This window comes from Calonectris borealis, chromosome 11 (assembly GCF_964195595.1).
Source record: "Calonectris borealis chromosome 11, bCalBor7.hap1.2, whole genome shotgun sequence".
NCBI classification, from domain to species: domain Eukaryota; kingdom Metazoa; phylum Chordata; class Aves; order Procellariiformes; family Procellariidae; genus Calonectris; species Calonectris borealis.
This window is the reverse complement of record NC_134322.1, coordinates 3,736,660-3,804,000: the sequence shown is the minus strand read 5'-3', so window position 1 is coordinate 3,804,000 and position 67,341 is coordinate 3,736,660. Positions and strand designations below refer to the sequence as shown.

The following is a 67,341-nucleotide window of genomic DNA, read 5'->3' as shown; positions in this document are numbered from 1 at the left end:
GACAAATAGGCTTCCCCAACAAGTTGTGCTCATTAATCGCTGCTTTATTTGTGTAATCCATCTAAAATCACTCTTGCTGCAGCTATAGCGCATTTTCCTCCATGATCCCGAACTTCATGTGGCTACAGACTTTATTTTTCCCCTTTGCCTGCTCATGTTGTGGGAAGCCCACGGCCTCTACCCTCTGCTAGGTGCCTCGCATCGCTCGACGCCGCCCCAGCACACCCCCAAGGCAAGGCACTCGTTAAAGGAAGCAAATTAAAATGGGATCCATAGGTCGTTACAAAGTCAACAAGTAACGCTTGTCTCCACGGCTGCTGCGGAGAAACGGGCTTGAAAAGGAGCACGAAGGCAACGGCCTGATCCTGCAGGATGCAAAGCTGCCTTAAACCCCACCGGGAGCTTTGCCTTGCTCTGCTGCTGCTTGGTGCATGCTTGGAGCTGGGCTTAGAGGCAAGAACCATCCCATGTGCCGGGGGGCAGAGGATGGGATGGGATGGGATGGGATGGGATGGGATGGGATGGGATGGATGGGATGGGATGGATGGGGGGACGTGCCGCAGCCTTTACAGCCCCTGCCACTCCCCCATTATCCCCAGGGTTATTTCTTCCCTCGGGGGATTTTCCCAGCACAGGGAACTGCTGGCGGCGCCTGGGCAGGAGCAGGACTCCCTGCGGGCACTGCTCCCGTGCAGACACAACCCTAACGAAAGCTGCTTCTTGCATGGTCAGGATGAACAAGCCGAGAGAAGGAATTAAGCCCCAAATCCACCCCTGGGTGCTTGGGTCCATGCTCCTGAAGATAACAGCTCCCACTGTGGGGTGGTAGAAGGGGCGCAGCCCCCTTGAGCAAAAGCCCCTCTCCCGTTCCAGCCGTGCCAGGGATGGGGCTAAAACCCCTGGCGAGGACCTGGCTCCAGGTGTTTGTCCCCTACACGGTCCCACCAGCCACGCAGATGGGACACCGCGCTCCCACCTGCCCCAACACCCCCATCTCCCCGGCGGGTGCTATAACAGCCCGGGCTGGCCAGACCAGCCCCGGCTCCAACCAGCCTCCAAAACCAGCTAGGCTAATGCAAATGAGCTCTGTAATGCTAATTACCATCAGGATCCAATTTGGTGATAAAGATTCATTTGCTTCCTGCGCATCGTGTTATTTGAGGGACCGTGCAAAGGTCCCCCCACCCCGCGCAGCTCCGCCCGCTCCCCTTGGTGTTTTCCCCACAAGGGTATTTTGGGGGTCTCCCCAGACCCCCTACCCTCCGAGCGGCTCATCCGCAGACATTAACCTCACAAACCAGTGATTTCATCTTTGAAGCTAAACCGGCGCCGCCGACCCTAGCAAACACGGCCACCCCAAAAAGGCCAGCCGCCCCCCCCCGAGAGCAGCTGTGAACTTTTGGGGTGAAACCACCACATCCTCGATCCACGTGCACCCTCACGGCAAGGATGCAGCCCAAGCAGGTTTCCACCCCAAAATACATGGAGCCAGGGTCCCCTGCACCCTGTGCCACCCATCCTCCCCCAAGCCCTCCTGGGGCTCCCTGAAGCCAGGCCACCAAGGAGGAGACTCCCTCCTGGCAATATCTGGGAGAACAGCATCCCACCACCCACCCCGGGAGCCCTTTGGCACGACCAGGGCGGCCGCGGTCGCTCGGGGGGACGGCGAAGGGCAGGGGGGCCGCAGGCAGGCGCCAGCCTCACCTCCGATGCGCGCGTTGTAGGCAATGCCCACGATGCAGTACGAGTTGTTCGCCGCCGCCGCCACTTCCCCCGCGCAGCGAGTGCCGTGCCTGCAAAGAGAAATCCCCCATGAGCTGACGTCCCGTGGGGAAGGATCCCTCTGGCCACCCCCCACCCAGCACCCAGAAACTGGCCCTGAGGCCAGAGTGGTGGAAGAAAGTGCCCCAAGAGCTGCAGAGCCCTTATCCAAAACTCACAGCAAGGGCTGGGGCATGGAGGAAACTAATGCAGAAAGCGATTTGCTGTTTGCATTTTGCACCTAGATGCAATCTGCTCTTTGCTGCTCTTTGCATCTTGCACCTAGACACTATTTGCTCTTTGCATCTTGCACCCAGATGCAGTTTGCTCTTTGCATCTTGCACCTGACTGCAATCTGCTCTGCATTCCCGTTTCCTTTCCACCCGTGCCATCACGTGCCCATCCCGCTTTAACCAAAGCCCAAAAAGTGTGTCCAAGTTTTGATGTTGAAGCCACCCAGCCCGACTCACGTGGTTTAATCCCCGATCACGGCGAGGAACCCCCCTGGTGCCGTTGTTCGATGGCTTGAGGGTTCGTTAGCAATTAGCGTGGCTGCCACGGGCTGGATTTGCATTAAATGCAATGACTCCATGCAAAGCCCGTAACGCAGCATCCTCTGCAGCTCTGGGGATGGGGAAAGGCCACGGACCTGGAAGACACCCCGGGGGGGGGACACCCAGCCCCGGGGACCCCCACGCACCCCGGCCACCCAGACACCAGCCCCACGGCAGTTAGCATCACGTACTTATTCTCGTTGCTGGCATCGTAGCGCGGAGTCGGGTCGTGGTCATTCCCGTTGACATCGTAGCTTGCAAGAGGGTCCTGAAAACACGTTGCCACCATTAGATTTGACTTACCAGCACAGCGCAGGACCAAGTGGCCTCGGCAGCGGTGCGGTCCCGCTTTCCCGCAGCCAGCTGGGCAGTAAATGCCATTTTCCATTTAATTTCTGACTATTTGCTCAAGACAAATAGTTTTGGGCTGCAGCCCCCACTGAGAGATGGCTGCCCAGGGGGATACATCTTGCTCCCACTGGAGACAGCTCCTGCGAACCCCAAATCCTGCTGGGTCCGGCACCATTCCCCCCACCACCATGGCCATTTCGGGTTTGAGCTGGGGCTGAGTGGGTTCATGCAGGTTTTTTGGCTCTGCCCTGGAGAGCCGGAGGGAGGCGGCCGCTTCCCAGGCAGCTGCAAAGGGAGTTTCCCCCAAACCCTCTAAAAACCTCATTTCCTTCTTAAAAACATCTCAAGCTTTTTTAAAAAAAAAGCCCTTTTCTTCTAATCTGCCAATGCACAGACTTAAACTGTGTTTATACGCTGAAATTCTCCATAAATCAATTCACCGTGAGGACCAGCCCCAGCCCGTCCAGCCCCCAGCTCACATAGTTTTGCAGGAGGTCGGGGTGGTTCCTCTCTATGCCGTCATCGAGGATGGTGACCACCACATTTTTGCCGGTGTAGCCCCTCTGCCAGGCTGCCAGGACGTTCATCTCCGACCTGCAGCGACTGCTTTTATCGCCGCAGTGCTACGGGGGGGAAACACAGCAAGCACAAGCTGCAAAAGGGCTGCAACCCCATTTTCAGCGAGCAGCCAGGCTGGGAGCCCATTTAATCAACCAGAAAATATATTTACATCCCACCCCCTGCCACATAACTCATAGATTTGTTATAACTTTACTCCACTAATCAAAGCCATCCATCAGCAGTTAATGCAGGCAACGCTATCTCCCTATTATTCTTTTCCTCTTCCATTTCAAATACTGCGGGCTCTTCGATTTTGAAGCGCTCGTTTCCTTCCTGCGCTTAATTTTCAATGAATTTCCCTGTCAAATACAGATCAATGAAGCAGGCAGGAGAAAAATGGTATTGTAAATAGATGGTTGCAGCTCTTGGATGGGTAAAATGCATTGGTGCTGCAGCCGCGCTGCTCCCAAGCCTTCACTGCGCTGACCATAACGAGGAGCCGCTAACGATGGTGAAACACGATGGTGAAACACTTAAAACTAGACTCTCTCGTGTATTAATTTCCAATTTTAAAATCCTGCTGCCAAGCACGTTCACTGCTATTAAGGTGTTTCATTACTGGCCGGGCTGAGCAAAGATTGATGACGCGTGGGATTAAAAATCAATTACCCCCCGGTAAGGCAGGGGGTTCCTCGCGGGGCGGCGGAGGGGAGATACCCACCAGGTACCACATGTTGGGCCACACCGGGTCGTTGAAGGGCAGGGCGTGCGGCTCGCCCCGGACCTGCCTCTTCACCCGCCGCTTCACCTCCTGCTGCTGCAGCCAGTCCACCTGCAAGCAGAGCCGCGGTTCGGCATCACCCACCGAAACGGGATACGGGATGCGGGATGCTGGAGCGGTGCGAACCGCAGCCTGGACCCATCCCAGCATCACCCCACGCACCGGCAAACCCCCCGGCTCCTTTGGCAGGGCTGCTGCGGAGATAGTGGCTTCATTTGGGGGGATTAAAGGATGGATGGACAGAGGGACAGGACAAGCTCAGCTCTTTGTGGTCTCCGATTCCTCTCCCGGTGCAGCAAAACCCTTGAGCATAAATAACATCACCTCCAAGCACGTGCCCAAACCCCCCCCCCCCGGCTTAACGAAGCACTGAAGCACGCGCTGAAGTCCTGCTGGAGACGAACCACATATTTAAGCGTTTAGTCAACGTGTTGGAGAAGACTCCGGTGCTTGGCTTAATTTTGGGGCTGATTGTTTCCCTGGCCGGGAGGCAGCCCAGCCCCGAGACTTTACCACCCAGGTTCAGGGCTGCTCATCCTTCGAGCTCCTCTCCTCCCGATAAAACTAATAAAACTGGGGGCTTTACCCAAGCACAACACGTGTTTCTCAAAAACACGGGATGACCGCACGTGGCCACGGCAGGTCTCGGGGGATGTGGCCAGCTCCGGAGAGGTGTTTTTGGCACCGGCTGCGGGCGAGGTGGCCTCGGGGCCGACCGCTCTGACATTTGTTTGCTTTTCAGTGGGGCATGACATGGGAAGAGATCAAACGGGAAATGAGCTGGAAAAGGTCGGGATTGGGAAATGCCGGTGTTTGCCCGTGCTGCAGTGGGAGCTGCCTAAGGTGCCGCTTTGGGAGCAGCCGCATCCCATCCCTGGCGAGCGTTTTGCCCCCCAGACCCTTTATTGCCCACAGAAAGGGCTCTCCTGCCTTCAGGGTGGAGATGATAGCCAGGTTGATTGAAAATAGGTTGTAAAAATAATTTATAGACCAAATCTTTACACATGCTCGTGCTGGGGGGAGACGGGAGGCACCAGCGGGTGAGCTGGGGGGGCTCTGCGGCACATCTCTCCTCGCCAGACACTTTCTTCCCGACGGCTCGGGGTCTTTTGGGAAGGGCCGAGCTGCTCCTGGGGATGTCTCTCTTCTTGTGAGTAAGTTTTTGTAATGAAAAGAATAAAAATCCGAAATGCAAGTTTTTGTTGGGCTCATTTCTGTGAGACTGTCGGCTGAAGAGAATTCTTCTCGCATGGCTTATAGCTTTCTGACTTGGATGGAGGTGGACGGGGAGCTGCGCATATCAGAAACCCGACAGTTTCCAGCCTAGAGCTTGGTTTTTAAACATGTATATTTTAAAGAAAAAAACTGTTGAAAGGAAAAAAAAATTATATATATTTCATAGAAAAATGAGTTTCCACGCTGCCTTGGCTGACGACAGCATGCTGCTTTGCTTATACGACGATGGATTTAAGCATTGGAAGCAAAAATACAACTTCGTGGTCTAGTTAAAAAAAAAAAAAAAACCAAAACATAAATAGAGGATATGGCCCAAATACCCAGCTTTTCTCCTTGAAAAAGCACTCCTTGGCAGCGTTACCAGGGGTCTCGCTGCCCAAGCCACAGTTATCACCTTTCCCTGCGGCTTTGCCGGGTGCAGGAACGACGGGAAGACGTGGGATTTCACGGGGTTTTGCCAGGAGCTGCGGTGCCTCGCGGGAACCTCTTCATCTTAAACACGCTCCTGGGCGACCCCAGCGCTGCCAGCGGGAGTCGATGGAGAAGTCTTGTGGGGACACAGAGATCAGCTTTTAACGGCCTTGATTTCAAGAGGGGTTTGCTAAATCGATGTGGCTGGGGTGGGAAGACAACGGGCGAGCGGGAAGGAGCCCGGGGCATCCCTGCAACGGCTCCTGTGGCTTGTGAAACTCGGATCAACTTCCACCACTTATCCGGAGGGGAGAAGCTTCTTGGAAATTTAAAAAAAAAAAAAAAAAGCGCTTTTTGCTACTAGAAATGGCCAAAACTGTTACAACACAGTCCTGAGCCCGGGGGGTCCCTGCTCTACCCCTTTAAATCCTAATTAGCAATAACGAGGTGACCGTGAGCGGCACCAAAGGACCCTGCGACGAGACACAGGTATCACCGAGCCAAACCCTTGCTAGAAAGAGGGGCAGCTTTTTATGTTCCCCCTTCCTTTGAGATTTTCCGTGGGTGATGCCCGGATCCAGCCGCCCAGGGTAGCTCCACCAAACTCGATAACCAGCACAGGCGAGGGTGCAACTCCCTTTGCAGCTCCAGAAAAGCAGTAGCTTGACTTATTCCAGTGGATGCGCAGGAATTAAAGCGGAGATCCAGGACAAAGCAGATGGCTCCAGCATATGTTCGCCATAAAGCACGGCAGAAATAATTTCGGTGGGGTTGATTTTGCTATGGTACGTGGCCAGAGGCACGGGGACTGAGGCCGTGACCTCCTCCGATGAGGATTAAGAGACTGGAATAGCGAGGCTGAAGGCTCAAGCACTGCGAGGACCAACAGGAGCATCCCAGCGAGCTGGGAAAGTTTACGGCGATGAGAGGCGCGAGACGAGCCCGTACGAGGGGCGGCACAGCACGGCATCGCCCCGCTCCGCATCCCACTGCGCCTCCACGCCTCTTACTCTCGCCACCACGGTCTGCCCCCAAAATCGCTGGATTTGCTACATCTCTCCTCCCCTTCGATCACCGGCCGTGTTGCTCGGCTCGTATCAGCCCCAAACGGAGCAGCCGCCGGCCGCGGGGGTCTCTTGGGGCGAGAGGAGAGCTCGGCAGCAGCGTGGTCCCACGGGGACCAGGACCCCGGGTGATGCCCAGTCCTCGTGCCACCGACCCCTGCGGCAGAGCAAACCGATAAATAACGGTGCTGGAAACAATAGCCCCTGGAAGGCACGAACCACCCAACATCTGCAAATGATTGAATTTGCTGGTTCTTTGGGAATTCTGCAAGATTTGTTTCCATCTTTGCTATTCCAGCTCGCGTTTCCTTGTGCCTCACGGTGATGTTTTCCTGCGTCACACGTGCTAAGCCGGTGCCGTCCAAATGCCGAGACATGTCCAAAACAATTTGCAAACGTGCATGGGAGAGGGGGAGAGACAACACATGCCAAGAGGTCTTGAACTGCAAGTGATAACAAAGGATTAAGAGAACGGGAGCTAATTGCTGTAGCTTGCAGTCCATAGAGCAAGGTAAGGTAAATGTTAATAAGACTAAAAGCCAATTGATTTGGTTTGCATTCTAACTAGATTCATTTAAACGGAGGTATTTCAATGGCAGAGCTGAATTCATCATTTGCTGGGATGCCTGTGCACCTCCCTGAGGGCGAACAGCTTTAATTAGAGCCCAGCACACTTCCAGGGCACCGACGCTCCCCCCACCGGCAATGCCGCTGCTCGGAGCGGCCACGCGTGTCCCTCCTCCGAAACGTGCTACAGACCCTGCCCAAATATTTAACAGCAAGTCTCTCTGGAAAGCTGGCTGCCTGGGGAAAGCAGGGTTGCTGGGTGGGTCTGGAGAGATGCGGATGGGATGTGCTGTGCTGAATGGCTTGGAAATGTCTTGGGAGTTGGGAGCATCCCAAGGGTGGCCAGGAGCATCCCAAGGGTGGCCAGGAGCACCCCATCGGTGCAAGCACCAGCAGCTCACTGTAGCATGGGTACCTTCATTGCAATGGCTTTTTCTGCATTTATTTCACCCTTTCCCCAAAAAGCAGACCCTCCCCACACATTAATCCTTCCCCTGCTCTGCAGAAGCAGCACCTCGCTGGGCTCGGGCACCGGGTGGAGCTCAGGGAGGAGGAAAGCCGAGGCAGAGCCGCAGCCCTTCCCCGCCACCCCGAGCCCAGCTCCCCCAGGTCCCGCCTGTCCCTCTTTGCCTTCTCCCCCCGCCCCCCCCATTACTTTTGTCAATTCAGCTGCGCTGAAAATCCCTTCAGATGCTTGCTCTAGGAAAAAGCAACGCAGAGCTATTGCCAAGGATTTCACACATAGCAACCATTGAGGCAGCAAGTGTTGTGGCAACTGGATCAACACCCCGAGCATGCAACAGCCTTTCTATCCTGGAAGGCTTTTTCCCCCCTTTTCTTCCTCCCGGCTTTCAGGCAGATGTTAGCGTTTAGTCACTTCTAAGTATTTTTCATCACCGATTGACGTACCCATGTCCAATGAGTCACCCCGTGCATGCACAGGGCTGCGGTTCAAGGATAACATGTCATCGCAAGATGCTTGGGCTCACGCTTGACCCAGACCAAACCAACGGGCTCCTCCAGGGAGAAGCGGGGACCCCCATTCCATCGCCCCCGCAGAGGCCGGGGGACCCCGGGCTGCCCGGCCCCATACCTTGGGGTCCATGCGGAGGAAGTTGTGCGGTCCCCGGCTGCTCAGCGTCGAGCGCTTAAATGTCTTGCTGTGGTGAAAGTGGTAGTAGTTTTCCAAGCTCCCGATCTGCAAAAAGAGAGGGTTTTTTTTTTAAAAAAAGAGGTTTTCCCGTGGTTGCCCTCCATTTCGGTGCTGGCAGCATCCCTTTGTGCATCGGTGCAGCCGTGCCCCGCACCGCAAATCCCTTGCTCACAGAAAGCTCCCTGGCAAAGCCAGGGTTGAGGGCGGGGATGGAGGATGCTGGCACTAACCCCGGTGCCACCGTCATGGCAAACAGCGCTGGCGGCCGGAGGCTGCACCGGCACAACAGAGCCCAGAAAACATTTTTATGAATTTTCACCCATTAAATGCATCTTTGCAAACTGCCTTCCATCAGCTCGCAAGCAGAAATACGGAGCTAAAAATGAGCTCAGCAGCTGCGGTGGAGCCAGGAGAGCTCTGCCTCATCGCGCCGCTTTTCCCCACTCGACGCTTCGGCTTCGCCCCGGCAGCACGAACAGCCCCGTGAGGAGAGGTGTATGCGATCCCTGCTAACCCTGGGATGCTCCTGGGAAGCAGGGGATGTAACTGTGCTCAGCCTGGAGTCAGGGACGGCAGCAGGAGGAGTCAAAAAAAAAAAAAAAAAAAAGAAATGCCCAAGCAAACCAACCATCCCTCCCCGGGGATGTGTAACATCCCCAGCAGTAAGTGCAGCCCGGGAGTGACGGCGAGCTGGGAAAGGCAGCCCCGCTGCCTCCCTTCAGCTCGGGGAAGCCCCACGCTTCTCTTTTACCAGTTTTTGCCCTTTTTTTTTTTCTTCCTTGCACAGAGCTGAAATGTCCCGCATTTGCGGGAAAACACCGTGCCAGCCACGCCACCCTGCCAAGCCCCGGGGTGGCTGCGCTGCCTCCAGCCCTCTCATCCCGACACTGCGACTCCTCTTTTTCCGTCCCAAAAGCATGGATAAAATCCCAGGGCTGCACAAGGAGCCGGGCGATCCCGGGCTGGCGCCATGTGACGAGCATCCCACAGGGATTCACAGCCCTGGGATGGGAATGACCCAAAAGCTGCGCTCACCGGCCTGTGGCTCCCAGGTCACACAATTTTGGTACAAATTGGGTCTCTGCTATAAATTCCCTTTTCCCTGAGGTTGGTTTCCTTTTCTCCAGAAAACCTGTCCCATGGCCAGGAGCGGGATGCTGCGAGGAGCCAGCGGCAGTCCCCGTGCCCGGCTGACGGATGCTACGAGCCCCCATCTGCGACCCAGGAGCCGCGGTGACGTCCCTGAGGCCACGAGTGACCCAGGGGTCAGGGTGACATCCCCAAGGCCAGACCAGGGCTGGCTGCAACGGGACAGGGGGGAGCAAACAGGTTTGTCTGGAGCAGATGCTGAAGCAGATGATGATAACTACTTAGTTCTTTATCACACTTAATACCTTGAGATGTGCCAGTGCCTCTTACGAGCATTAAATATTTAATTAGTTTTGCTCTGCCTTTTATGCCAGAATGTCGTTTCACCGACTTTACTGCCGTTAGTGTGATTTTTATAATTTGTTTCCACTCAAGTTAGTTTAAACCCTCCCTCCCCCCCACCGTCGCCTTTTTCCTTTCATTACAGCAGAGCTGGGCGCTTTTTTTTTTTTTTTTTTTTAATACATCGACATGCAAAGCAGTTGCTCATTGCAATCTGCATTTGGCTTCTAAACCCCATTCCTCAAACCCACTCGTACTTAGGAAAGGGAAGGAGGATGCTCCAACCTCCCCATATTTTAGGGAAACCTTGCGCGAGGCCACCCTGCCTCTTGCTCACTCTGCCTGGAAATCCCGATCCCGCAGCCTGGCTGGTTCAGCTCCATGTCCTCCGGCTCAGCCTGCCGCTTACAGCTTTATAATATTCAGTTTATTCTCATCTCCCGTCCCTCCAGCACTCCTCGTAACAGGATCACGCTCTATAAACAAGCATCAGCTGAAGAAGCACTTCTGTTCCCCACCGGCGCGGGCACGGGGCTTTTCAGAAATAAATGTAAAATTACCACGCGATGCAAATCAGCAAGAGGACGGGGAGGGAGCTGACCCCGTCCCAAGCTCTGGGATATGTGGTCAGAGCAGCAGGAAAAGCACCCTGTGCCCCAGGTTCTTTATCCTCCTGGGATTTATGGAAGGAAAAATAAGAAAAACCTTCTCACGTTGGGGCTAGCTTGAAAGCCGGCCCCGCTCTGAGCGGAGGTTGGACCCGGTGACCTCCAGAGGCCCCCTTCCACCTAAGCTATTCTAAGGAGAAAAAATTAAAAATGCCATTTTTTTAAATGGAAAAGTATTTGTTCTCCTCCTCAAGGTCAGGCAGCTCAGTGCGGGCTCCACAATGCAACCCCTGGGAGACGCCCAAGAGAGTTGGGTTTTCTCCTGCGTACAGCGCCAGCGAGGCCACAGCCCCGTGGCCACAGCGATGGGGACGCTGGAAAACCCAGTGGAGCACCCAAGAGGCCCGTCGCAGGACTTTATCAAGGGCTGAGCCTTCCTGGCTACCTAGACGAGCAAGCGTACCCATCAGCTCCTGACCAGCCAGAAGACAGCTGCCCGCGCTGAAAGGTCCCAGCTCCACCGCAGAGATAAGTCCAGGTTGCCACCAACTGCAGTTACAAAGCCCACACACCCGAAGCCCAGGAGACCACACCAAGCAGCTCCAGACACGCTCGTTCCTTCCCCAAGAAGGTTTACAACTATCAGCCTTGATTTTTTTTGGACATCTAACTTCTGCCGAGAACGTGCACGGGAGGTTCTCATTTCCACAAGGATCAATTTTAATTTTCCCAATTGATTTGCAGTTTTGGGCTAAAGTTTCAGAGGAAACTCGAGATTTTTTTTTTTTTTTGAGGCAACTTGAATTTGTACCTCAACAAAAATGGGGGGGTTTTCTTCCCCCCTGTTAATTGAGGCGGGGGAAGCCCTGGCTGGTGCTGCCCAGCTCAGCTTGGTGGAGCAAGCCAGAAGCAACGTGAACATGTTTTGTACCCTGCAAAGCTAAGGGTGGTGATGCCTCCGCTTCCAAAAAACCACACACCTGCTAATGTCATCCAGCCAAACGGGGAAGAGTTTGAAGCTGAAGGAGCTACTCATGGCCCTGACGGGACCCAGGCGGTTAGAGAGAGATGGAGATGCACGGCAAAAGGATGAGAGGCAACAAGTAAGGGGAGAAATCCTATTTGGGTATAAAGACAGTAATTGTGTAGGGTGGTGACACATGGGCTGGGGAGGTGGTGGGATCTCCATCCTTGAGAGCTTCGAATCTCACCCAGCTGAGGCTCCGCACAGCCTGCTTTAGCCTCAAAGTGTGGGGGGGGGTGGACCAGAGACCTCCAGAGGTCCTTGCCAACAGGAATTACTCTACAAATACAGTTCATAACAGTGTTAAAAAGAGGTATGATCGCAAGGGGTTTGGCTATCTCCCAATCTCCTTTTCCATTCCCCTTTTGCCCTTCTCCCCCAAATCCTGGTGCCACCCACAAGCGGCACCGGGGCAGGGAGAGGCACCCAGGAGATGCTTCTGCAGCAGCACCCGGCTCTCCCGATGCATTGCCAGGCTGAGACGAGCCCAGCGCCCGCCCTGCCTCATTAACAGCCATTAGTATTTCGAGCAGGTTCAAGATCGCTTGTAGCTAACAAGACACTGCAAGAGAGAGCTTTTTGGGAGCTGGACAACACTGAGGGCAGCACTAGAGCCTGTCAGGGCATTTCTGAGCCCATTCCTTCCCTCCTCATCACAGCAAATTCTTCCAGCATCTCACCCAAATCATCCCATTTCCACAAAATGCGGCTGCATCAGCGCTGGGGTCCTGCAGGAGGAGGATCCGGCTGGGGAGGCCGTGCCTGCTCCCCTCCTGGGGACACCGCCCCTCCCCACCGGGGACAAGGGCTCCAGCTGCTGAGCTCCTGCCTTCAGGAATGTCATTCTCAGAAGGTCATGGCTGGATTCAGTCCAGTAAGGACCAAGCCCAGGGCTGCGAGAACACCATTGCTCCAGCATCCCCCAGATGACAGGAATCCAGGAAAGCTCCAATCCCAGCCCAAAATGAATCCTACCCACCTCCTGCACCGCGGGTGAGACTGCCGAGCACGTGCGAGCCCTCCCAAAACTTACCACATTGGACACGGCACAAGGAAAAAAAAAAAAAACCAACATATAAATCCTGTTACCGGGATAGGAACAGGCTCGTCACCACCCCCGGGATGGCGGTGGAGGCACTGCCCGGGGCACCGGCACCGCACAGCCCTCGCAGCGCCCTCGGCCAGGGCCTGTCCCGGCTCGCCCCGGCACAGCGCGGCGAACAAAGACCAGCGGGGAGGAACACGAGCAGGCGTTTGGGGGTGTAAAAGCTTTTCCTTTTGTTTAACTGTTCGCTTCATTTAAATAGAAGTTGATGCAAATGATTGCCCAAGGGAAATGTCACTCTGCCGTGACCCAGGAGAGTTTAAGGGTGTCTGGGTGCGTGGGTTGGGCATGGGAACACACGGGGACCCAGCTCGGACACAGGGCAGACACCTGTGTGTGCAAACCCCAGCGATGCTCTTCCCAGCCAGGAGCATGCCAGTAGCCCCCGGGATTGCATCTCGGAGGAAAAGAGGCCACCAAGGTAGGGCTGAGCCTCCCTTGCACCCAGCTGGGTCACGTCCGTGACCGTCACCTCTCCTCCTCCCTCACCATGTTGGACTCCACCACTTGCCTCCACCCAAACATCTCCCCAGCGCAGGGTGATATGCTCTCGGCAGGGGTTTCCAGCAAGTTTTGCGCAGGATCAGGCCCCCCGCAAGGGCACATCTCGTTGGGGACGCTGCCGTCCCCAGCAGCTCCATGAGCAGAGGATGCAGCGGGGGAAGCTGGGGACACCATGAACCCCGAGCACGATGCAGCACATGTCACCTGTGAGCACATGTGTGCAGGGAAAGCCGTTCCTTGGGGTTTCGCCCTGGAGGAGCCCCCGTGGGAAAAGCCCTGGGAGGCCAGAGAGCTGAAGGCAGGGCGTTGAGAGCAGCTGGGGAAGCCCCAGCGGTGCACGAGCTCCCAGCATCCACGGAAAAGGCGGGAGCCAGGAACACCCTGATGCAACCGCAGAAATATTTCCCTTGCTCTCCAGCCCGCGCCGGGCTGCCCCGGGGAAGGGCTCGGGGGGGGGGAGGGATGCTCCGGCGGGGCCACGTCGCGCCCATGGGCCAAACACCTCTGGTATCGCGGGGATGAGCTCGGGAAAGCCGGGATGCTGGCGGGGCGGGGGGGGGGGGAGCAGATGCTCCAGCTGGGAAGGGACACAGCAAAACCCCAAACCAGGAGCTGACGTTAGGCTGATGCAAATCGGGAGAGTGGGAAGCTCAATCAAGATATTCTCTGGCTGAACAGGGATAAACACCGAAAAGCCCTTTGGGTTGCACAACCGCATTCACCCAGCCCTGTGACAGAGGCATTTGAACAATATAAGTGATTTTCTCCTTGGCAGGGCAAGAGCGGAGCACGGCAGGTAGGGGATGGAGGGTGGGATGCAAAGGATTATCCCCCACGGGAGGTCACGGACACCAGTGCAGGAGACAGTGTCCCCGATTCAGCCTCCCCCCCCAAATTTGTTTATGCAGCACCCCGTGACTTTAATTATACTTAAAAGCAGGGTTGCGATATAAAGCAAGGTTGTAATTTCTAGTCCAGGAGACACCTTGGGCAGGAAGACAACCTGAAGTGCCACCCAGCCCGAAAAGCGCTGAGCAGCCGGGTGGTGCAGAAGACGATAAACTCCGGAGGAAACTCTGAGGACACCAGCCCACATCTGAGTTTACAGAGAGGATGAAGAAACGGAGAGAAAAAGGAGCTGCCGTGATGAAAGTCGCCTTTAAGCCATCCGTGTGCTGCGGGGGATTGAAAGCAAAAGTTCTTCGTGTTCCCAAAATCTCCGATAAACCCCGGCCAGAGAGTCCAAAGTTTGTTAAATCCACAAATGTAACTTGCTGGGATGGGAGGAACTTGTGCAATCCCCCAGCCGGTGTGGGAGCGGGCTGTGCGGGGCGAGGGGGCTCTGCCGGGGCCGGGGCACGGCGCCGCGCCGGGGGGTGGCGGGGGGGAGCGGGGCCGGGACTGCCCGGCCGCCCCCCGGAGCCAAAGCGCTCCGCCAGCATCGCTGCATCGTCCTCATCCCGACTGCTCCGGGGGGCTGGAGGGGCCCATCTCCCGGTCCTGGGACCCCCGGCACCACCCCGGTCCCGGGAGACCCGGTAGCTCCGCGGCACCCCCGGCGCCTCTCTGGTCCCGGGACCCGCGGCATCTTGCCGAAGCCGGGACGAACAGTGCGAGACCCCCGGCAGCTCCCCGGTGCCAGGACTCACGGTACGATACACCCGGCAGCTCCCCGCTCCCGGGATCCCCCGCAGGCTCCCGGTGCCGGAACCCCCGGTAACTCCCCGGTACCCCCGGCGCCTCTCCGGTCCGCTCCTCGGGACCCCCGGCAGCCCCGGGACTCTCCGCAAGCTCCCGGTGCAAGTCCCGCTGCAGCTCCCGCTCCCGGGACCCCCCGACAATTCCCCGATACCCCCGACAATTCCCCCGGACCCCCCGCGTCTCTCCGCTCCCGGGACCCCCTACAACTTCGCGGCCCCGGGACCCCCCGCAGGCTCCCGGTGCAAGCCCCCCGGCACCTGCCCACCCCCCGGTACCCCCCCTCCGCCGCCCCTTACCTGCCCCAGGCTGATGTACCCGTAGGCGGCGGCGAGGCGGGCGGCCTCAGCGGGCCCCCCCCGCACCCGCACGGCCCAGTGGTTGGTGTAGACGGTGCGGGAGGGCTCGGCCGCGGCCCCGCGCCCGGTCAGCGCCAGCGGCAGCGCCAGGGCCAGCAGGCAGAGGCGGGCGGGCGGCGGGGCGGCCGCGCTCCCCGGGCCGGGGCCGGCTGCGGCGGGCATGGTGCGCTCCGCGGTGCCGAGCTGGGCGGAGCGGGGAGCTGCGCCTTTTAAAGCGGCCCCGGAGCCCGGCGGGGGCGGGGGGATGCTCGGGGGGGGGGGGGGGGGCAGGCGGAGGCGGCGGGGAGGGCCCGGCCGGGCGGCAGCGCCGGGAAAACGGGAGGACGGGGCGGGTCCCGGGCACCCCCCCTGCGCCCCCCCGCCTGCTGCCGGGCATCCATTCTGCGACCCCTCCAGCCCCCTGCAGCCCCCCTGCGTCCCCGGTACTGCTTCCCGGACAACCCCCTGCATCCCCCTTGCACGTCCCCGGACAACCCCCTGCATCTCCCCTGCACGTCCCGGTGCTGCTCCCCGGAAACCCCTCTTTACACCTGCATCCCCCCTGCGTGCCTCGGTGCAGCTCCCCCCGACAACCCCCTGCATGTCCCCGGACAACGTCCTGCATCCCCCCTATATGTCACCGGACAACGTCCTGTACCCCCCCTGCATCCCCCTGCATGCAGCAGCGTTGCTCCCCGGAAACCCCCCTGCATCCCCCTGCATCGCCCTGCGTGCCCCGGTGCTGCTCCCCGGACAACCCCCTTCATGTCCCCTGCATGTCACCGGACAACGCCCTGCGTCCCGCTGTATCCCTCCTGCACATTCTCGAACAACCCCCTGTATCCCCCTGCATCCCCGCTCCATGCCCTGGTGCTCTTCCCAGGGCACCCCGCTGCATCCCCCCTGTATGTCCCTGCACAATCCCCTGTACCCCGCTGCATCCCTCTGCATTCCCCAGCACTGCCCTCCGGGCACCCCCCTGCACCCCCCTGCATCCTTCTTTGTGCCCCCGCATCCCCCAGCGCATCCCCCCTGCATGCCCTCAGCCAACCCCTCATGCATCCCCCTGGCTCTGCTCCCCGGGTAGCCCCCTGCACCCCCCTGAGCAGCCAACCTGAACCCCCCCCCCCCCACTGCCCCCTGCAACTCCCTGGCACTGACCCCTGGGCATCCTGCCTGCATTCCCCCCACCCCCCATTCCCCCTGCATCGCCCCAGGCATTCCCCCCCCCATCCCTCTGCACTACCCCCACAGGCATCTCCCACTGCACACCCCCCTGGATCTCTCCAGCACTACCCCCCATATCACCCAAACACCCCCCCTGCACTGCCCCCCGTACCCCCGGGCATCCCTCCTGCATGCCTCGCCCCCACTGCTCCCCGTACGCCCGGGCATCGCTCCTGCACCCCCCCCAGTGCCCCCCGTACCCCCCCGGGCATCCCTCCCGCACCCCCAGGCAAACCGCAGCCAGCTCCTCATGGGCTCAGAGGGGGAGGCCGGGAGGGGCTGGCTGATGGGGAGGATTTTGGGGCAGGACTCTCCGGGCAAGTGTGGCCATGGTGGGCACGAGGGGCACCACGGGGAGCCATGGGCACGGGCAGAGGGGCTGGAGCGCTGTTTTTGCCTCCCACGGATGCCATTCGGGGGATAGCAGAAAGCTCGTGGGATATTAAAAAATAGGCTTTGTTAGGGAGAAGGCGGCGGCGCATACAAAGGACGGGCTCAGGAGCGGGTCAATGATGCTCTGTTCCACAGCCCTCCCTGCCAGCGCGGGCAGAGGCCGGCAGAAAGCCGACAACTGCCCGAAATGAAGCGGTGTTTCGCTTGCATCACATCGGAGCTTCACTCGCATCACATCGGAGCTTCAGAAATGCCCCCGCGCAGCCCCCGGGGCTCGCAGGGCCCCAGCGATGAGCAAATGAGCTGTGCCAGGCGCTGCAGCTGCAACCACAGGCTCCGGCCGGGATGGCCTCGGGGCAGCTGTGATTCCCGGAGTGGGTGTCGTCTATTTTCCAGGCCCTGAACGGATTTGAGAGGTATTTGGGGCACAAGCCCCGGCTGCCAACAAAAGCGCTTACAAGATGCCCTTGCGGCTGCCCCCAGCCCCGTCCATTTGAATGCAAACACCTTCCCAAGCCCCAAACAGCTTTGCAAAACCCACCTAGGTGCAGCCCCCCCGGGCGCGGGGGCATCCGGAAAGAGATGCCAGCAGCAGGGAGGGGGCATGGGGTGGGTGGAGGGGGGCACCGAGTGCATCCTACATCCCATCGCTGGAGCTGGAGGGGAAAATCACGGTCTCGTTGTCACCAGTTTGTACTGGCCCTGCTAGTGGGCGGGTGAGCTAGCGACAGCCCGAGCTAATAGGAAAGTCCCCCCCCAGCTCAGTGGCGAGATTAAACCGAGGGAAATTTATGGGGAGCCTGTTCTGCATCAGACAGGGCCAAAATCCTCCGGCAGCTCCCGCGCTGGGCTGGATCCGGCCCATTCGCAGCCAGCAAATACATGGAGAGGGGCAGACGGAGGCGAGCCCCCGCGTCAGCACAGGCTCGTCCCGTGCGATTATAAATATCAGCGAAATGGGGATTTGGAGAGCTTGGGTGCGCAGATGGAGGGCGTTGTGCCGGCACCGGGGATGGGACAATTTGCTGCCGCAGGCAAAGGGGAGTTCGGTGACTCACAGCGCCCGGCGTAAGCTGTCGCTCGTGGAAATCTCTGCTGGCATCAGTCACGGTGCGCGGGGATGTCGGAGCCACGTGCTTGCATTAGGGCTCATCATCCCAGGCATCCTCGCAAGGCCACCCCATGTGCTGCCTGGGCAGAAGCAATGGCTATTTCTCCTGATTAAGCTGTAAAGGATGGTTTCCATTAGTACAAGCACGCTGCAAATCCCATCCTCGTTTCCCACCTGCTTTATGGGCTTTTCCTTGAGCTTCCCGTCGGTTAAGGTGCGTGAGATGGATGAGCAGGGCTGGCGGGTGCTTTGCGTGCTACGTGTGCGACGCACGTCAAGAGAGACACAGCGGGGCAGAGCCAGAGGAAGGGTGAGAATAGACGAAACAAACCCCGTCCCTTTGGTCTCGCAGCATCCACCTCGCTCTGGCGGGGAAGGGCTGTCGGCAGGGGCTGCAAAGGAGGGACGAAATATCGCCCCGGGGAGCAGAGAAGGAGGAACGGGCTCCGGCAGCGGCAGGGAGAGTTTAGGGTTTGATGGTGGGAAAAGCTTTCTGATGGCAGAGTGAAATTGGGAAGGGGGTTGCCTGGGGGGATGCAAAACCCCATTGCCTCTGCGTTAGGTGATGAAAAATGGGCAAATCCCAGGATGGCCGGGCCAAATCCATGCCTGGGAGTGCCTCTGCATCCCGCGGGCAACAAAACCCCGCAGCATCCTGCATCCCAAACCTTCCATCCCGAGGCCATCGACTGTGATGTATCAGCCCAGGAGATCGTTACTGGTACTGGTAAAACCTTGTGCCCTGTCGTAGGTCCGGTGGTGCCCGACTCAGCCTGCGATAGCAGGTGAGAGGGGTAAGAGCCTGGCGCAAGCGCCGACTGTGACGCTGGGACCCGTGTCTCGGTGTCCCCTGGTCCCCACGCCGCTCCTGCCCCCTCTCCCGCTGGCACAATTTCGAAATTCAAAGCAGATCCCCTTATGTCCTGCATGGCAATTTTCCCAGCCGAGCCCGCAGGATTTACCAGGGGTGTCAGGAAAACCAGACTTTGGCCCCACACACTTTGCGATGAATGCACTAAGGCAGAGGCTCCGTTTTAACTCTTTTCCTGGGATTATATGAAAACCTGGAGAATTACTGCGAGACGCGAGCGACGCAATAAATTTTGCGAGCCGAGTGGTTAAACAGAAGCCGTTGCAAAGACAGCACGGGAAGAGGCGCTGCTGAACCAGTAACGTTCAAACCACGACGAATAAAATTTATAATAACCCTGGCAGTTTTATATCTGTCCATGAATTACAGTTAAAATCCCACCACGAACCACGCACGCTCGTTGCTTCATACAGCAAAAAGATTACAGCTAAGAGCTGGACGAGCAGGGAAGAACGTCATTTAAATGCCATTTCTTTGAAAACCGAGCTCTTCTGCGTCTTTTTAAGGCAAGTTCAGAAAAGGAAAGTGCAAATAAAGCACCCAAAAGCTGCTATTTTTTGCAGGGGTGGGATGGCAGGGCTGGCGCTGGGCTGCCCGCCCCGGGCAGCGGGACCAACACCCCGTCTCTGCCTGCGGCCGCGGGGCGGGCAGAGGGAGCGGGGCAGCGGGAGCTGGGCCTCTGCCTGCTGAATTGCAAGAAGTTAAGCAAATAAAAGCCGTTTTGCAAACACAGACAGCCCAGAGGTGCCCCTGTGGTGCTGGGCCGGGGTGGCCGCTCGGCTCGGGGGCATCGGCCAGCCGGACCCCCAGTGTGGCCGGTGGGAGCTGCCCGGTGAAACCCCGCAAGGCCCCGGCCGCGGGAGCTGGGGTTTTATCCTTTGCATGATGAGGCCCTGTTGATGCCGAGATTACAGCAAAAATCAGGTTAAACCCCATTTATCCGACCCGAGCGGAGCCCGTGTGCGTGTCCCAGGGCCGTGCAGAGGCGTGAGCGGGGCCATCGCAACGCTGGTGGCTGCAAACCCGCCCTGACCACAGAGCCCGGCAAACCCCGGCCACGCGGCTGCGTGCGACAGTTAATAAAGGGCACACGGTAATTAAACCAGTGCACCTGGAAATAGCTCTTTCTGTAGCTCCCAGGCTTAACCAAATGAGTGAAATTTGCACTGGCATAATTAAAGCGATGTGGTTCACGATCTTGTCTGCAGCGGGGAGTTACTCTGCAGCTTGACTCTTCGCTCGCCAGTGAAAGCCCACGCGGAAAAACCCCGGCTGGCTCCAGCTCCGGCCCCTGCACGGCTCCCGTGCTGCCTAACCCGAACTCTCACCATCAGGGTGCCCATTAACACCAGCCCATTAACACCAGTTCATTAACACCAGCCTTCAAACCGGTCCGGCAGCCCGATGCCTCCTGCAGCCGCCCCGGCACATGCGGCGGCAGGGACGATGGCAAAGCTCGGGGCTCTCGGCCGCTGTCACCGCTCCCGTCCAGGGACTCGTAAATATGAAGGAGAAATCAATATTTTTGCATTTATATTCATGCTTCTCAAACAATTTCTTTTTTTCTCTGCTAGTCCTTTTAGGTGTTAAAATAACCCCAGACTCACTAGTGACCAGATGGTTTAGTTTCGGTCGTATTAACGGTAAAATCCTCCACGTGAGTGAGCTGCCCGGGAAGCTTGCCGGCGGAAAATAAGATTTTGAGCCGCTGTAGAGCGACATCCCCACGGCTGATGTGTCACGGCAGCCCACGGGCGCTGGCAATGCCACCGCCGCTGCCACAGCTCAGCAGCCACCGGCTTTGCAGCCGGGAAACCCCTGGGTGAATTCCCAGGGGATTTGTGCTCGATGGAAAACTGTTGCCCCTGCCTTTTTCCTTTCCTTCCTAAATCCGGATTAAGCTGTTTTCAATCCGAAGAGGTGACGTCAAATGTGATGGAGAGGAAGGAGGGGATGCAGTGGAGGAAGGTCCGGGAAGGCGGGGGACGAGCGGCAGCTCCACGCCGGTGCCCAGCCCTGGCCACGACAACCCAGGCACGGGGAAACTCATTTCAAAGCCCTTTTCAGAACCCCATTTTAGAAATCTCTGATCCCTGGCAGTTCTCGGGGAGAAATGGGGAGAATTACAGAGAAAAAAGGGCTCCCGCCAGGGTGGAAGAGCTCAAAACCATGGGGATGACCAAGGAGAGATGCGCTAATGGTTTTCTATCATCCAGCATCTCTTCCAAACACTGAAGACAGCAGCAAAAGGGATTTAAATTGGAGATTAGAGAGGCCGCCCGACTGCGATGATACGCTCGGGGTACGGAGAGCGGAGCATCCCCAGCGCCGGAGGTTTTAGCAGTAATTAGACCAACATCTGTCCAGCGACGGTCGGGGCTTGCGCAGTCGCTGCGCTGCTCCAGGCTGGGTTGGAGATTTCCCGCAGGCTCCTCCTGCTCCGCTTTTCTGCAATTTCAGAGAAATCTGGATTTTTATTTTTTTTTTTTCCTATCCAATCCATTCTTCCTCTCCGGAAAGATTAAATCTTGATTGTCAGGAACTGGTGTAGCGGGCAAGATGATTTCCCAGACTAGTCAAAATGTCATCCTGGTAAAAATGCTAGTAATAAAAAATAAAAAGAAAGAGCCCACTATGGACTCAGGCCTGTAAAAATATCCAAAAGATGGATCTGGAAGTTTAGAAACAATTGAAGCTCAGCGGCGAAAGGGCGCTCTGGGGACCGCCGGGCCCAGCACAGACATTTGTAGGGGGGAAAAATCGATGAGTTTAAAAAAAAATTGCCTGTGTGCTTGGTCTTGAATTAAAAAAACCCAGACGTTTTCACTCTTCTCAAATAGTTTTTGGGTTTATTGTTATTTTGGAAATTAGGGCAAGGAAGGAAATGCCCAAACGAGGGGCGGTGGGATGGGGAGATGCTCCAGCTCCTGCTGCATCCCAGTGCAGCTGCACCAGGGCTGTCCTGGCTCCCACCCGCTGTGTTTTGGGATACTTGGGATGCACTAACCCCCAAGGAGAGGGTGCTGGGACAGGGAGGGGACCCCGAGGGTGCATCCTGGTGGCACCCATCCCACGTGACACCGCCCACACGTGGGGTAGGAATCCTTCCTTCTCCTCTCCCAGTCCCCGCCACCATCCCGCTTCATCCGAGAGCACCGTACAGGGAAAAGCATCGGAGCCAAGAGGGAGCTGGTAATAAACCCGGGCCAACCCAACCCCACCCCTGGAATAGCAGGTCTTGGAAAAGCCGGTTACGCCGGCGCCGCGCCGGGGCCGTGTCGTCACCACGCGGGGGAGGGTATTTCGGGTCCCCCCCGAAGGACGCACGGCCGTCGCTGTTAGGGTGGCGGCTCCAGGGCTGAAATCAGGCTCAAAAATGGGACTCCTGCGAGGGCTGGGGGTCACCGGGCAGGGACGGCCACTGGCTGCTCGCTGTGGTGGCTTTTGCAAATTGACTGCAACTCTTCTACCTCGTCCCCAGGTCGGGGGATGTCCCCAGGGACCCGGCTGTGACCGGCACAGGATGAGACCCCCCACCGCGAGTTCACTCCCCAGCAAATCCCGCTGCACCGGAGCAAGTGCCGACAGCAGGAACACGCAGGGAGAGAGACGAGCCTGGGGGTGGAGAGATGCAAAGATCAAACCAGCAGGGATTTCAAAATAAAATCCGACAGCCCAGGGAAAACACGGCGTGTCCTTGCCGAGGCTATCATTTATGCCAATTAAAAAAAAAAAAAAAAAAAAAAAAATTGGCATGGCACGAAGGAGAGCTGCGCGGTATTTCCTGAAAAGGGTGTGGGGAGCATCCTTGGAAAGCCTTCCCTGCACAATCTGCTTGCTGTTTCCAGAAAAATAAAGTTTGCTGTGACCTACCTGTCCCCAAAAAGCAGCTATTTAGGGCTGTAACATGGACAGCCCGGAGTCAGTGGCTGGCTCTGTCCCGACTGCAGAGCGGCTGGCACCTTTACCAGGCTCTGGGGTTTGGCTATTTACCTGCAGCTCTTTAATTGCTGCAAAATACCTTGAAAAAAAAATGCAGGAGAGCTGCCCAAGCACCAAGCACTCCCGGTTTAAGGTATTTTCCCCCCAACTTTCGGCTGGTGGCCATTAAACCCCCCCGCCAACCCCCAGAGCCGTGCCTGGCAGTGCCAGGACAGGACAGGAGGGGGCCAGGAGGGGTTTTTCTCCTTTGTCACCCCACTTTTGAGGGCATTTCGGCTCCAGTTGGGAATTTGGGGGTTCAGAGCCCGGCGGGCAGCAGCTTTGGGGTTTGCCGGAGAGACGGCTGCAGGAGCGATGGGTGGGTGCATCCCCACGAGGCTGCGGAGGGGCTCTGCTGCCTCTCCCTTGGGAAGGGGCACTTTTTGGCAAGGAAAAGAGGGTGTCCTGCGGGTTAGTATCACACGTGTCCCCGCATTCCCCGGAAAGCTGGAGCCAGGACTCATTCCCCATTCCAGCGGCAGGGCGTGCTCGGGGCTCACCAAGGGCGTTTCTGGAGGTTTCGGCAGCATAGCAAGACTTGCCAAAGCCTAATCTCCAAGAGAGATTACCTTTGGCATGGTATTTCAAAGGGGGAGCGTGGAAAACAAACACAAACCCACAGCTTGGGTGGGTTTTTTTTTGCTCCTGAGCTCTGCTCAGAAGCTGCAGCCAGGCGGTATTTGGGAGATCAGACCAGATCCAGCGTTTTCTGGCCGGACGCGATGCTGAAGAGAAGTAGCTCCACCTAGGCAGGCACTGGTGCTAAAGCAGAGCCGACCTCGACACCACCTCAACCATCAACCGTCGACCATCGACCGTCGACCATCGACCATCGACCATCATCTGTGTCAGGGACCGCGCCGGCAGCATCTGCTTCAACCTGCAGCCGGGCTTCGAACCAACACCAAGATCCCAAGTCTTGGGGTCAATTTGGGCTGAGAATTCAAAGTTTTCCTTTTGCACATTCAAAAAAACTCTGAGGTTTATTTTCTTTCCCGATGAGGCTGGAAAATTGGGGGTAAAACCACCTGTTTTCAGCAAATCTCCATTTGCATCCTGCAAAGGCACCCCGAGACCCACGGCGGGGGGAAATCCTGCAAGACACAAAACTCCACAGCAATAAAAACCCATCCCAGGTGGAAAAAGACCCTTTAAAAAAAAAGCAGTCAAAGGTGAAGCAGGGTTTTACGGAGTCCTGGACGTGTCTGGATTAGTCCCATAAAAATCAGCATCAGCCGCTGGTGGGGAATATCGGCTTCCCCGCAGGAGACAGCGGGAGAGACGCTAACTTGGTCTCGTTTCGAAAGCTGCTTATTAGTCCTCATTAAACGTAATTATACTTCAAACCCAAATGAGATGTCCAACTGAATTTTGAATACACGTTAATGTTTTCAAACAGGGGAAAAAAAAAAACCCCAACAACATTTATTGAGTCCCAGCCAGGCTCCGAGTGTTAAAATAGACACTGCTAATGGCTCCGGGAAGGGGGGGCTGCAGCTTCGTTGCAGCTTTGCCAATTAAATGCTTATTACTGACCAATTAGGCAGAAATCAACCTGGTTTTAAGTGATACCCAATTAAGCGGGTCCTGCAGATCAGCCTCCGATATTAACCGGGGGAAAAAAAACATCCTTCTCCCCGCCAGCCCCCCCGGGATGCTCGGACCTACCCTGCCCATGGAAAATCCCCTTTTCTTTCAGCACTGCCACTTTCCCGGGGGAAACACACCCCAAGGACCGCTCCGGGCACGGCAAAACCTTTCGGAACCGGGAAGGAAATGGGAAGGAAATGAGGGAAAAGGGGGAAATTAGCCACACACGGAGGGTGGCTTCTCCCCCCCAGCTCGGCAGGTTGCTGCTGCCCGGCACACACTGGGCCATGCCCATTCACAGGCTTTTCCAAATATTATCCCAATATATTCTTTCAGTTCCCAGATAAATAGGCCTCTTCAGCAGGCTTTAAGCCTGCTCTGTTCCAACATTTTCTTTAAGGCAGCCGAGGAAACATTTGGGTTACGCCGAGCTGCTGAATCCCACTTTCAGGGCTGAGCTGGAAGGGGTTTTCCAGGACAAAATAGGGGCAGCGTTGGGTTTTTTCCTTGTTTCATCGGGAAATATGAAGGAGGCCACATCGCCCCTTAACCTTCCTTTCTTTCTGCCTCCTCTCCCACGCTGCGGTCCGTCTTTCCCATGCTCTCCTGTGGTCTTCACGGATTTCTGAGCATGTTTGCAGCTCTCCAGCTCCTTTCGGAGAGGGCACTTGGGAGTCACTACCTGAGATGTTCTTCCTCCGCAGCGATAATTGGTGTCTGAAGTTAAATAACACAAATAAAACCCTCAAAACCCCCCTTGCAATGGCAACCCAAAGGGTCTTTCCTTGCAGTTGCTTTTGTTCTGGCGTCTCCACCAAGCTCTGAATTTTCTGCTGTGGCCGGGATGACATGGAGGAGGTTCTCAAGCCCGGTGGGACACGAGTTGCGGCCACCGACCTGCTCCCAGCCCGGTTTGTCATTGCAAGTGGCAGATCATGCTGCAATGGCCAGCACCGGGCAGAGGGGCACGGCTGGCTGTGGAGCCCCACAGCACCCCGGGGGTGAGCAGGAGCGTCGCCCTCTGCAGAGCACCCCCCTGCCAAGCATCCCCTGAGCCCTGGGGAAGCCCCCGGGGACCCTGCATCCCTCCCGCGGGGCCGGGGCAGCAAAGCCACAGCACCCCAGGGAGCCCAGGAAAGTGCCCGTGCAACAGCCTGGGGGTGGTGGAGTCAGAGAAAAGATAGGAAAGGACAAAAATGAGCCAAATTTGGGAAAATTTGAGTGCGAGGAGCGACTACGTAAATATGACTCTCCAAGGGCTGAGTGAAGCAACCTGCAGAGGCTCCTTCCAACCAAAATTATTCTGGATGGAGGATGTTGCAATTCCGGAGAGCCTGGCGTGGGCGAGCAGGGATGATTGCTCACCGCCTCGTCCCAGGGGAGGAATAGGTGCCACCAGGTGACCTGGGTGGCTCAGCCAGAGCAGCGCCTGGGCAGAGCGAACAGCCCTTGGCCACAGGAACGTGGTGGGTGCGAACCTGTACATGGCTCTGGGCAGCAACAGGGTGAAGGAGTGGAAGGAATATTAAATGACATTGCGGCTCTGGGAGTCCCCGATGGGCTGGAGGGGGGCAAGGGGAGACTTGGTATGGGGGGGCATCACAAAAGGCTTTTCCTGGCTTCATACTTTGCCCTAAACATCTACAACTGGTGCTTACTGGGTCTGGGGGGGGGGGGGTTGAGGGAGGTGATGCTCTCCAGGCACTGAGACACGTGGGGTCCATGGGGACGTGTCCTTGGGAAATGCCACTGATAAGGCCCCCAAACCTGCGATGTGCAGAAGCATCCCCAGAGGGATGCCCAAGGGGGTCCAGCCCCGGTGCTGGGAGAAGCTCGGTGACCGTCTGACTGTCCCTCGTCCCCCACCGGGCTCCCGGTGCTGGAGGGGGGAGCATCCCCTTCTCCAGAGCTGCGGGATGGGGCATGAAGAGGCAGCCAGCCCCAGGGGACGTGGGGTCCCATGGTGGCCCCTGCCTGCACCCATCCTCCGGAGCGTTGTGGGGGCTGCATCAGCGCGTTTCCTCCCACCGTTCATTTACCCCGCAGCATCCCCCGGGACCAGGGCAGGAAAATCCCACGCAGGGCCGTGCCACGGGTGTCCGGGTGCAGCCGGGGGCGCAGAGGAGGTACCTCAGCAGCCTGCCCAGCCCTGCCTGCACCCCGACACCCGCCGAGGCAGCCTGTGCGCCGGGCCGGCACTAGGTGGGGATGGCACCACACAGCCGCGCTGCTGCGCCGGGGAGGGAGGGCGGGAGGAAGGGCGGGAGGAAGGCCAGGGCGCGGGCTGCAGGCGGGGCTCTCCCCGGGGAGCAGCGGGGTCTCAGGGGTGCAGAGGACTGATGGGCTGGGCTGAAAGGGGCCGAAGGGAAAGGCTGCCGGGGAGGGATCAGGCTCACGGGCAGCGGCGTGGCAGGGATGCTGGAGTAGCAGGGATGCGGGCAGCAGCGTGGCAGGGATGCTGGAGGCAGGGTGGCAGGGATGCGGGCAGCGGAGTGGCAGGGATGCTGGAGTAGCAGGGATGCAGGCAGCAGCGTGGCAGGGATGCTGGAGTAGCAGGGATGCGGGCAGCGGAGTGGCAGGGATGCTGGAGGCAGCGTGGCAAGGATGCGGGCAGCGGAGTGGCAAGGATGCTGGAGTAGCAGGGATGCAGGCAGCAGCATGGCAGGGATGCTGGAGGCAGGGTGGCAGGGATGCTGGAGGCAGGGTGGCAGGGATGCTGGAGTAGCAGGGATGCAGGCAGCAGCATGGCAGGGATGCTGGAGGCAGGGTGGCAGGGATGCTGGAGGCAGGGTGGCAGGGATGCTGGAGTAGCAGGGATGCGGGCAGCAGCGTGGCAGGGATGCTGGAGGCAGGGTGGCAGGGATGCTGGAGTAGCAGGGATGCAGGCAGCAGCATGGCAGGGATGCTGGAGGCAGGGTGGCAGGGATGCTGGAGTAGCAGGGATGTAGGCAGCAGCGTGGCAGGGATGCTGGAGGCAGCGTGGCAGGGATGCTGGAGGCAGGGTGGCAGGGATGCTGGAGGCAGGGTGGCAGGGATGCTGGAGTAGCAGGGATGCAGGCAGCAGCGTGGCAGGGATGCTGGAGGCAGGGTGGCAGGGATGCTGGAGTAGCAGGGATGCAGGCAGCAGCATGGCAGGGATGCTGGAGGCAGCGTGGCAGGGATGCTGGAGGCAGGGTGGCAGGGATGCTGGAGTAGCAGGGATGCAGGCAGCAGCGTGGCAGGGATGCTGGAGGCAGGGTGGCAGGGATGCTGAAGGCAGGGTGGCAGGGATGCTGGAGTAGCAGGGATGCAGGCAGCAGCATGGCAGGGATGCTGGAGGCAGGGTGGCAGGGATGCAGGCAGCGGAGTGGCAGGGATGCTGGAGGCAGCAAATGACCTGGTAGCACCATCAGGCTGCTGAGATGGACGTTATTGCAAAGGCTGCGGCTGTCAGAAAGTCTGAGCCCCTCACTTGGCCCCTCTCAGGCTCATAAATGCCCCAAGCCAGGGCAGAATTGCCCTCTGCATCGGCTCCAGCCAGCATGGCCAAGGAAGGGCACAAGCACAGCCCAGGGGGGCTGCACTGAGCCCCCCAACCTGCCCTTGCAGGTAAATGCACCCCCAGCACATCCCTGCCAAGGGCCGGTGTGGGGAGAGCACCAGGCGCTCAGTTGAGCTCAGCCAAGTGTTGACGGATGGGGGGGTCCAAAAAGCATTTGAAATTTTGGTCTTTTGCCCCACTGAATGGGATCATTTTCCCTCCCAAAGAGCCTTCCCGGAGGGGGATGCTGCCCAGGTTTTGGGGCAGTCGGTGCCACGCAGAGATCAGCCCTAAACAGCACTGGGAGGGATTCACACACCCAAAGGGGTCCCAGGGAGAAATGTTATAAAAAAAGGAAATTACTCCTTTTTTCTGGACAGCGAGAGCCTCGTCCAGGCTGCAGAAAGGCATTGGCAAATGTCACTTGACTTCCCGAGCCAATGTCCCTGAGCCCATACCCCCAGGGGATGCAAATGCCCATATATCACCTGAAAAAGGGCGAAAAATAAAATAAATAGTGCAATTCCACATAGCGCAGAAATAAATTTGCAAAGTTCACAGCCCAGAGGAGTCGTGAGTGAGCACATCGCAGCCTTTTCCCTGAAAAATCAGGCTGCCATGGGCCTGATCCTGTCCGAAGGTCCTGCTCTTCAGCTCCCCGCACCGTGGGCTTGGTGGGTATTTGGGGACTGGTTGGGGCAGACGTGGTCCCTTTGGTGCTGCCTCATCGGTATCTCCTGGGGCCAAGGAGCCTCCCCGGAGGGATGTGAAGGGGATTTGTTTTATATTTGATGGTATCGGGACCCCTCGAGAAGATCCTGCCTGCCATGCCGCCCTCCTCATCGTCACAACCAAGGGACGAAGGCAGGGAACGGGCTTGTCCCACCCCGCTGGCCCTCATCCAGAAGCGACTGCAGCGCCGAGGCTGCCATTAGCCGGGGAGAGCCCAGCCCAGCTGCAGAGCTAACGAGTTTCCACATTTATTACCGGCATTAATTACATTTTGCAATTTCGGAAGGGAAACATTTCCCACGAGTGCTTCTCGGCCAGACCTTCTGCCCGGCCCACAGCTTGTTTCCTCCGTGTGTCTGCGCTGGGTTCTCACTAAGGTGGGACACCGGCACGGCTGCAAGCCAGGCGGCCCACCGCGAACCTCCTGGCCTCGCCGGAAAGGCTGGGAGGTGGCGGCAGCGCCGGGAGAGGGATGCAAACGCTTGTGGTCCTGGCGCTGCCTCGACACAGGGTTAAGGCTGGATGAACCACGGCAGGAGGAAAACCCCATCGCAGGAGAGCGTTTCGCACTCCCTGCTTCGCCTTGGCCGCTCAGCCACGGGCAACACCTCCGAATCCTGTCTCGGACCCTTCACGCGATAAACCCTTCACGTGAAAGAGTTTAGTTCCCAGCACTTGCTGTAAATCCCTCTGGAATCCACTTGATCCAATCCTACCCCCTGAGTCTCCACCAAAAGCAGAGCACGGCCAGAAATCTCCCCCCCTCCCTGCTCACCCCAAGGCTCAGCTCGCGTCCGTCGCCTCGGCACAAGGTATTTCAGGGAGAGCATCGCCCCGAAGCCTGGGTCCGGGAGCCAGAGGATTCTCCCAGCCTCCTTCGGCAGGGACCCGCGCACTGGCAGCAGGGACCGAGGATGCTCTTGGCCATCAGCATCCTCGGGGAAACCTGGAGGCAGCTCTGACAAGGCACGGACTCTTCACTGATTTCAGGCAAATTTGGAAAATATTTGGGGGTTGAAAAAGAAGCTGGCTTGGAAATGTCAAAACATTTCTTTTGGGGTTCCCAAAATGAAGCGCCTCAGAAACACCCAACCTCTGTTCTTGAAGCTTTTTCAGGAGCTGTGGGGTTTTATTTTCTATTTGGAAATGGCTTTTTTTTTTTTTTTTAAAGTTTTAGAAAGGGGTTAATCTGCAAGAGGTTTGATCTGCAAACACAAACTTTGCATTTCTTGTCAAACTGACTATTCTGGGGTGATCTAAAACCAGAATGTTTGGGGGATTTTTTTTTTTAAAATCAGGCTGTTTCAGTTTAATCTGAATTGATTTTTTTCCCCCTTCCCTCCTCCTTATATTTTCCACAGCCACTAAATGAAAAACCCCTTTTTTCACCCCTTTCTGGGCCATCACATGTGCTTGGCTACAAGACAAACCAAACCTGATCCAAACGAGCTTCCCACGATGCTCCCTGCAAATCAAGCCACAAATAACCAACCGCATCTCTGCCAAATTCACGTGCCAGCATCAGTTTCCAGCTAAATCCATGCACCAGCATCGTCACCATCAACTGGGCAGCGGCTGGACATTCCTTGAGCTGCCTCTGGGAAGCCAGAGCATCACCCTGGATCTGCTACTGCCTTTGAGAAGCATCTGCCCTGATTTATTAATTTCTCGACCTGGAGCATCGCTGCCCGAGCCCACTCCCACCTCGGAGCCAACACACCGACTTAGTGGTCCAGCATCCAAAAGCCAGAGCTGGGATGCTGCGGCTCGGATCGCATCTAACCATAGAATGAGAAAAAAAAAAAATACAATGACCACAAACTATTTGCATTTTGAAATTGAAACTTTTACTTCCTTCGGTATTTTTGCGAGAGCGCTGAAGGCAGCGCGGGCGATGCTGGTGGCCGAGGGCCATTGAGGCTTCGAGCGGCTTGTGTGGAAAATGCTTTTTGCCACAGAGACTTCTCTTGGGTTTTTTTGTGACACACAGGAGCTTAAACAACTGCATTGGGATGGTATCAGTGGAGGGGCCTCTGTACTTCTGTATTTCACTTCTAGCACGCACGATTTTTGCATTGTTGGCCTCAGCCGACTCCACAAGGTGGGGACCCCCTGCTTGACCACGTGTCTTTCAAGCGACACCAAAATCTATCCTATGTGAGAACAATCTCAAACATAAATTTACACAAATAGAGCATTTCCATACATTTGACAGGTCTAAAGCCCGCGCACAGGGGCGAGCTGCAAGGGTACACCGGGAAACTGCGGCTGGGCGCGTGTCGGGAGCACCGCATCCCTCCATGGCCGGGAGGTTTTGGAGATGAGAAGGTTTCTTGGCTGATATTTGCCGTACCGAGTCCCCTGGGGAAGGACTAAGAGAGGCCAGAGGGCTGCAGGGATGGAGAGTTGCCCACTTTGTGGGTCGATCCCCCAAAGGTGTGGGGTGAGCCTGAGACTGAGCTGGGCTCGGACCCAGGAGTCCCGCTCCAGCCCCAAAACCTCGCGTTAGCTGCTGAAAGCATCTCTCCAGCCCCGGGGCAGCAGCTCTGCTCCCTCCCCACCCCGCTGCAGAGGGTTCAGAGGCACCAGCTCCCTCCTGTGCCTGGGTGTCCCCAGGGAGGGGACGCGGAGCTGTCAGGTCAGCGAGCTCCCGGGATCAAACTCCCCATCCTCACCCTTTCCCGTCCCCGCTACGCCTCCCGAGAAACCGTGGCAACACTTTTGGAGAATTAGAGCCCTCCTAATTTCCAGTCTCCATTTATTCCTGTCCACTTTTAGTCTCATTTGTTCCGGTGCCAACACAGTCTTTCAGCTTAAATAACTCTTCCCCTTTCCTGGTGCTTCCCCCCTCGAGGCACCAGCCAGTGTCTTCTCTCCCAGCCTTGGTCTCGCACGCACCGGGAGAGGGGATTTTCCTTTCCTTAGATGAGGATCTAAGAAAATACAGTACCAGCAGCTGCAACCGCGCAGAGCCGGCCGGGCTGAGCAGCCCCAGCCCCGTGGAGCTCAAACCCTGTTGAAAGCACCAGCCAGGGCCGGATTCAGCAACCGATGCTGCTCGGGTGAAGCCACTCTGCCACCGCAGGGACCTTGACGTGCTTCACCACCCACCCGCCCCCGTTCAAGCGGGGTGAGATTTTGGAAGCCTGCAGTCAGCTCGCCAGGAAACGTCATTTTGGAAACCCCCCAAAAAAGCAGCAGTCAGCCTGTTTCAACCATGGGGCTTTCCTCTGGGCACAGGGCAGAGGACCAGGACCCCCTCGGCAGCTGGTGGGAAGGTGGTGGCTCAGCTGGAGACTCCTGCCTGGACACGAGGAGCTGGTAGGACCAAGGTGGGTTGAGGGCAAGGAGCAGGGACCAGGGATGGAGGCAGGGACCAGGGATGGAGGCAGGGACCAGGGATGGAGGAGGACCCTTGCAGAAGGGATAAGGCAGGGAGGTGGCCCAGGGCTGGCTACTGTCCACCCCGTGGCATGGCAGGAGCACATCCTGCATCTCAGAGCCAAAGATCCCAGCACGGGATCCAGGTTGCACCCAAATGACCAAGGCCAGGAACTAAGGAGCCAGGATTAAGCCTTGGGCCCAAGCATTGCTGGGAAAGGCAGGAGCGAGAGGGGAGGCCAGGAAAGAGCATCCTGTGACCCCAAAATAAGGTGAGCAGTGAGGAGCAGGAGCCGGTCTCACCAGCCCGCTCGGTGCACAGACCACAGCCATGTTCAGGTTGTTGCTTCATTTCGGCTTCTTTTTTTTCTCTCAGAAAAAACCAGCCCAAATCCTGCAGCACATCTGCCAAAATCCACGTTCGCAACAGAAACGGCGGCTCAGGCTCTGCCTCTGGGGTCCGTGCCCGCAAACCAGGGGACAAAGGAAGGCGGCATTGCTAGGACAGGAGCATAAATCAGAATATTGATTTAAACATAACTATTGATTTAACCCCTTCTGCTGCTTCCCTGCGTTCCCCACGTGCTCGTCCAAATGACGGAGAACATCGCTGTAGACAAACTCCAGGGTTGCTGGCTGTGCAAGTCATCGGTCCCCAAAACCCGCGGGTCCCTGTGTGCTCAGGGACGGTTGGCATGTCCCCAGCTGCTCCCCTGCCAGCGTGCACAGAGGGCACCTGCCAGCCTCAGAGGTGGTGCTGGGGCACAACTGGGAGCAGGATTTGGCCCTGGGAATCGGGCAGGGTGGCAGAGTTGGGATGGCCAGGGATGACCCCGAGAGCAAGAGCCCAGCAGCATCACTTTACCCGGGGTCATCAGTGCCGCCGGTGCCAGATTACACCTATCTGAGGGTTTGTTTCTTGCCATAGCAAAGAAAGTCAGGTTCTGAGGGTATTATTGCACATATATATGCAATATGTTTTTTTATATATATATCTATCTCTCCCAACAGCTCCAGGAGGACCCCGCTGGCTGCATGCATTGCACAGAGGAAAGCTGGTGGCTGCGATGCACCCAGAGATGCTGCCTTACTTAAACTCACCCAGAAAAATCCCTCCAGCACCTCCGGGGCTGCAGCCTTCCCGTCTCAAAGCGGCGTGCGCTGGGCAGAGGTGTTTTGGGGAACTGCCCTGCCTAGACAGAGCGGGGAGCCAGCAGGAGATCAGGGCTGGGGCGCAGGAAGCGATCCCCCCCAAACTCAGCCCAGCTTGAAAGCCCGGCAAGCACTAACACTAACAACCAGTTCGTGTGTTTACATCCCACCTTCCTGCCGGAGTAGCAGGCGGGGGGGTATTTTTGGCATATTTTGTCACTGCTGGAAATGTCGGTAAAGGCCAGGAATAGCGCAGAGCTGTTGGGAAAGCCAGAGGCAACTCAGGAATGTGGGAAGCTTCTCCGAGCTCCGAACCCAATTTACACAGGGATTGGGTTTAGCCTGCAGGACGTGGGGCTCATCCCTGGCTTCAAAAGACCTGGGGATTAAAAGCAGCATGGACTGGGATAGCCCATCCAAGCCACCTCCTGTTCCAGCCCCGCGCTGCTCCCCTTCACCCCATGCAGCAATGGAGCAGGAGAGCCGCCCTGAGCCCTCGCCCACCGGGTGCTTCACCCCTTCCCACCCGTCCTGCCCATGCATGGACGTGGCCATCACCTGGACACCGGCAGCAATGTACTGGTGTGATCGGGCACCTCTTCCAGCCCGCACCCGCTGCCTTTCGGCAGGACTCAGTGCTAACGGCAAGTTAAAACAGAAATGAAGAAGAAAGCACAAAGCGACATTGCTCGTTGCCCACTTGCCATCATGCCGCAGGGCTTGGCCATGTTCCTTCAACTCACTGCTGGTTTTAAGACAATTTAAACCATCCATCTCCCCCATTTTGCCCCAGCAAGTGACCTCCTTACCTATGGTTTTGGAACTGCATTGTCTCCGCTGTGAGCCCAGCTGAGGTTGCTGGCCCACGGTGGCACATCCAGACGTCCTCTGCAGCAAGGACTGCTTTTCCTTACAAAACCAGCAAGATCAGCAGGGACAGCACATGAGTTCTTGCAAGCGCTCGCAGGCTGATGGCTTTGGCAGAATGCTGGGTCTTTTCTTTCAAGCATATTAAACTAAAATATGGAGCACAAGTGGCAGGAAAGCCCAGGTTTGATTTGGGCAGAAGCTCCAACTGGTATCAGCCAAGAGGAAAACAGGTAAAACCAGGACCTCGGCAGGTCAGGAGCTACTGGCCAAACCCCAGACCAGGCGTGCTAACTCTGACTGCCCCACCGCAGCAGGGAGCATGGCTGGAAACACCAGCCTTTCACATGGCTTGTCCATAAGACATAAGATTTAAGCCCAGAAAGCAGGTGGAGAGGTGTGGAGAGCCCTTCTTCCACACTAGCCCCGTGACTGTGGTCTCCCACCTCCTCCAGCCTTTGCTGCTCCTAATTCCCTGCGCATCACCTGAGGATGGGGCCACCTGCCCATTTCTTGTCTAGCACAGGTAGTTTAGAGGATTGCACCCCACCTGGGAAGTGGTTTATCCCCACAAACACACTGCAGCTGTGAGGAGAAGGTGCCATGGGCTCTACTTGGCATCAAGAGCCTGAATTCAGCCCTACCCTTGAGCACCCAGTCAGACCCAGCGCTTTCTCTGGGTCTCTTTATTTTAACCCCAACCCAATAGGTTAAATGAAGAATATCCCCGTTAATTTGCTGTGCATGTGAAGGGGCTGAGGATTTCTCCCCAAGCTGAGGGCAGGACCCCCGCGGCCGCCCCGAGCCCAGCACTGGCTCCCAGCCTCACCAGCATGTCCACCTCCTCCTCCCCACTGCCAAGCAGGTAACAGGGCAAACGCAATTATGAGCCTCTGCCCTTCCAGCCCTGCTCAAAGCGTTTAACGAAGCCAGACGTTAACGAACTAGGCTTCACGGCTCCCTGGAGATGGGTTATTGCTGTTCGAGGCGGAGGGAAACCAAGGTGGGAGCAGGTGGAGTGGCTGACCCCGGTGACAAGGTACCTCGGGCTGGAGGCAGGAGCCGGAGCTCCCTGCCCAGAGCAGGGAAAGGACGGCAGGTAGACGTGATGGCGACCACAGCTCTCTCATGTGGTGCCTGTGGCTGGAGAGACGGGTTTGCCTACATTTGGGAGGGCAGGGGGGACTTCCCACCCATCCCAGTCCCGACACAGCCCCGAGCAGCTTCGAGGCAGCCGTGTCTCCGCGGCCAGAGCTCCCGACCCCCGGCTTGCTGGCATTGCTGTCCTCCTCTGCATCCTGCACCCCGAGTTTTGCAAGACCCCAAACGCAGCCGCCGAGGCGCAGAGCGGGAGGACTCACGGGTTCCCTTGCAAACGAGCTTCCTCGGTTTTGTGACTCACAGCCCAACCTCCTCGGTGTCACTCGTGACTCCGTTTCACTTCGCTGGAGCAGCATCGCGCCACCTCTTATCAATGAAGGAGACAACGGTCTGGCAGCGCGTCCCACCCCAAAGGTGCAGCCCAACCCCGGCTGCAGACGCGTGCCCGATGCCTCTCCCCGCAGCATTTTTGGACCAGCCTCCATGTTCTCGTGCAACGAGTGTCCTCTTGCAGACGACAGGTCCCCCCGCAGCGGCTGCTCCTGCGTCCCTGCCGGCGGGGTCACGGTGGCTCTCTCCGGGTCTGCCTGCAAGGGTGAGGACAGCTGATAAATCACAAGGATGCAGCCTCCGTGTCGCATGCTCTTACAGCACGCACATCCTCACATGCACGTTGACAGCATGCTAAAAATATTCTTCACTTTTTCAACGATTAAAATTTTCCAGGAGAGTCGGAACCACAGCCCACACCCTATCTGCAAAGCCAGAGGTTTCCCCTCATCCCCCCGCCCCAGCCCTGCCGGGAAAACAGAGAATTCTGAACAACATTTCTGGTACTCTGGGTTTGGGATTTTTTGTCATTTTAAAAGCCTGGCTAAAATATCACCTTTTTTCAGTAATTTATTTTGTGATGGCTGGCACCGTCCCGCAGCGAGCTCAGCCCCGCCGCACCCTGCCTTGCTCTCATGCACCCACTGGAGAAGCCTGTGGCTGAGCTGGGGTGCTCCCACTCCTCACCCAAGCCCCATTTTGACGGCTCGGAAAATTAAACAAAGAAAATATGTTTTTAAACCAGCTCCCACCTGGTGTTAGGCAGCAGAGAGCTAACCCCAGCTTGGCAACGGCTCTGAATGACGATGGCCTGTCACCATTTTCTGGTCAAAGCTTTCAGAGGTGCCTGTTGTGCCAGGTAAAGGAGAAATCTGAAGGATGCTCATAACCCCCCGGCCACTGGCCAGGCCCCTCTGTGCCATCACCAACGCTTGTAGCAGCGTTTTCTTTGCTCAGTTTGGCTCTCAGCCGCGGAGGAGGAGCAGGGGAGGCCACAGAAGGTGTTTACGCAACAAGGGGATCGTCTCGGCGAGACCGGAGCCTGTGCCAAACCCGTAGCTAAGCTGATATGGAGGAGATGCCATCAGTGTGTTTTTGCTAATTATCGCTAATAATTATTTGTGTGTAGTTGCTCTTAGGAGCCCCGGTCCTGGCTCAGCCCCTGCTGCTCCTGCAACCTTGTGCAAGTGGAACAAACTGGGGGGTCCTGCCCCAAACCCTGGGGATGGGAGGAGAAGGAGGGCGAGTGTGGTGCCTGGGCAATACCCCGACCGCGGCGGTCGGCACAACATGTTCCCCCCGTGCTGTCCTCTCTCCCGACTCAGACCAGTGATGGCCAGTAAGACCCCATCTGTCCTCCCGTTGCTTTTCTGAGTGTGTTCGGCGCCTCGGCCTCTTGTCAAAACCCGGATTCATCACAGCACATCTATTAGCGGCTTCCTCCCCCCACCCCGTGCGGGATGTCTTTCTGCTGACACGGCTATCATTTCCCTGTCAACGCGCCTTGACAGCAGCAGGATTTCTCATTTCAAACCCTGGTGTGTCCCAGGGTGATTCCCAGCTCCTCCATTAACCCCTGGCCCTGCAGGATGGGGGCAGCCAGCCCTGACGGATGCTCCGGTATCTCTTCCACCTCTGGTTAGCAGAAACTGTCTCCTGCTTTTCCCCCCAGCACTTGCCGTACCTATGCAGAAGAGCATTTAACCTGGAGGTAGCGGGTGTCGAGACTTTTCTTCTCCTTTCCTTCTTATCTTCTCTGCTGAGAACAATGGAGGCAAGGTTTGCAGAGGGAGGTAATATCTTTTTTTAGACTGACTGAAATAATTAGAAGAAAAAACAGGCAGGCTGTTGGGTACATGAGCCCTCCAGCAGGCCTGAAATAGAAGCAGAAGTCTGCAAAGCTGAATACTAGTGGAGAACAATAGCTCCGAGCGTGACTAGTTGTGTTAACCAGTTCTGCCACCAAAGACCATTCCCCAGCTGTTTCCCTTGGGCTAAGGAATTGCATCACCCCTCTGCCCAAACCTGCTGTCCTGAGACCACCCCACTGCCAGGAGCCATCGCTGCGGCCAAGGGAGCCACGATGCCACATGGACCTGAGCCCCGGGCATTGCTCCACACGGGCTTCACCATGCCCAGAGTGCCACCGTGGAACCCATGAGGGCATCCCTCGCCTCTCTGCACCCTGTGCCCTGCCCTGCTGCTCCTGGGGCCCTGCCTGACCCCAGCCCCAGTCCCACACTGTGCCCCAGGACCCTGCCTGACCCTGGGGACACTCCGATTCCAGGGACACTGTCCTACCACGGGGGTCTGGCCAGATCCCTGGGGACCCTGCCTGACCCTGGGGACCTCTCCCACCCCAAGCTCCTTGCCCCACCCCAGGAACCCTGTCCCACCTCCGGGTCCCCTGTCCCACCTCCGGGTCCCCTGTCCCACCCCACGGTCCATGTCCCACCCTGCAGCCACCGTCTGTCCCCAGAGACCCTGTTCATCCCGCGGACCCCCTCCCTTGGGCTCAGTCCCACTCCCCCTTCCCCCAGCCCCAGCCCGTCCCGGGGGCTCCCAGCCCCACGCCCGCGGCGGGTGGGGCCGGGGCCGGGGCCGGGGCCGGGCCATGCGGGGGGGCCGGGCCAGGCGGGGCCGGGGCCGGCGGCGGGGGCATCCCCGCCTCCTCGCTCGCAGCGCCGGAGCCGCCGGAAACCCGGCGTTGCTGCTGCTGCTCCCCGAGAAGTTGGTGCGGAGGCGAGAGCCGCGGGGCCCGGCCCGGCCCGGCTCGGCACGACCCGGCCCGGCTCGGCATGCCCGCCCGCCCGGAGCCGAGCGGTGCAGCGGGGCGGCGGCGGAGCCCCTGAGCGGGCGGCGAGGAGCGACCGGCCCCGGCCCGCCATGGAGCAAGTGAGTCCGAGCGGGACCGGAGCGGACGGGACAGGGAGGGGAGCCCCCGGGGCGGGACGGGGCTGTACGGGACCCCCGGGGCGGGACAGGAGCCCCTCGCAACCGCTGCCGGCCGGGAAGGGGGGCGGAGGACCGCACCGACCACTTTGGGCTTTTTTTTTTTGCGGGAGCAGCCTCAGCCCGGGGCGGGGGGGCAGAAATGGAGACCCAGAGAACGGGGGTCCCTGTTCCCAAGCAGCCCCCCCCGTTGCCTTCTGCTCTCCCCCGGGTGCGTTGGAGCTGGGGCAGAGCATCCCGAGAGCTCTTCAGGTTTTAAACTTTCTCACCGGCCGGGTGAGGCTGACGGGCAAATGTTGGCGCTGCCGGAGGACGAGTGCTGGCAGAGTCGGGCTTGTTCAAATGCCACGCTTGCTCAGGCCACCTTGTGCTGACTCTTGCTGGGGTGTTGTACTTCCGTACTGGAGCTGGGCCTGGGTCAGACCGCAAGCTTGGCCATGTCCACATACCTAGCAGCCTTCCCCAAGTCTGTCCTCCTCCTCCTCCTCCTCCTCTGTCTCTGCCTGGGACAGGTTTAACTCGGAGTAGGGCAGTGGTGCTTCTCCTGCACATATAGGTTTTCACATCCATGGGATCACGCCCCAATAATCCATCCTCGTGCGGATTGATTAAGATGCCACAAATTTGTTAGCGAGTTAAACAGGTCGTTTTCTCCCCTCATCTGGCCGCGCAATTATTCCTGCTTCCTTTCCTTAAATGAGGTTTTGCTGCTCATGCACAAAGAAAGCTCTCGGTAGGGCGGGAGGACTTCAGGCTCTAGTACACGCGATGCCGGTAGCTGTGGCTTGTCTCTCCCCCCGCTCCTTATTTCAGTTCCCAACATTTTGTGGCAAGAATGAAAGCTTTTTTAAAACAGTGGGGAGATGGCAAGGCAGCCCGAGTTGGTAGCAACTGAGAGTTGTTATTATCCACCGGCATCCATGAAATTAATCCACAGCAGAGAAACTGCTTCCAGCTGGCGTCCGTGCTCACCAGGCGCCTGCCGGCCGAAGGGGCTCTGCACCCACCACAGCCCTCGTGGCAGTCCCTGGGGTTCGGGAGCGAGGAGGGCTGGCAGGGCTCCGGCTGTCCCGATGCCTCCCCAGCACTGACCGACCGGCTCACCGGCTGCTCTTCGTTAACGATAAATGAATCCTCCGGTGATTGCTTTCGGGAGGGGGCGTCAGATGCAGTTTCCCAAGTTTCACGTGGATCTGAGCAGTTTATTTCCAGTGAGACGGTTTTGCTCCTGCGGATCAGGGAGAAGTGGAAGCGCTAACAGCTGGGCTTGGAAGATAACGTGGAAGGGGAGAAGAAGAGTGGAGGTCTGGAGATGCAGGTTGTCTCCGGGGAGGCGTTCATCAGGGTGTCTTGCTAGAGAGGAGTATGTGATAAAGGAGTTGCTTGCTTTAAATGAAGTTACTGTAACTGGGTAAGACACTTCTGTGCACTTGTAACTTGTGCAAGCACCGGCACGATTCAACTGTTGGGGTTTTTTTAGTTAAAGACATGAAAAGTATGTGCGTTTGTGGGCCCTCAAAATCCAGGGGGAGGAGAGGGGAGAAACAGCCACCTAATTGTTAAATAAAAAGCTGTCCTGTCCCCCTAATTTGGCATCTCTGCTGAGCTGTGAAACGTGAGCCTAAACCAGGCTGGAAAAGTGAAACTCATGTTTCGCTTCTAATGCCACCGTGATATAAATTGCAAAAATGACTCATATGGATTGGTTTTTGGGAGCGATGCCTTTGGCATGAGCCAGCGACGGGATAACTCAGTTCTTCCCTCGTTTATGCTGGCTCGCTTGGCTGATGCCAGTGGGTTTTTTCTCATGGATTCACACCACTGTCAGGAATTAATCTAGCCCAAGAGCATCCCAGAAAGGATATCTTAGTATTTCTTGCAGAAGGAATACCCGCATAAAGCTGAATTAACAACAGCAACTCATCTCTTTGTGCCGTGCTCCAGTTTTAGTCGTGGAATTGCAGGCAGAGAGCGCAGGGCGGACACAAAGCCCTAATCTCGGTGCCCTTCCTTGGCCAACCTCCCCTCCCTGATTCGGGGCAGGGGTGGCGTGAACTGGCTATAAAAATAATCCACAAAAAATGTCAAGCACCGTCTCCGAGACCCTTCTTGCTTTCGCAGGAACAAACGGTCAAGTTGCATCATCTGTTTTTTAGGCCCTTAACCTGCAGACGAGGGATTACAGCAACTGCACCCCCATCTTGCGACGTGCTGTGTGTGTGCAAGGTGGGAGCTGCTGACCCAGAGCCTGGGCAGCTCAGCAGCCCCCAGCACCCACGGAGCGCAGGATTGCACCCATCACATTGCAGCGGGGACTGGAGGAGGCACCAGGCAGCTCAGGCTCGGGTGGCTCCTGCGCAGTGCGGGGGACGGAGCCCTTTGCTCGTGGCTGCTGTCATCTGCTGAGACCAGCACTCTCCATCTCATCTCGCCTTCCCTCTCCTGGGCCGCTCAGCTGGGGCACTCGGGGGCTCGGAGTCACGGATCCTCTCTGCGGATGCTCCCGGCTGCCGGCACAGCCGGGAAGTCCTGCCTGGTGTGGAGGGAACCCCAGCGTGGCTCCTTCCAGGCGGGTGGCTCCAACCAGGGCTCCCGAGTGGTCTGGGGACAGGGTGAGCTGCAAGGGCACCCTGCAGTGCCACGGAGGGGGGTACCGGCCAGCCCACGGGGAGCAGGCAGCCTCGCGGGCAGCGCAGGCTGCCAGGCGAGCTCTGCCCCAGCTTTGCAGCTCTGCCTTGCGCAGAAGTCCAGGCACGAGCCCGAACTCCAACCAAAGCGGTTACTGGGGCAGGTTGGTTTTTCAGAGGTAGATGTTAAGTGCTGTGTCTTCCCAGGGACTACTTTTCTTTTAAAACCAGAGGCGATGGGGTAGTTTTCACTCCGCAGAGCACCAGGAGAGGCCACGGATAGACATATTTGCCGTGTGATTTCAGATGGCCTTTCTGCCAGGTGGGGAGAAAGAGCAGGGAAAATTCATCTGCAAAGCAAAAAAAAACTTAAGGAGTAAAAAACATTTTGGCAGCTGTTGGTCTGCAATCACTTAAATAAACTCTTCGTACAGTTACATCCATGCAAAACTGCTACGAGGGAGGTTAAAGTCCGTGCCCAATTATCTAAAAATGACATCAAAAGGGTGCTCGCTCAGGAAACCGGCAGGTCTATATTTGTGCAGCAATTGATGTTTGCTGAAGTCGCAGATCACAACTGAATACAACTTCCTGGCAACCTAAAAAGTCAAGTTTGAAAAAAAAAAAAAAAAAAACCCAAAAAAACACACAGTACCCCTCATTTCCCGGAAAACTTTTTCATGCTCTGTCGTCCTGTATTGTGGCCGTTTCAAACACAGCTCGGTACAATCGAAATAACTTCTACAAAGGGTGCCAAGGATGTTACAGATTTCCGCCTGATTTTCTTTTAGATGATACACGGTTTATTTGAGTTTCTTGTGCTCGGACTGCACCTGAGCCTACCTGCAAAGCCAAGCCTCTTCCCGACCTTAGCGGGGATCGGGATAAATGCGGGTGCATGGGGCATTTAATTTGTTTTTCCTCTTTTTATGGGTGCGAGTTCCCTCTTTAGAGTAACAGCTCACCCTGATGGCAGCTGCTGTCCAAGGGCGTGTTCCTTGGGAGTCTGGTGCATGAAAACAGATTTATTACCAAGGCTCTCCTCTGAATTTTTGGAGCTCGTCCGTACTCCCTCGCTCTGTCCTCACTCCCTTCTGGCCATAGGAGTGTCCAGCCCCGACTCCCTTCCATGCACGTGGGATTTCCTCGTGTTACGAAACATGATGTCTGAGCTCCAGCCGCTCCGGTTTGTTTTGTTTGGGGTTTTTTCCTTACGAGAAAAGGTTTCATCCAGTAGTTCGCGAGGGCTATTTGGGGACGGTTGGGGCTCTGCCTTTGTCGTGCATCCTTGGTTTGTGCAAATGTGCTGCCTTTCTGCAGCGGGATTGCTGCTACTACGGATGGGGATGTGGAGGAAATGGAGTCGGGGGGGACAGGGGGGTTCCTGGGAGGACGCTGGAGGATTTGGGGTTGGCCTCTCCTTACAAGTCACAAGGTTGGCGAGGTGTTTGTGTAAGGGGATTTGGCTCAGCGAGGGATTCCCCTCGCCTTGCTCTGGGGAAAGAGGCTTATTGAGGGGTCCGCGGGGTGTTGGGAGCAGCGGGGTGTTCCGAGGGGGCAAACGGGGATCCCGCCTTTGCAAAGGTTCTTCCAGCGCACCGGAGGGGAGGAAAACTCCCATCTTTAACCGAGTCTGCTGGTGAAGGCAGGCAGCAGCTAATAAGCCTGGCTGCCCCTGCTCCTCGTCTCACGTTTCCTGTCTCCGTTTGACGAGAATATTGATATTGGATATTTCTGACGGTTTTTTCAAAGCAGGGAAGTTATGCATCTCCTGGTTTTTACCAGGCCTGGAAATCCAGCAGCCTCCCAGTGCAGGATGCTGGGGCTCCCTGGGCTGCTGCGGGCGGGTGGGAGCGGGCTGTGGCAAACAGCAAGGAGCTAAAGGCAGGACAAAAAGAAAACTCCACTCATGGTGCTGCCTTCCCTGCCAGTCCTTTCCTCTGCCTGCAAACCACGCAGGAGCCTGCCGGGAACATTTTAGTGCAGATGTGGTGAAGTCCTGGCCCTCGTGCTGTGGATTTGCCCACGGGGGTTGGTTTGGGGGCAATGACCAAACGTAGAGACCTAGAGGAGAAGCTTGCAGAAGTGGGCTAAAATATGAGCGTTGCTACTGATGCCAGCAGGATCCGTCCCGCTGGGGTTCATCAGAGAGCTGGAGGAGCAAATCGGAGAGCAAATCGGTGCTCGTTTTCAGGGAGCACTTGGTGCACAGCGAGCAGGGAGTACCCCCACAGAGGGGGGAGCGGAGCCACTGGGGAAGCAGAGGAGCAAGGTGGGCTTGCTGCCATCCCAGCAGCGTCCCCAGGGGTGGCCGGGGTCCATGCCCGCGCCCCAGTCCTGTGGCAGCTCCGGGGTGGGAGCTGGTTGAGTTTTCCTCTGGAAGATGCCAGTCTTGTCCCTTGTGATGTGGTGGGGAGGGACCAGGTGTGGTGGGTGCTGAGGTCCTGTCTGGGCAGGCTTTCTGATGACCTTCATTGAATGAATGGAAAGTGCTTTTGCCGTAATTCCTTCTCCCTTCTGTCCTTGCAGGATACAAAGGAGGAGGTCTCAGAGAAACCAAAGTCTGCTCCGACGGCAGAGAAATACGGCTGGATTAAGAAAAGCAGTGGGGGGCTCCTGGGATTGTGGAAGGATCGTTACATCCAGCTACGGAAAACACAGCTCGTGGTCTATGAGGATGAGGTACGGTCACAGCTAACGGCCTTGAATGAGGGGCTGGATCAGGCCCTTGGTGACACACGTTCCTGTGTTTTTCACTCTTCCCTCCAGCCCATTCCTTTCAAAAGAGCTGCTCCAGTTATCTCCAGGAAGGGTAAATGCTGTAAAGAAGAGACAGCAGCTGCATTTTAGAGTATATTATATATTATAAATATTTTAGCCAGTAAATATTTTGACAGTGCCATTGCCAAAAAAAAAAATGGGGGCAGGACATCCTGTGAGAAGACGAACGGAGCAAAGCTTTGGGCGGAAGCAGGATATGTGCGATGCGTTTTTGGCGTTTAAAGGATAAAACCGGATTGTAGCAGGCTGACTTCCCACCTGCCTCTTGAGGGAACGGCAGGCAACCTTGCAGCTGTTTGGCACCCCTCAAGCAGCTCAAATTGTTGCTAGCCAGACTCGTCAGGGTTGCGTTTAGCCACCGATGGAGGCAGAGTGAGATTGTGAGTGCTTGCTGTCCTCCTTAAGCAAGGACGCAGTCTGGATTTGGCTCATCCTTTCCCTTTACTCGAGCCAGCACTGCGCGAAGGACCCCTGGGAGCCTTGTCCTGGGCTTCCCGAGATAAATGGCGTGCCTTAAGTTCATGGCCTCATTAGAGCTGTTTCCAATCAAATGAGAAATAAGAGCCAAGCCAAATCTGTCCTGCATCTTCATGTGAGAAGAACGGAGAGTGCAGGGCTGGTCTTGCTGGGCTGCAAAGGTGGCTCTTCCCTGAGTCAGGCCCTCGGTTCCTGGGCTTCTGCAAGAGCAGAGTTTGCCCCAAAAGTTAGAACTTACAGTGCAGAGCACCAGCGACAACTCGGAGAGGTTTGAGATTAGGGGTGGTGTATGGTGGCTTGAAGCTTGTGTGTGCATCAGGATGGAGGAGCATTTCTCACTGCACGAGGACCACGTGCCTGGGCGGTGTCTGACACGGGGGATCTGGGTCATTCGTGGGCATCGGGATGCGATAAAACCAAAATCCTGTAAAGCTTCTGTGCAGCGTGTCAAGGGAAGAAGAATGGGGAAATGTTTCAGCAGCTGCATTGCCGTGATGGTTTCAGGAACAACAGGACTGACAAATGAGTTTGGTTCTCTTTTTCGAAAAACATACTGTTGCCTAATAAAGAAGATTTGTTTTAAACAGTTTAGGTTAAAGGGTATTACCTCCTCCCATATGCTGAACCCTCCTGCTCTTCCTGAATCCCAAAGCTTTCCGGAGGCGTTTGTTCTTAGTTTTGAAATGTCATGAAGAGTGCAAGAATAACGAAATGAGAAGTTAATGTCAGGTGATGAGCAGCTTGGAAGGCAGGCAAAGCGGTGGGGGTTTCTCTTACGCAGAGAGATGCAGCCTGGTCCTGGAAACGGCTGACTCTCTGCGGATTGCTTCCCAGTGCCCCGGACACCTGTGGACTCCAGCTGAAGCTCCAGGAACTCGCAGATTCAAAATCTATAAACATGACGTAGGTTTTTTTAAAGGGCATGCCTTTAAAAACAAGATATATGGAGGCTCTCATGACCACAGGGGAAAAGGAGGCTTTTAAAGTAAGATTAATTTTCACAGACGTTCAGAAGAAGGAAAAATCCCAATCATTTAAAGGGTTATTTTATTATCTCAACAAGGAAAATGGCATTTGTAACAACCAGGCATAACGTTTTCTGGTAGCCTGCGGATTGTGGTAACATCCTGTAATAAATTGCATCTGTAAGCTGCAGTAGCTACAAGGTCCCATTATTGTAAATAAGGGATCATGTTAATATCTATAGGCTATTAAACTGGCTTACAGTGAAGTCAAATGTCTTAGGAGAGGAAATTGCTACAAAATTATCTGGTAGCACAATAGGATAGCATGTGATTGTGCAGACTTACTACAGGGGAACTAAAGGAAATGGCAATTTTCTGCACTCAGGAGGGGTCCCGTTGCCACAGAATTGAGGCAGTTCGTGTTTATTACTGTATTTATCTTCCTTTAATACGGTAGGGTTAGAGCAGTGTTGCTGTCTCCATCTTACAATTGGGGAACTGAGTTTTTGAGATGAGAAGGGCCTTGCCCAATGTCAAAGGAGGGTCCGTGGTGCAGCGTGCTGTGGTGGCTTTTATTTCTGGAGCTCCAGCTGCCCTTTTCCTCACTGGACCTTCTCCACATACCTGCTCTGCTTTGTGTGACCCTGGAGACAGACACAGCATCCCAGACCATCCTCAGGCTGTGAAACATTTTTAAATGGGATTGTTCAGTGTTTGCTGAATTGGGACCCTGGAAGAAGAAAGGAGATAAACCCTCAGGTGACAGAAAGACAAGCATCTTCCCATACGTATCCGAAGTTAGACCTACATGGGTTAAACGGGAGGGAGGTCAGCTTCCATGGGGGAGGGCAGGTTTAGAGGCTGAGTCTTTCAGCTGGTCTGAGCCCATCAGATTTCCAGGAACTGAGCTAGTGACTTGGACGCATTGTGCTTTTATCAGTCCCTCGTGGGTTGGAGCCCTTCACGAAGAGGTGCTAATATTGCCTTTACCGTTGTTTCATATGCAGGCACGCTTGTTTGTGCAATTGCATGAGGCTAGCCGAGGTTTGTGTGTGCGAAACAAGAGCAGAGGGGATGGCCAACACAAGACGCAGGCGGTAACGTTGTACCGTGTCACCGGGAAGTACAGGGAGCAGGACACAAATACTGTATTTATCATCATCAACAGCGATCTCCTGGAATGTGCTCCTGACCTGCCCTGGGAGCGCGTTCCCCATATTGCATCTGTTAGGCAGGCTTTGGGTTTGGTTTAAAGCGGAGCTACCTCCGGAAGGCAAATTGCAAATGGCTGTTGTGTTACCTGGAGCAGATGCGGGGTGAAAGCCATCCCACCGGGCTTCAGGTTTCTTTCAGCAGATGTGGAATGAAGGGAGATGGATTTCTTGTTACCTGCTGTGCCTCTGTCTACAGCAGCCCACATCTGTACCCTCACGTAAACTAAGAACCAAGCGGGCAGGTTATTTTCTAGCGGGGTTTCTTGTCTTCTCTCTGCATATTCTTGCAAGAATAAAAATTAGGCCTTGCAGAAGGTACAGAGGGCATCTGAAGAAGAGGCAATCCTATGCAGAGAGGCTACACAGATCGATATCATCGCTCCATGGATTAGAAAGCATCAGTCCTGGCTTTGGTTTCTTTTCCCTAAGCAGTGCAGCTAGTGGTTAGAGTTTGTTTTTTTTGTTGTTTTGAGGGGTTTTTTAAGTGTAGTATTTGACAGGGAAAAAACCTGCTAGGCAAAGGGTCTTCTAGAGACCAGAGGATCCACTCAGCATTTAACAGTCCTGCAGTTAACATCTGCATGTTGCCGCTGGTAAAGTGATAGCAATATATACCCAAAAGTGATTTATTAAAACGCTTTGAGATCCTCAGATGGAGAAGTAAATGATCATTTCGGGCAGTCTAGACGTTGCACACTGAGGGTCACAGCCCATGAATGTGTGTCAGTGAAGAGGTCTCTGCTGGAGATTTTACCTTCATATAAATAAAAATTTCAGTGGGTCTTTTTTCCCCTTTTTATCAACTTTTCATTAAGGAAATTGTTTGCCAAGTGTGATTCTTTGGTTAAGCACATGCATTAATATGTTTAGATGTTTAGTAATTTTCTTCTTAAGGGCCAAGCTTACAGAGACATACATGTTCAAGTCGCAGCGTCTGCTCCACAAATAGCTAATGGAATTGGTTTTCTGCATTAAATCATGAATGTAGGGGGTTTACCAGGATTTTAAGTGTCTTATTGATTGTCCCTTACAGCAAGCACGAAAGCAATTTAAAAAACAATCCCCTAAAATCTGTAGAGGAAAAGAGAAAGGTGAAGGGAATTCCCTGCCTTGATGGGACATGGGACAACCCTGCGAGCTGTGCGCTGCAGGGAGGTGCGACCACCGAGTGAGGACTCAACCTTTGTCTCTCAGGACGATGTAAAAGGATTGCTTTAACTTCTTTGGGACACCAGCAACCAAATGGAGCAGGAGCTTGTCCAGAACGCATGTCTGAGACCCATGTGTCGGGGCAGAACTCTGGAAGCGACCTTGTCTCTGCGTGATGCTAAGTATCCTCCAGGTCCCAGGAGGTTGACGGGACCTGGAGACCTGTGGCAGGATCAGGCCCTTCGGTCTTTATCTTAGTGGTGCAGGGCAAACATAAAGGATCTCTTTGTGACCCAGGTAGGCTCACGGAGAGGGCATGGCCACGTGCCAAGGGTAAAACAGAAACAAAAGCCGCATTCTGGTGCTCCCTGAACTCAGATGCTTTTCCTTTGCCCTCAGACATGGAGTTTTCTTATTTCTCTGGCTGCTTTCTTCCCTGCCCTCCCTGAAGAGGATAATTTACTTGAGAAGTTCAAGTCTCTGAGATGAAGGAGCCATAGCTTGCACAGTGCCCCTGGGACGCAGGGTCCTGCACGTCCCCATCCTCGCTGCCCTTATTCCCTGGCCAGCCCAGAGTCCTCCAAGCCTCCCCAGGGAGGAGAGGGGCAGCCGGATGCCAAAGGCAATGTCACGGCAAAACCACAGCTCTCCACCCTGCCAAGTCCTTCTTGTCCCCCTGCTCGGTGCTCCGCTGTTCTTAGGAAGCGGAGGACGTCTTGCACGGGATCAGAGGGAAGGTTCCTCTCCGAGAGGCAGGAAGGATGGTGTGGACAAGGAGGGTGACGTGGAGCCAGTGGGCTCTGCCGGGGACAGAGCTGCTCTCGAGAGCGGGAGGGTGGGCAGGAGGCTTCGTGCCGGTCTCCGGTCGGAGCGCTGCCAAGCCGCCTACATCCTGAGCCCAGCAAACTTCACGTCGGAGCTGGTAACCGCACCGGCCGGGCGGCAGTGCTGTGATGTGGGCGGTCGTCCACCAAAGGCCAGGATGAGATCACCCATCCCCGAGGCATGTATTCCTGACCTCACCCTTCTCTGTCATTTGTTGGCCGCTGAGGGGTTATTATTTCCATCCCTGTCCTTCTGCAGTGACATTGCAATACCAGGATTGCAGCAGGAGCCTTGTGCCTTCAAAGGGCTCAGAACGTCAGCAGGATTTTATCTGCTAGGTTTTAGGTTTGGGCAGGATTTATCTCCTTCTCCTAGCATACGTTTTCCCAGTTCTCTGGTCACATTCACCTACTCAGTGTTAAATGAAATAAATAGTAATGTCATTACAATAATAAACCTAAATTAGATCCAGACATCCCTCAGTAGCTCAGAACTTGCTCTGCATACCGGCGTCGGCTCTGCCGGGCCCCCATCCCCAGATAGGAGGGTTAAAAAAACCTAAGCACAGCCTGAGCTCTGCACAGCGACTTAAATGTCAAGTGGTAAAGGGAGGAAATTCCCCGCAGCCCACTTCCCTCTGAACTCTCCATTCCCTGCCTCCAGCCACGCAGCAGCTTCCTGGCTACGACACGTTTCCTCACCCCACACCCCCTCTCCGCTACAGGAATTGCTAAATACAAACTCATACGGGTACGAGGAGCTGCCTTGGGAGCGGAGCCTGAGCTGGGGATGGTCATGGCCAGCGGTTTTAATTTAGGGTGGTAATAGAGAGGTTCATGAGGCATGCTGACTGTAGCACTTTACCGGCAAGAACCGCTCTGCGATTCTCACTGCTTATTTGGGTAATACTTAGGAAAAGGGAGCTTTGGTCTCTTCTGGGCTACTGAGACATGAAGAATATTATCTGCCCAGCGTTACGCTGCGATTCCTATTAGGGATGGTGCTCCGCAGCTGAACTGAGCCACGCACCACGTGTGGAATTTTAGTTATGTTACTGGGAGAAATGAGCCAAGATCGCAGCCGGCAGTCATCAGTGGAGGTACACCAGAGATAAATATTCCCCGCTGAGACGCTGGCCCTGACAGTTTTGCTGGCTGTACGGGACTGTATTTCCAATCCTAAGCATTCTGACAGCTCAGAGCGTGGCTGCAAGAGGAGTGTGTCCCAGTCGCACGTGGCTCCCGCTGACCTTGCTGAGGCTCGGCGCGGCGGCAGGGCTCGCCTCTTATCCCTGCTCTGCCTTGGGCTTCCTGGGGAGCTGCTTGGACCGTCCTGATGCTTGCGTCGTCTTTCCTGGGAAAAAGCAGAATAACATCTCCTGCGTTCCTTGTGGGGAGGAGCAGTGTCGCCAAGCTAAGGGGAAGCCTGGGGAGCGCTCAGAGATCATGCCAGGAAGGTTTATAAGAGCGCATGATGTTATTCCTCCTTCCCATGCCAGGACTGACAGCACATTCTCAGCCTGTGGCCGGGGCAGGGTGATGGGCAAAGACCTTCCCACCTTGTTTCTGGCTGCAGATGCCTGGATGAGGCCAAGAGATGGCAGAGGCTGGTGTTACTGTCCACAACGTGTTATTTGCTCAGCTACTGTGGACCACTGGCCACAAATCGGCCTGTAGCTTAAAGATTAGGATGTTTTCTTAGGGAGATGCCAGCCTGATTTATGGGGTCTTGCTGTCTGCACGCAGGTTATTTTTAAGGCAGAAGAGCTTTTAGACAGATGCAAGGGGAAGACATGCAGAATTTGATGATGATTGATGTCAGTGCCTCCTATTCATAATAATGTTTCATTCCCTCTCTGCAGGATGAACAGAAGTGCATAGAAACAGTGGAACTGGAGAGTTATGACAAGTGCCAGGAACTCCGTGCGCTACTAAAAAAGAAAAACCGTTTCATTTTAATCCGCTCCCCGGGTAAGAAGGTAGGATTGCCTTTCTCATCACCCTCAAGTCTGCAGACTCCAAAATGAGTTCCCAGACAGCTGTGCCCAGAGCAGATGAAATGCTCTGAGATTTAGCTCTTTGGCAGCTGGGAGAAATGACCTATGGCTGTGAATGGTCTACACTGTGCAAGGAGGAACGCTACTGTCTTGTAGACTTTCTTCTTGTGGTGGGGAAAGGGTCTTTCTGCGACTCAGCTTTTTCCTTTTGCTATTTTTCCTGCCTTATCATATTCTTTCTTCCAGTACTCCCTGAGCAGTGGAGAATGACCATTCCCTGTGGTTCCCCCGTGTGCTCTGGGCGAGGAAGTGTCCCGGTCCCAGCTGCACATGCTGTACCTTTGCCTAAGTTCCAGTGAAATCGATGATCCCGATCCATGTACTGAGACAGTTCCCGGAGTTGGAACTGTTGATCTGAGAAACTCCAGTGCAAAGTTACTTGCAGCCAAACAGTTCCTAGGAGAAAAGATTTATTTTGCAGAATTCAGAAAACTCTACATCTTTAGCATCCTGCACAGCATCTGGTTAGATCCAGAACCTCACATCCAGGCTGGTGTTGCAAAGAAGTTATACATCCATCTGAGCACTGACTGCATGCAAGGACGCGCTTGACTTGCTTCCTATGTAGGCTCATCATCACTACACATCTTTGGAAGTTCTCCTTAGTTCCTACTTACATGCTATCTGCTGCAGCTTCTTTATGGGCTAGGATGCTTCTGTTGTTGCTCTGAAGCCTTGCACTTTGACTTACATTCTAATTTAATCATGATTTTATTGGCATCAGAGATCTTATTAAATCTCCCCATGCAAATCTGAGAGGTTGTGAGCGACAAAACATATTCATTTCCATAAGAACGTGAACAGGCAAAAATACCAACTTGCCTGCATTCCCTCATCTCCATTTTGTTTAAATAAATGGGGATTGTTTAGTCCTTGTTGTCATTGTTGCTTATGCTTTCACTCCAGTCACTTAGTGTTTATTCGTATAATAAGACCCCAGCTGAGTTCAGAGCATCATTGTGCTAAACTTCATTCAAAACAACAAGACAAGGACTGTCCTGCCCCAAAACACTCACATGGACCAGGGTGGAGGCGGAGAGGGAAGGTGAATGATGTTCATTTTGCAAGTAGGCGCAGTCTGTATCGGGCAGAAAAGTGATATTGAGCACCATGCACCGAAGTCATGGTAGCCTGGGACTTTGCACCCTGGGCTAGTGAGCTCCTGCTCAGCACCGATCCCAGAGCAGTGGGGCTCTCCAGCCTGAGTGGAGGTTTAGCGTTTGTTTTGTAACTTGATTCATCAGAAATAATGTCAATTTTAGATTGAAAGTGGCTAACCCTGGCAGGCTTGGTGTGTTTTCTAGGGGGTGGCTCAATAACTACAAGTGCACACCTACTCCCAGGGAGGCGAATAAAAGCCTGGGCGGCATAGGAGGAATTATTACGTAGTAGGAATATACTGCAAGTATGTTACTGGGAGAGGCGCGGTGTGTAATGGCTGCATAAGTCTCTGCACTGGTGTATGAATCAATACAGGGTGTGAGACCTGTTCCTAAACCTTTCATTTCTTGCTAGGAGAAAGATATGCCCAAACTCTGCCCCGAAAGGGTAACTTCATCCTTTTGGCATGTTGGCAAGTTTACAGCTCCCCTGTTTTTCATGCCACTGATTAAATGGAGACCTAGATGGAGGCTACTTTTTATAAGGCTCTTTTGGTGAAAGGAAGGGCTTTTATAAATGAAAAGTTCCCTGTTTTTAGCTCCCCTCCCACCCTCCTTTTGGCTGGGAATCTGGTGAGGGTGTTGACACACAACATACTTTGGCAGATGTTAGAACAGGCTCCAGTTAGGAGGCCAATGTACACAACTGTCCTTCTTCTGTTTTGAAATTGCAGCTGTGGTGATATAGATCAGCTAAACATTTTCCATTTGGGAGGCTTGCTGCCATCCACAGTTTAAAATCACCCCGTGAGCTGCCTTGCCAAGTCCTGCTAGATCTTGCTAGGGTTTTTTTGCCCCCTCTCCTGAGCACAATGCTGAGGAATGCAGAAAGCCAGTGAGTTTGTGGGACTTATAAACAAGCTAGGAAAGGCTATTTCTGTTTCAGTGCACAAATAGGAGTTTCCCTGTTGAATACAGGGAGCCCAGTTCAGCTGTAGGGGAATCCCAGTTTAAATCTTGGATGGGATATTCTTGAAGAGCAGAGGAGATGAATCAGTCAGTTAAAACTACTCTGCAGCTAAAGTTGCACCCAAATAAATAAGTTGCCTTGCTAAACGCTGGTCTTTGATGGATGCACCCCAGATTCTGCTTGCCCTGTTTGTAAGGATGACATTTTTGTTAAGCTGTGACAATATGAGCATGTCACACGCCTGCACTGGTACAGAACTGAAAGAAAGCACTGCCCCCTGAGCTTCAATTCTTCAGCAAAGGAAGCTGGAAGTGTGCAAAAGACCTGTTCTGCTTAGAAAACTCAAATGCTTCATGCCACCCACAGCAATTAAATGAAATCTGTTGGATGCAGAGAACTGAGCTTGTAAGAAAGGGCAGCAGCCTTGGCCTGGAGACTTTAAAACGTACTCACGATGCAAAAAGCAGTGAAAATGATGCTTGGTGTAAACTGCCTAGAGACTACAGAGATTGGCACAAATCTGGTATTCAGCGGGTCTGAAAGCCTTAAGAATGGGAAGAAAGAGGGTGGTAGTAAGGGAAAGAGCCCACGAACAAGCACTGCAGCTCCCCACGCGTCCTTTCCTAGGCACGGCCAGCCACAAAATCCACACCTGCGGTCAGGGGTGGAAACTTCCATTGCTTATTTTTCCCTTAGTCGACTTTGGAGGTACCTGCAGCTGCCTTCAGCAGGGGCCCAGCCTGGAAGCTGCAGTAGATCGCGGTGAGGCACGTTTGCCCTGTGCATGGAGGAGTCTGCTCCTGGGGTCTGCCAATTTGGCAGAGATGCTACGTTATTCCCAGGGATGAGGTAGCTCTTGGTTCAGCTGCAGAAAACCACAAGAATTCCCTAACTGACAGTCCCTTGGCTTCCACTTTTCCCTCCATGATCTAACCTGACAAAGTCATGTAGAAGAAGGCAGGAGATGACCTCACGTCTGGCAGACAGACTGTGGTGCACTCTCGGTAGTTTAAGATGTTATTGACCCAGCTCTGCTCTGGCTTCTGCTGGAGGTGACCACCCCGTACCAAAAGTCAGCAGAAGGCAACACATTCCCACACCTAAACCAGCAGTTCACAGTCCAGTTTAGCCCAGTCCCACTGAACTGAAGCCAACAGCAGGCTTTGCACTGAAACAGCTGAGGAGCAAGCACAGGTTTCTGTCACCCACCTTTGCTGCAGATCAGCAGCATCCAGCAGAATTGCTCAGCAAAGAGCTAGTGTTGATAAATGTCTTTTAAACTGCAGCTATACAGTTCTCCAGAGCTTGTCTGTTAAATCATTTAGTGCAGGTACAACAGAATGACCCTCAGAACACTTTTCTTTCCTGGAAAGCAGGGTCAGCATAGCCATGAGACTGTCACTGCTTGAAGAGACTGATGTCTCCGAGGAGACATGGAGCAATCGGGGACACTGCGCTCGCTGCCATCACGGACAGTGACCCGTGTGTAAGCCTCTTGTTGCACGACATCTAGCCAGTGATTCAGCAGGAGCTGACTGGCCGTGCTGTGCTCCGAGTTAACTGACAGTAAATTGCGTAGTCTGTATTCATGGCTTACAATGGTCACTATCACATTAGGTTTAGCCATGACAGCTTTTCCTGGCACACCAGCCTGTTGTTTATGGCATGACTCAGTCTCAGCTGGCTTAGCAAGAAGGAGAGCAAATGTGCCTGCTGCCCTCTTAGATTTGGTGTCACTGACTCTCTCCTTAAATTGCTGCTGGAGAACAGACCCTGCTTAACGTTTTGTGGGGAGTATCCATCTTCAGGTGCATCCTCTGATATCTATGAACGCTCAAATGAGTAAAAATGCAGGCAAGATAAATTCACTTGTTTCTTGTTTGTGGAGGACCTGGGGGTCTCAGACTAGTGTACAGAGCCCCAGTGGCAGGCAGGACTGAGACCAACTCCTCCAGCTCCTTCCTGCCTCTTCTCCGCAGCCCTCTGCTTTACAGAGAGCGTCCACCCTGCTCTGGGTTAGCCTCCTCTCCCCAGTGCCGCGGCCGAGGACGCGAGCCACGGATGGATGCAGAGAGACAAGGGACTGCAAGGCAAGGGACTCTGGCCGGCAGCACCCCGAGCACCAGCCTCAGAACCCCAGCAGCATGACGCTTCCTTGGTGTCTGCGGATATTGTTCTAAAAAGAAGAAAAAAAGTTTTCAAACAAAGATAACTGGGTGTACCGGGAGGAACCTGCTAGTCCCTTGTCTGTCACAGCCCCGGGGACTTGCGCGAGCAGGGAGCAGGGCTGCAGCAGCGTGAGTCTGGCACTGCCCGCGCTGCCCCGTCGCAGGGAGCGGGGTCCCACGCAGAGTCCTGCTTGTCCTCCCTCACCCAGCCCATCGGGAACCCGGGGGGCTCTTTCTGCTGCCGTCTTGGGAGCATCTTTTCACGAGTCCTTTTCCCTCACCATCCGTTGGGGCTGCGTTGGGTGGCCGCAGAGGTCGGTCAGCGTTACACCGTGCGGCAGAGGGCTGCATGCCGGAGGGACATCTCAGCTTCTCATGAATGACAAACCATCCCCTCGAGGCTTCGCTCTGCCCTGCCGCGGGGTTGCTGACACCAGCGCTTAGTCACAGTCTCGGAGGCTTTATTCAGGGGCCGAGAATGAGGCACAGAAAGTGGCATTGGAAGAGGAAGCTTGAAGCGAGGCAGGAATCCTTCCCTTGAACAACATGTACGGAGATTTCTAAACCCTGGTGCAGGCTGCCAGGTCTTTGCCAGGCAGTGCAGCAGCTCAGCTGCTCACAAGTAGAGCTTTCTCATAAGCTTTTATAATCACAAAGCTTTGGGGCAAAATCGTTTCCAAACAAAAAAAGTTTTTAAGCACACACAAAACCAGGCCTGCTTGGACTAAAACAAAATCTGGCTGTCGCTCTGTTTTGGAGCCTTGCCTTCCCTTAGGTTCCCTGGTTAGCGTGGCCCTTCTGCGCCCCAGACAAAGGGCTCTTTTTGCAGCAGGCTGTAGTTCAGGCCTCAACCTCTCCTCTGAGCTCTCAGGAAGACATGTGGTCCCGTCACCTTATGTGCAAACTAATTGAACAAATAATCTTTCCCCAGATTGCTTTTTAACTCCTTGCTTGCCGTGCTGGTTGTGAGGGTCTGGCACTTTGTCGCTGTGATGTGCGGATGTGAAACCATGGCATTGAAGCGAGGAATAAATGCAGAAGGGAAGGGCAGTCGGTTTCTAGCTAAACAGCAGGAGTGTGTGTAAGGAGACCAGGCTTTAGTGCCGCAGAATTTCTGATGATACCTTCAGAAGTTGCTGAGACCCAAAACAGTTGCTGCTTTGTTGTGCCATAAACAAAACAGGGAGCTGCTAAAAGCATTTGACTGTCAGTCACCATTAGCTTCGTCACCCTCATTTTATATAGTCCCTGTTTTCTATAGACAGGGCTGTGATTTCAGAATGTTGAGCCTCATTTACAAAAAGGCTGGGACCACAACTGCTCTTGAAGGCAATGGGAAGGTGCAGAATACCTTAAATACCATTAAATACCTGAAAAAACTATTCCAAAAGAGACCCAGCTAGTATTTGTTTTGGATGAGCCTCTCTGTATCTCACCTCCCCACCTGTAAGACGTGGATAATTTCAGTTGCTCCAAAAAGTAATTTGTGAAGCCCCCGGATATTGTAGTGATAAGCAGCAAAGAAAAGATTGTCGGGGGAATCAGTAATTCTGTTTTCAGGGCAGGGCTTGAGCAGAGTGCAATCAATAAGACATATTGACCCACGAGGATAAAACACAGGATGGGATAGCTCAGTAAGAGGTGCTAGGAGGAACATGCACAGCAGGCTGAGTTGGGACTGCCCCGGCAACGTTGGGATTATCTAATTTTTAAGTACTTGATTTTTGCAACTTTGATGATGTTCTTTAGCACAAGAGCATTTCTGTGTGCCTGCGCAGTGCAGATTAGGGCACCGCATGGAGCTGTTTGGATCCAAGCCAGTCTGCCATAGAGCCACCTGTAACGCGAAGATGATATTTCTCTCACCTAAAGTGTACTTTGGGGCAAAGCTACGTAGTACTGGTGAGGCGCTCAGAGAGCACAGCAGTGAAATAAATAACACCCTACCTATTGTTCCTGATGCGGTCAAGAAGAGATTCGAAACACTGAGCACAGCCACGGGACTGCCCTGGAGGAAGGGGAGAGCTGGCTGAAGGGAGGACAGGCCATGCAATCACCCATCGCTCCCTCCTTATTTGGGCCCTGTGCTTCTTGCCAGCTCCCTCTTGTATGGCCGACTCTTCCCTTCTTCTTAGGACAGCTGTTCAAACCCCAGAAAGTGTATGTCTGTAGCGTTCGCTGCTGCATTTCTTCATTTGCAAACAGAAAAAGATACGGTTAATTTTTTCACTTACATTGCCCTTATGCCTCATCACGTCCGTGCTCAGCTGAGTCGGGGTTAGTGCAGCCAAGGTCAGAGTCCCAGATTCCCGTATCAGTTCTGTTCTGCAGAGCCGCAGGAAGAGGGAAACGGGCAGAGCCCGCCGCACGCAGCCTTCCCATTGCTTGCAGCCTCGGGGGAAGTTGGAGCTGAAGTACTTTATTGCATCTGAACCAGGACAAAATGACTTGGACTTTCAGTCTGACTCTATAGACAGTGTGACCATTCGCTGTACAACTGGCTGCTGCTCTAAGAGCTATTCCGAGCGTTTTGCAGAAGGAAGAAACTCTTACTTTCTTACTACTTTAGTTACTAGTTGCAAAAATAAAACTACAGCAACAAGCTGTTCAGCATAACAAAATCCTGTTCATGGGAGCTATGAAGTGAAGCACTTGCCAAAGCACAAAGGAATCTGTAGTTTAAACACAGGCTGGAACTGGATGTTATATAGAAACTAAAGTGATACAGAGAGCAGAGAGCTACCTCTCTGTTCCTGGCAAGGAATGCTTAGGCAAAAATCGTCTCTCTGCTTTTGCAGGTTCATGATATCAAATTTCAAGCTCCAACTTTGGAAGAAAAGGAATCGTGGATAAAAGCTCTTAATGAAGGGATCGATAGAGGCAAAAACAAAGTATTTGATGAGGTAAGAGGAACAGTTTTCTAACTCCGGTATTTCTGTGTCAGTTCTCATCCATTGCTTTTTTAGCTAAAAGCAGAACTTGCCTGACCCCCCGTGCTCCCTGTCCTTCCTGCGTGCCAGCCATGGTCGAAGGAAAGAGAAAGATGGTATTCAAGGCAAACCAGGTCGCATCCCCGCAGGCTGGGAGCTTTTAGCCACGTCAGTTCCCAGCCCAAGAAGGTAGAACATGTAGAGAGCCGTTTGCACCATCCTACGTCTTGCTGCTTTTCCCTGTCTTCTGGCCGGGGTTAGATGCGGGGAGGAGGGGGCAGCTGGTTGAGTAGACGGTGTGCCGGAGGGATGGTCTGTGCTGCTAAGAGCTAACATCTCCTCAGGAGGCCCACGGGACACAGGAGCTCACCAAAGTCAGTGTGAGATGGTCTGGTGGCTTCAGGGGGTTTGGGATCAGCAAATGCAGGGGTGTTGCGCTCTCCCAATGGAAGCGGCTGGTGCAGAGAAGCAGCTGCAGCGCTGAGTTGTGTAGAGCTGGGGCTGCAGCCTGGAGAGACCTGTGTTCCTCACACTGCCATGATCCTCAGCACCAAGCAGCCTGGAAATGGAGGTATTTGGTTAGGACATAGCCCGGTCTTCAAGACTGGAAAAATCTGAAGTGACGCAGTCCACCAGCTATTCCGCCTGCAGTCTGGAGAGAAGTCTGGTGGAAAGTTACTCCATGGCCCCGGCCAAACCTGCCTGCCCCTCAGCTGGCCCCAGCACACCTGCACTCCCAGATTCTCCAAGGATGAAAATTGCACATCCTAGAGCCTGACTAACCTTGCCCTGCTCCCTCTTAGCTGGTAAATCAGCCCTGAACTGATTTCAGGAGTTGTTTCAGTAACTGAAAGGAAGTGCACAAAACCACCATCACGGGAATGACTCAAGAAGAAATGGGCAGCGTAATGAGGGGACGAAGCAATCAGCAAGATCTGTTTAGCAAAGGAAACCGAAGCAATGAGTAAAAGTTTTGAGAAAAGGGCTAAGCGCTGCAGATACGGTGCTAGAGATGCGAACTCTGAGAGCTTGGGCTTTGTTTTTATTCAGCAGAGGGCAAAAGCAGGAGGAGAGGCTGGAACACGCTCCCTTTTTGCCAAGGCAAATGGCACTCAGTGTCAGGTTTTTGCTGGTAGTGGGGTATAGCGGTTCCTCGGGCCCTTGGACCAAGTGGGAAGCAGCACATGGAATTAAAGGGACCAGCTGGGACCAGCAGCAGCCTGGGAAGATAAAACCCAGCAGCAGAGAGCTTAGCAGCCAGCTCTGCTCTCACGTTTCAGCGGGTGGGAGATGTGATGTCCTGTAATGCAATGCTGCTCAGCCCTTGCTGGAGCGACCCCACGCCAGCTTGGAGCTGCCTGCAGGGACACGGCACGTGGCTCTCCGGTGGGCAGTGAACTCCGCACACCCCTCGGCAGCACAGCAAGGTGGGATCTCGGGTCACCTCCCTGCCCCATGGCCTGGGGTTATCCTCCTTACGAGGACCCAGGCTCTCAGAGGGAGCCAGCCTCTAATTCTCATCCATTCCAGTACGGATCAGACCTCAGATTTAAAGTGTTTCCGCACAGGCACAAGCTAACAGGTCAAGCCCTCAGCTGGCTTGGATTAGTTGTTCTCCGCTGAAAGAGCTGTAAAACCACTCTGCCATATCAGCCAGGGATTGGGACCCATTTTTCGCTTTAAATCCCTATTTCACCCTCACCAGCTTTCCTATTGTACAAACTGGTGGCCAGCAAACCAAGGACACGCTGATGTTTCACCATCCCCAGTCTCTGGTGCTGCCCCTCTGCGTGGAGCAGACTCCAGCCCCCAGCCATCGTAACACGGGTGGGCGGGCGGTCACAGAGCCAGCACAGAGAAATACCTGCCAGAAATACAGGGACCTCCCTCCCCACATGCAGGAGGCAGTGGATTTCTCATCTGATTCCAGGAAACAAATGTGTTAATTCAGCTAGAGTTGCAATTAATCCAGGTCACTGCTCACACCTTCTCTTCAGCATCCTGCAGTCATTAGAACTGTAGAAGGGAAGGTCTGTAACGAAGCGCTGCTGATACAGTTCACAGTCAGGTCACTGTTATTAATGAGCTTTCACCTCTAAGATGGCAACAGCAATTTCGACGCTGTGCTCTGCCACATGCAGGAGCTGGTCCAAGCCCAGGCTGCAGCGAGGACAACAAAGCTGCCTTGTGTCCTTCCTTCCCTGCCCTTCAGGTAGAGGGGAGGTTAGCCGTCGCAAACCTCTGAAGGTTGGATGCTTTGCTTTGGAGTGTCTTTACACGGCTCAGTATAGGACAGATACCTTAAATATCCATCACGTACATGCAGGGCTTTGCATGCCAGCTGTAACTAAGGTCTGAGGCGAAGACTGTAGTGGTGAAATATTCAAAACCCTCCTGGATCCAAATGCTCCATCTCTTCATGTGCGACAGCGAGAACTTTACAGACGTATCTTGAGAAATTAATGACCCTCTTCCTTTTTTCTTTCTCTCCTCTTCTCCCCTTTGAAGGTGAAAGTAGACGAGAGCCTTTCCTTGGACCACGTAACTCGGGACAGAGTGAAAATGACCCACGGACGCAGGCCACCCACGAGAAGTCACCTAAAGGAGGTGAGTGCATCCCTTGGTGAGCCATCTCCCCAGCTGTGATCACCAAGAGCTGCTCCTTCCACTTAGGTACAAAACCCCAGGGAAAACTCCAGGTAGAGAGAGAGCCCAGAGAAAGCTGACAAGGGAAACAGCTTCCTCCGGGAAAGACTGCGCCAGCACCTCCCTAACGAAGCTCCAGGATCCCATAGATCTGTAGTTGCTGCAACACGTTACGATATATTTAGCTTTCCATAACTCAGGAGCTGCTTCACCGTCTGGTGAGAGCCATTATAGTTTCAGTTTAATCAGAAGAGACCGAAGCTTCTATATTTATTTTCTAAGAAGTGATGATTTCGTAGCCACAGTGGTCTAAAGGTAGAAGAACTGCACGGTGTGTGGGGAGAAGCTGTATTTTTTATTAAGCTAACTGGAAAAAGCAGACAAGCTTTCAAGCTTACAAGACTTTCCTTAGGTCTGAAACAGAATACATTATTCTCCCAGGCAGTTTTATGGACTAGTCTGTCTACTCTTAACTGATTTTCTGGATCTATCACTTGGAAAAAAAAAAAAAAAAGAAAACACACCACAAAATAAACTTGCAGTTCATTTCTATGCGAGAGGTTCTTACTAATGTTTGATTCCTGTGATTTATGAAAAAGTTGCCACAGACAGATTGATATTTTAGCAGAGCATTAATCTCAACCAAGGAAGGTTTTTAAATCAAACCTTCTTTCTTCAGACTTCCCAGACTCTGACTTATGTGTCTGCACAGCACTCAGATGACCCTCGTGCAGAAAATGAGATTCCCCAAGACTTTTTACTTTGCATAGAAATGGAGGAAGAGTGTCTCTTCTAGAAAAATGCATGGGAATGAATCATAGATTCCCATCCACTCCTCCAGAAAACCGCAGAAGAAAACATGACAACAGTCACAGCAGCAATGAAGTGTGGATTCTCTGTGGCCTCATATGGCTTCAGGAAGGTAGGAAGCCCTTCCCTAGGCACTAAAAAGATCTCTCTCCCCTACTCAGCTCACTAAATTCACAAGATACCTCTGAGGTTAATACCTGTAAGACCTCTCACCTTCAGCCAAATTCAGGGGAAACTGGCTTACAAATTCAGAAGCAGGAATGAGGGGAAAGGGAGGGGATAGAGCCTGCAGAAAGATGGGTATCACTGCTGCTGGCTGTAGTGTCGTGAAGGAAATGGGATGAACAATGGTTTTCAGTGTCAAAGCAGGCCAGGTGAGGACAGGTCAGGGCCAAGCTGCCAGGATGCAGCTTGCCTCCGTCTCTCTGATGGGCTGGAAAGGCAAAGAGAGGCTTTAACTAAACTCGCTGCACTGCAGCAGTCTGGCCCTGGCTGCAGCAATGCCTTCGTGTGGTTTTGGGTTCCCTCACACAGGAACTGTCACCGCATTTCTCCCTCCGGGGCACTGAGCTTACAGGCTGCAATTACTTTACTAAGTCTTTACTAAGTCCATCCTTTTTAGGAAAACCCCCCTGCTAGAGTGATTTGCACACAGCCTGTGGTTTGAAGGAGGTTTAACCCGCTAGGCTTGGCCCCGGTAAGACAGGGATGACATCAGCTTGGAGGAAGCAAGCAGAAGGCAACGGTATTACAATAGTATCCCTGGCCAAGCGATCTAAAGAGCAACTTCTTTTATATGTTCATGTGAAAATATGACAGTCCCAAAAGCAGAAAGCAGGTGTAGGCATGTTGTAAATGAAGGGGGTAGAGAGATCCAGCTACCACAGGATAAAGAATTAAAATATGGCAGAGCTGACCGCGGAGCACCAACAGGAAAACCAAGAAATAAGGTGATTGTGGAACAGGCTTTGAGACGTTCTTCTCAAAGGAAGTAGTAAAATAAGTTCTGTGCTTTTGCCCTAATTCTTGACTGCTTATGGTCATTGGCTTTGATACGCTCGTGCAAGTTGCTGCACCATCAGGCAGAAAATAACTCAGCAGCAAAACGCTCATGACGTTCACAGAACGTGTTGGTCTGGGGAAAAAGCGGGGCTACGCAGGGGGGTGGAAGTGCTTCACTCGATGCATTCAAGATTTGCTGCAATCTACCTGACTTGACCCAACTTTCTTCTTTGTTGGGTGAAATATTTGGGACTCGTGATTATCATAGCTCATTAAATTTTAGCATAGCAGATCACATTGGGTTTCACTTACCAGATTAACACTGGTAGAGCTGGCTACTGCTGCTGCAGGGGGGAAGTGCAAGCTCCATAGATTACTCTTGAGCTATAGAAAAAGCGGCTCTTAAGAGCACCGGTTATTTTTTCAGTCAGATTCTTCTTGCAGTTTCGACAGACGTAAGTATAAACGGGGTGGATGTGTGAAGCAGCAACTCCTCGCTTGCCACGCTGGTTGTGAGGGTCTTGCACTTGTAACCTCAAGTTAAAGGACGGAGCACAGGATTAATGATGGGATAGATATTGAAAAAGTTCACTCTTGTATTTCAGGCTGCCAAGTCTACATCAGACGGTATCCTGCGACTAGATCTGGATATAGTAGACAACGGACCGCCAAACTTTGATTCCACTATCAGCGAAAGTGACAATGAGCCACCTCAGAAAGAAACTCCAAAGCCACCTATGCCACCTACAAAACCCACTGGCACAAAAGAACACCAAGATGCAGAGAACAATGTTCCTGACCAGGAACAGAAAAAACCTCTGTCTCCTCCGTTGCCTCCAGATAAGAAGCTTAAGGAAGGCATAGCATCAAAGGATGATGTAAATGCCAAGGAAGAGGACTCTGTAAGCCCAGAGGAGAATGTGGAAGGATCCCAAGCACCAAGCGAGGAGAACAGAGAGAACCTCATTGAGGTCAGCAACAGGGGGGTAGCAAAAGCTCCAATTCCTCTTCCTAAGAGCGTGCCAGACAAGCTAAAAGTAGCTTGGGACCAACCAGTCCTTGAGCCTAAAAACGCAGAAGACTTGAAATCATCAGGAGATAGTAGCAAAGACAACCTTGCTGAGATTGCCGCCGCAGATGTTACAAAGCCTCCTGTTCCTCCTAAGGTTCTGTCAGAAAAAATGCTAGCCACAATGAACTCCAGCCACGGTGACCTGGAAGCTGGCGTTCGGGAAGACCTGGAGTCTGGCAGCTCCAAGCCCCCAGTGAATGGGATCTCAGCCAGTGAGGGAGCAGAGTCCACATCCCCAACAGTTGAAACTGAAGAAGGAAATGGGAGAACCTCCGCCGAGAAGGAACAGCAAACTTCAGCAGAAGAGACAGAGACTTCCTTAGCTACAGAAACAGGCCATGAGAGTGTAAAAGCAGCTATTGAGAAGAAAGCGTCTGTAGAAAGCACTTCAGGTCTCAAACTTCGCAGTTCTTCTCTGGGAGACTTGCTGTCTGATTCCAAAAATACACAGAGAGCACTTCCAGGCCAAGGTTTCCCCAAGGATTCCCATCACTGCTTAGCTAAAATGGAGGAGAAAGTTGCTAATGAAAGGGAAAAGGCAGAAAAACTTCTGCAGAAGGTTTTACGTGAAGGGTTGGAACAGGCCCAGGAGGGGAACGGACCCCCAGTGATGGCAGAGACATTGCTCAATGAGGCAGTAGAACAACTTCGGCAAGCCTCACAAGTTTTGCAAGAAATTAAAGGTCTTGGAGAACTGAAAAAAGAAGCAACACAGAAACAGAAAGAAAAGCAAAAGGATCTAGTGACTCTTTATAGGAGAAGTGCTCCCTAACATACTCTTCAAAGAGACTTCTTTCTCAAAATCAAAGCTAAACGTTTGCCATTTATGATTTGTACCATTGCTAGGCCAGTGTTTAAAAGGTGGTGTTTTGCTGTGCACGCACCATGTTTATGGGACAGAATTGAGCTTTCAATTATAGCATCTTTCTATCTTTCTTCATGCTGTACATACCAGTCCGGTTCTAATCCTCTTAGCACAGCAGAAGGTTACAGGACATTGAACGGTTTCAAAAATGTGAATGCTCTTTAAGGACTCTGTCCAAAGTCCTTTCAATGGATCAGGCCTTAAAAATCACTGGTAATCAAACCAAGCCAGATTTTTGAAAGGAGCAGAATGGCTATTCCAGCAAAAGCCCCTTTCTATCTGTATTTTCAGACAAGCAGATACCAGATTACACTGGCACCTATCTGGTTTTCCCAGTTAAATCATTTAAGGATAAATGTAGTCAGTGTTTGTTCACTTGCTGGCAAGGTTTCCCAGACCACCTGGCCCAGTGACATCTAGGAATGTAAAGATAAATGGTTTAATCTTCTCCAAAGATACTCATAAAACCACATCCACAGTTAAAAAGTGACCTCACACAAAGGCAAACAAAACTGGCCAACTCCTGACTACAAGTAGTGTCCTCACATCTGGAGCAGCTGTACGAAGGCACTCCTCTGAGCCTGGCTGTGCAGAGCTTTAGGTGTCCTAAGCACTGCGTAAGTGAACGCAACTCTTGATGCATCCTTGCCAGGCAAGTATTAATTGTTCCTGTTTCATTAATCGGGAAATTGAGGCAAAGAGCAGGTTAGACTTGGCCTTTGAAGGAGTGTCTTCTAGCAGCACAACACGTTGATTATTGAGGACCATACCTATCTGGTAACTCTGAATTCCCTCATCGTCGTTGGGAACAATTAACCAGGCATTTGGAGAACTTGCGTCCAGGAGATCCCCGGGAGCTTCCTAGGAGAGCTGTCATTAAGAAGCTTTAGGGATGTGTGTTCCCTCAGCTGTGGGCTCGCTCTCCGTGTTGTCTTGGGATGTTAACTGACAGGAGCATGCACATCAGGCAGCGGGTCTGGACGAGATCCCTCTTCCTATTTAACACGTCTCTACCTGCTGTGTCCTGGCCAGCCTGACAGCCACGGTTTGGCAGAGACGTCTGTAATTGGAGTACGTGGAGGGAAAGGCATTTTGCACGCACAACTTTGGGGCTGCTCCCAGTGGCTTAAGTATATTAAAATAAAAATGCATCGCTACAGAAGGGTCTGAGGAAGGCATTGCAGAAGGCACAATTCCCACAGCTTCCCTGCCCATCTGCTGAAAGCAACCACAGTTCCCGTGGTCTTTGTGACAAAATCATGTCTTTGCACCACTGCTGTATAGCCCTGAACCTGTGCTGGGTCCCCTCCCCTATTCTCTGTAGTTGCTCTGAGGAGAATCGTATGACAGCCCGAGGGGCTTCTCCTTTGCTTGAGCCAGACTCTGGAAGCATGGAAAAGGGCGATCTTCCCAGTCTGGTTTTAAGAGCTACCTAAGCTCTTTTCTCTTGTTTGCCAGCACTGTCCTCTTAGCTCACCCATTTCTTTTTCTTCTGTTCTTTTTTTACAATTTCCCAGGTTCCACAAGGCTGCAATGGGCTGCAAACACCCCCCACAGCAGCAGCTCAGTAAAGCTTCATCTAAGCCTCTTCTTAGGCTAGGCAGTGGGCACTTCAGGTCTGAGCACAGAAATGTTGGCTTTGGGCTTCCAAATATCCTGTTTTTCACCACCCGGAGCCACCAAGACAGGTGACTAGAACTGATGCTTCTGCCTCTTTTGGTTAAAGCAGCCTTGGTTTCAGTGGTCTGTCCCCCTCTCAAGACAGCCATAGACATCGCATGGGAATTCACTTGTTATTCTCTCACGTGGAAAGTTCTACGCGGTCAAACACTCAGGGCTCAGGTGCCAAAAAGCTTTGCTTTGAGACAAAAAGATTCCTACGTCCTAAGCCCACTCCCAGGCACGTGGCCTGGAGCAAACTCTGGATCTGTGTCATTTGCTGCTGTAGATTCAATGTGAACCATGGGTCCTACTTGCCTTTCCAGACACACTTAGGACAAGGGCTAATAACACAGACAATATTCAGTGCCTATCTGCTATCTAAATGTATTTTTCTGCATGTGCACTTTTGTTTACCGAACACTGTGTGGTATGAATGTGAGCTGTCAGAACCTGGTGTGCACTGGAAGTCGAGGGACATCAGCTTCAGAGAGCAGGCAGGCTTTTGCAAGATGCAGTTCTATAACAGGAGATAAATTAGATGGGGAAAAAGCAGTTCACACTAACAGGAAGACCCACAAACCAGGGCAAACTCTGGGTCCAGGTTCATATCCCAAAGTCCTAAACTCCAGGATGGGCAAATCAAAGCCTGGAACTGAAAACCCAGGAGAATGAAAACAGCTTATGGGATAGCTCAGTCCCCTCATTTATATACAAATGCTTTTGCTCTCGCAGGTGTTTTCTTGTGGCGATGTGTTCTGTGGATACCCGTCTGGCAAAGCGCTGATGAAAGTACCCAGACATCCCTACCTGTTACAGCCAAACCTACAGGATGTGCTTATATTTACTGTATATTTTTATATTATACTGAATATTCTAATGAATAGATTTCTGACATTTTACTGAATACCCATCAGTAGGACTCTTAACAGATTAAAATCCCTATATCTGTTAGGAAATGGGCAAGTTAAATCATTTTACAAGCTACAGCTAATTACTGTATTTGCTGTACTAACAGAACTTACTAGATTGTATTATGTCTTGTAAATAGGTATAACTTAAGTGAATCTCCTTAGCACCCAGTAACTCTACTGCTGAAAATGCTATGTTAGAGACTCTTTGGTTTTAACTATTTTTTCTAATAGGGTTAGCAGTTCATCCTAAAATGTCTAGCCCGGCCGTAAGCCTGATTCACCTGGACTTTGCAGGAAAAAACTCATCATATTCCTTCTGCAGTTTTCCCACTTGTTCTTCTCATTCTGGTCATGAGCCAGGCCCTGCCTAGGGCTGGAAACTGCCTTCTGGGGTGTTTTTATATGCTCCGCTGAAAATGGCAGTGCTGGTCAGAGTCAGAGACAGCGTCCCGGTCTGCTCTGACCTCATACAACGCCCATCTTCAGTGTACATCCTGCCACCATGCACTTTTTAAAAAATCTTCTTTTAAACTTACATATAAACTTACATCTAATTTCTAGCTGCACTAAGGCTGTTTTTTTGTGCCTGAAAACCCTGTGGGCATGGAGCGCTGGGGTGTGAGTCTGTGTTTTGGGCTGTGCCACCAGGTTACATGTCTGTGACAGGAAGGAAGTGAGTTTGCAAGCAAGCAAATGTGGATGACTATCTGAAAAGCAGTTGCTGCAGCCCGTGGAAAGGCAGCACTTTGTCTCCTG

The 67,341-nt window shown here is 54.2% G+C and overlaps 2 protein-coding genes across 2 annotated transcripts in view; one reads left to right on the top strand and one right to left on the bottom strand.

Annotated features, from left to right (window-relative positions):
• The window catches only part of PCSK6 (proprotein convertase subtilisin/kexin type 6), a 37,108-nt gene extending 21,778 nt beyond the window's left edge, over nt 1-15,330 (bottom strand). Inside the window, exons 1-6 of the mRNA XM_075159814.1 lie at nt 15,109-15,330; nt 8,380-8,484; nt 3,949-4,059; nt 3,146-3,289; nt 2,507-2,583; nt 1,705-1,793 (exon numbers count right to left, since the gene is read on the bottom strand). Coding sequence (XP_075015915.1) covers nt 1,705-1,793; nt 2,507-2,583; nt 3,146-3,289; nt 3,949-4,059; nt 8,380-8,484; nt 15,109-15,330 — 748 coding nt within the window. The remainder of the gene's footprint in view (nt 1-1,704; nt 1,794-2,506; nt 2,584-3,145; nt 3,290-3,948; nt 4,060-8,379; nt 8,485-15,108) is intronic.
• A 22,805-nt stretch (nt 15,331-38,135) lies between these two features.
• PLEKHO2 (pleckstrin homology domain containing O2) lies at nt 38,136-65,998 on the top strand. The gene is made up of 6 exons (XM_075159813.1): nt 38,136-38,298; nt 43,512-43,664; nt 50,255-50,371; nt 57,486-57,590; nt 60,126-60,224; nt 62,681-65,998. The coding sequence occupies exons 1-6, from the start codon at nt 38,290-38,292 to the stop codon at nt 63,917-63,919; spliced, it is 1,722 nt and encodes a 573-aa protein (XP_075015914.1). The 5' UTR covers nt 38,136-38,289; the 3' UTR covers nt 63,920-65,998.
• Nucleotides 65,999-67,341: the final 1,343 nt, after the last annotated feature.

Excerpts from the sequence above, each read along its gene's own strand:
- PLEKHO2 (XM_075159813.1), top strand. Across the intron at positions 43,665-50,254 it reads TCGTGGTCTATGAGGATGAG|GATGAACAGAAGTGCATAGA; the intron begins GTACGGTCACAG and ends CCCTCTCTGCAG. Across the intron at positions 50,372-57,485 it reads TCCGCTCCCCGGGTAAGAAG|GTTCATGATATCAAATTTCA; the intron begins GTAGGATTGCCT and ends CTGCTTTTGCAG.